Source organism: Notolepis coatsorum (genome assembly GCF_963971535.1).
Source record: "Notolepis coatsorum genome assembly, chromosome: 4".
NCBI classification, from domain to species: domain Eukaryota; kingdom Metazoa; phylum Chordata; class Actinopteri; order Aulopiformes; family Paralepididae; genus Notolepis; species Notolepis coatsorum.
In genome coordinates, this window is record NC_140168.1 from 84,098,009 (window position 1) to 84,170,097 (window position 72,089).

Genomic DNA, 72,089 nt, shown 5'->3' on the forward strand with positions numbered 1-72,089 from the left:
AATCTATGGCAGTGGATTATGACCAAATTGAGGATAAATCTGCATTCAGACTGTAATCTATGGCAGTGGAGTCTGCATTCAGACTGTAATCTATGGCAGTGGATTATGACCAAATTGAGGATACATCTGCATTCAGACTGTAATCTATGGCAGTGGATTATGATCAAAAAGAGAAGTCTGCATTCAGATTGTAATCTATGGCAGTGGATTATGACCAAAAAGAGAAGTCTGCATTCAGACTGTAATCTATGGCAGTGGATTATGACCAAAAAGAGAAGTCTGCATTCAGACTGTAATCTATGGCAGTGGATTATGACCAAAAAGAGAAGTCTGCATTCAGACTGTAATCTATGGCAGTGGATTATGACCAAAAAGAGAAGTCTGCATTCAGACTGTAATCTATGGCAGTGGATTATGACCAAACAGAGGATAAATCTGCATTCAGACTGTAATCTATGGCAGTGGATTATGACCAAACAGAGGATAAATCTGCATTCAGACTGTACTCTATGGCAGTGGATTATGACCAAGTTGAGGAGAAGTCTGCATTCAGACTGTAATCTATGGCAGTGGATTATGACCAAAAAGAGAAGTCTGCATTCAGACTGTAATCTATGGCAGTGGACTATGACCAAATTGAGGATAAATCTGCATTCAGACTGTAATCTATGGCAGTGGAGTCTGCATTCAGACTGTAATCTATGGCAGTGGATTATGACCAAATTGAGGATACATCTGCATTCAGACTGTAATCTATGGCAGTGGATTATGATCAAAAAGAGAAGTCTGCATTCAGATTGTAATCTATGGCAGTGGATTATGACCAAAAAGAGAAGTCTGCATTCAGACTGTAATCTATGGCAGTGGATTATGACCAAAAAGAGAAGTCCGCATTCAGACTGTAATCTATGGTAGTGGATTATGACCGAATTGAGGATAAATCTGCATTCAGATTGTAATCTATGGCAGTGGATTATGATCAAAAAGAGAAGTCTGCATTCAGACTGTAATCTATGGCAGTGGATTATGACCAAGGTGAGGAGAAGTCTGCATTCAGATTGTAATCTATGGCAGTGAATTATGACCAAAAAGAGAAGTCTGCATTCAGACTGTAATATATGGCAGTGGATTATGACCAAAAAGAAGTCTGCATTCAGACTGTAATCTATGGCAGTGAATTATGACCAAAAAGAAGTCTGCATTGAGACTGTAATCTATGGCAGTGGATTATGACCAAGTTGAGGAGAACTCTGCATTCAGACTGTAATCTATGGCTGTGGATTATGACCAAAAAGAGAAGTCTGCATTCAGACTGTAATCTATGGCAGTGGATTATGACCAAAAAGAGAAGTCTGCATTCAGACTGTAATCTATGGCGGTGGATTATGACCAAATTGAGGATAAATCTGCATTCAGACTGTAATCTATGGCAGTGGAGTCTGCATTCAGACTGTAATCTATGGCAGTGGATTATGACCAAATTGAGGATACATCTGCATTCAGACTGTAATCTATGGCAGTGGATTATGATCAAAAAGAGAAGTCTGCATTCAGATTGTAATCTATGGCAGTGGATTATGACCAAAAAGAGAAGTCTGCATTCAGACTGTAATCTATGGCAGTGGATTATGACCAAAAAGAGAAGTCCGCATTCAGACTGTAATCTATGGTAGTGGATTATGACCAAATTGAGGATAAATCTGCATTCAGATTGTAATCTATGGCAGTGGATTATGATCAAAAAGAGAAGTCTGCATTCAGACTGTAATCTATGGCAGTGGATTATGACCAAGGTGAGGAGAAGTCTGCATTCAGATTGTAATCTATGGCAGTGAATTATGACCAAAAAGAGAAGTCTGCATTCAGACTGTAATATATGGCAGTGGATTATGACCAAAAAGAAGTTTGCATTCAGACTGTAATCTATGGCAGTGAATTATGACCAAAAAGAAGTCTGCATTGAGACTGTAATCTATGGCAGTGGATTATGACCAAGTTGAGGAGAACTCTGCATTCAGACTGTAATCTATGGCTGTGGATTATGACCAAAAAGAGAAGTCTGCATTCAGACTGTAATCTATGGCAGTGGATTATGACCAAAAAGAGAAGTCTGCATTCAGACTGTAATCTATGGCGGTGGATTATGACCAAATTGAGGATAAATCTGCATTCAGACTGTAATCTATGGCAGTGGATTATGACCAAATTGAGGAGAACTCTGCATTCAGACTGTAATCTATGGCAGTGGATTATGACCAAAAAGAGAAGTCCGCATTCATACTGTAATCTATGGTAGTGGATTATGACCAAATTGAGGATAAATCTGCATTCAGATTGTAATCTATGGCAGTGGATTATGATCAAAAAGAGAAGTCTGCATTCAGACTGTAATCTATGGCAGTGGATTATGACCAAGTTGAGGAGAAGTCTGCATTCAGACTGTAATCTATGGCAGTGGATTATGACCAAAAAGAGAAGTCTGCATTCAGACTGTAATCTATGGCAGTGGATTATGACCAAATTGAGGATAAATCTGCATTCAGACTGTAATCTATGGCAGTGGAGTCTGCATTCAGACTGTAATCTATGGCAGTGGATTATGACCAAATTGAGGATACATCTGCATTCAGACTGTAATCTATGGCAGTGGATTATGATCAAAAAGAGAAGTCTGCATTCAGATTGTAATCTATGGCAGTGGATTATGACCAAAAAGAGAAGTCTGCATTCAGACTGTAATCTATGGCAGTGGATTATGACCAAAAAGAGAAGTCCGCATTCAGACTGTAATCTATGGTAGTGGATTATGACCAAATTGAGGATAAATCTGCATTCAGATTGTAATCTATGGCAGTGGATTATGATCAAAAAGAGAAGTCTGCATTCAGACTGTAATCTATGGCAGTGGATTATGACCAAGGTGAGGAGAAGTCTGCATTCAGATTGTAATCTATGGCAGTGAATTATGACCAAAAAGAGAAGTCTGCATTCAGACTGTAATATATGGCAGTGGATTATGACCAAAAAGAAGTCTGCATTCAGACTGTAATCTATGGCAGTGAATTATGACCAAAAAGAAGTCTGCATTGAGACTGTAATCTATGGCAGTGGATTATGACCAAGTTGAGGAGAACTCTGCATTCAGACTGTAATCTATGGCTGTGGATTATGACCAAAAAGAGAAGTCTGCATTCAGACTGTAATCTATGGCAGTGGATTATGACCAAAAAGAGAAATCTGCATTCAGACTGTAATCTATGGCAGTGGATTATGACCAAATTGAGGATAAATCTGCATTCAGACTGTAATCTATGGCAGTGGATTATGACCAAATTGAGGAGAACTCTGCATTCAGACTGTAATCTATGGCAGTGGATTATGACCAAATTGAGGAGAACTCTGCATTCAGACTGTAATCTATGGCAGTGGATTATGATCAAAAAGAGAAGTCTGCATTCAGATTGTAATCTATGGCTATGACCAAACTGAGGATAAATCTGCATTCAGACTGTAATCTATGGCAGTGGATTATGATCAAAAAGAGAAGTCTGCATTCAGACTGTAATCTATGGCAGTGGATTATGACCAAAAAGAGAAGTCTACATTCATACTGTAATCTATGGCAGTGGATTATGACCAAATTGAGGATAAATCTGCATTCAGACTGTAATCTATGGCAGTGGATTATGATCAAAAAGAGAAGTCTGCATTCAGACTGGAATCTATGGCAGTGGATTATGACCAAAAAGGGAAGTCCGCATTCAGACTGTAATCTATGGCAGTGGATTATGACCAAAAAGAGAAGTCTGCATTCAGACTGTAATCTATGGTAGTGGATTATGACCAAACTGAGGATAAATCTGCATTCAGACTGTAATCTATGGCAGTGGATTATGACCAAAAAGAGGAGAAGTCTGCATTCAGACTGTAATCTATGGCAGTGGATTATGATCAAAAAGAGAAGTCTGCATTCAGACTGTAATCTATGGCAGTGAATTATGACCAAATTGAGGAGAAGTCTGCATTCAGACTGTAATCTATGGCAGTGGATTATGACCAAATTGAGGAGAAGTCTGCATTCAGACTGTAATCTATGGCAGTGGATTATGACCAAACTGAGGAGAACTCTGCATTCAGACTGTAATCTATGGCAGTGGATTATGACCAAACTGAGAAGTCTGCATTCAGACTGTAATCTATGGCAGTGGATTATGACCAAGGTGAGGAGAAATCTGCATTCAGACTGTAATCTATGGCAGTGGATTATGACCAAAAAGGGAAGTCTGCATTCAGACTGTAATCTATGGCAGTGGATTATGACCAAAAAGAGAAGTCTGCATTCAGACTGTAATCTATGGTAGTGGATTATGACCAAACTGAGGATAAATCTGCATTCAGACTGTAATCTATGGCAGTGGATTATGACCAAAAAGAGGAGAAGTCTGCATTCAGACTGTAATGTATGGCAGTGGATTATGATCAAAAAGAGAAGTCTGCATTCAGACTGTAATCTATGGCAGTGAATTATGACCAAATTGAGGAGAAGTCTGCATTCAGACTGTAATCTATGGCAGTGGATTATGACCAAATTGAGGAGAAGTCTGCATTCAGACTGTAATCTATGGCAGTGGATTATGACCAAACTGAGGAGAACTCTGCATTCAGACTGTAATCTATGGCAGTGGATTATGACCAAACTGAGAAGTCTGCATTCAGACTGTAATCTATGGCAGTGGATTATGACCAAGGTGAGGAGAAATCTGCATTCAGACTGTAATCTATGGCAGTGGATTATGACCAAACAGAGGATAAATCTGCATTCAGACTGTAATCTATGGCAGTGGTTTATGACCAAACAGAGGATAAATCTGCATTCAGACTGTAATCTATGGCAGTGGATCACTGTGGTATTGTAGTACATTAATAGATGGATGGAAAATAGAATGAAAAACATAATTTATCTCATGTAGTTCAGTTCTAGTCATGGGTGAGATGGGGAGGAATTTCTTATGATATTTATTTATTAACCGATATAATTGTAAATAGCAATATTTCATAGAATAGAATAAAAAAAAGAAAAATACACACACACACAAATAAAATAATAATAATAAAAACTCAAAACATTGTCAGTGCATTTAGGCAGTACCTGGCATGAACCTACTATTAGATCCAGAATAGAAACATATTTGGTCACAATATTTCAACTCAAACTATATTGTCCAAATCGACAGTTTACTTTAGGGACATGATGTACTATCTGGTATATATATATCACATTTACATCATATTAACCTTCTCACCTTGTATTTTATATACATCTTTTTTTAAGACTATTACTATACTATATATTTCATTTAATTATGGTATTAAGAAATATATACTTTGGATCTCGGGTTTGCGATGAACAGGTAAGAAGCCACAGGAAAGAGCTCCCGGTCAATAAATACCAAAAAAGGAAGGAAAACTATTCAAAACGAAATAAAAAGTGAAGATTCAAGGACTAAACAAGGAAGAAACAATGAACACGAGGATGAGTGAGAGAAGAACGGCCCCAGATGAAGAAAGTACACAGATGAAAAGAAACCAACACGAGGAGATGACGCACCAGGCAAATCAAGCTAGCGAGACGCTAGCCAACAGCGCAGGGATACCCAGCTGGGCAGTGCAGCTACAGGCTAGTGTCCAAGCCAATATAGAGGCGAACCAGGCTAACACACAGATTGGGCTAGAAGCTATGCGTGACATACAACGGAATATTGAGAAGCTCAGGGAAGAATTGAAGCGAGGACAGGATGAGCTCAGAGAAGAAGTGAATACGAGACTCGAGACAGTTAACGGAAAGATACAGAAGCAAGAAAAAGACATAGAAGCGATAGAAGAAAGAACAGCCGAGGTAGAAGAATGGAGCACAGAAGTACAGGAGATCCTGATAGCCACTATCGAACAACAAGAGAGAATGCAAGAAAAGATAACTGACATGGAGATCAAGGAGGAACAATATACGCATATAGGGACTGAAAGAAGGGATAGAGGGAGACTCGATGACCAGGTATGTGGGCAATCTAATCCGAAAAGAGTTGGAAAAGCCAGAACTCGACAAGATGGAGATTCAAAGAGCCCACAGGGCACTGGCCCCGAAACCACAACCAGATCACCAACCTCAGAGCAGTTATTGTAAACTTCTTGAGATTCGAAATGAAAGAAAGCATTCTCAGAGCAGCCTGGCAGGCGAAGATAGAAGTAGAAGGAAGGAAAGTGACTTTTGATCACGACTATTCAACAGAGGTGGCTGTGAGTGTGAGGTGTCGGAGCTATGCAGAAATAAAAATAATTCTAAAGGAGAAAGAAATCAGGTTCCAATCACCTATGACCTCGCTGAAGGTACACTGGTACGAAGGCACCAAGCTATACAACAGCGCACAAGAGGCGACGAGGGACATGGCCCGGAGAGGATGGATGGCGCCGGGAGGAGGAGGAGAGAGACCGACGCTAATGCAGAGGATGGAGAGAGCACGCAGATGGACCAGAGTTGAGAGACGAGGACGAGGAGAGGAGGACGGGAGAGGGAAGGGAGGGGACCTGAAGCGATTCGAGGCAGAGCAACAATGAAGACGGACAAAGAAACACAGGAAAAGGGGCATGGAGGAGGAGACTTGAAGGGCCACGGTGATCCGAGGGAGGATAAGTGTAACCGGTCTCGTATTGCTCTGCGTTGTGTTTCAAATTCCAATTCGACCCCTGTTAAGAGATTGCCCTGAGTGGGAGTTGAACCCCGGTCTCCCGCACCGGGGTCGACATCACAAACCGCTGCGCCAAGAAAGGATATCCCCCCTAAGCGCTCAGTTTGGATGCCTCTGGGGAGTGAGTTTACTTGTAGTACCGCTTAACATCCACAGCCACCGAACTACTTGTACCACGTGACTGTGGATAGACTGCGGTACCTCCGTTACACTCACCCCCCTAAACTCACTCCACCCAGGGCATCCGGGTCACGGCACCACTGTAACCGGTCTTGTATTGCTCTGCGTTGTGTTTCAAATTCCGATTCGACCCCTGTTAAGGGATTGCCCTGAGTGGGAGTTGAACCCCGGTCTCCCGCACCGGGGTCGACATCACAAACCGCTGCGCCAAGAAAGGATATCCCCCCTAAGCGCTCAGTTTGGATGCCTCTGGGGAGTGAGTTTACTTGCAGTACCGCTTAACATCCACAGCCACCGAACTACTTGTACCACGTGACTGTGGATAGACTGCGGTACCTCCGTTACATAAGTACAAAATAGAATAAACATGGAAGACTACCCAATACAAACACATACACAGAGGATAATGGGGGATACAAGGGAGGAGTGAGAATAGCTACAACAGAGGAAGATAAATGAACAATCACTCCAAGGAAAATTAATTAAGGACATGAGTCTACAACACATAGGGAATAAATAAATATAAACACACAGGGAACACTACACATTGGACCGATATGGAGGCATAATGGGATTACATGTGGCACACAATACAAATAGACTATCTGATAAATGTCTCTGAACAATATGAAAAATAAATACAGAGCATTGACTGGGAGCTCTGGGGCAGTTTACAGAACAAATGTTGGACTTATATAGTTAGCAAGGGAGAGCCAACACAGAGGCATCCAAGCCACTAGGGGGAGCCCTCTCACCAGGAGAGCCATTACTCCCCACCCACCAGCAGGGGACGCGTGTATCGCTTCCGCAACGGAATTCGGTTTCCGGGTTCCTCTGATTGGCCGCGACCCCCACGTGACCCGCCCCCCTATCCACCGCTCTGCCGCGCGGCAGAGCGAGCGGCCGCGGACTCGCTCGCTTCCTCAATTTATACGCATGGAAGTATTGACTGAATGAATGAATGAATGAATGAATGAATGAATGAATGAATGAATGAATGAATGAATGAATGAATGAATGAATGAATGAAAACTTTATTTAACAGATTGCAGAATGGGTACAATACAGTACGGCTCAATACACACAATTGTTAAGGGGATGCAGACCTGAGAAAGACGTTTGTCTTGTTTACATCAGGGTCCCCCATTTTCAATTCATATAGAACGACTACGCCGTAACAAATCATTAAAAAAATATACCGTTAACTAGAATATGTTGTGCCTTTACACATATGTTGGATTATGTAATTGGTTTGTCATGACAAACAAATAAAAAAATCACGATTTACCCGCTGGCTACAACAACACAACACTCAGTGACTGCATGTAGTCAGAGCCAGAGCTCAGTTGGGGGTATTCATCAGACAAATCGGATGCAGGGATTCGGCTCCCATCAGGCGGGCAAGAACTGCGGGTTTTCAGCCTCTCCCCTCTCTCCTGGAGCTTAAGGGAGAGCTTAGTATTCCTGCCGCGGAGGAGGTGGCTACAACATCAACACACAGTGACTACATGCAGTCACTGTGTGTTGTTGTAGCCAGCGGGTAAATCGCGATTTTTTTTATTTGTTTGTCATGACAAACCAATTACATAATCCAACATATGTGTAAAGGCACAACATATTCCAGTTAACGGTATATTTTTTTAATGATTTGTTAGTCGTTCTATATGAATTGAAAATGGGGGACCCTGATGTAAACAAGACAAACGTCTTTCTCAGGTCTGCATCCCCTTAACAATTGTGTGTATTGAGCCGTACTGTATTGTACCAATTCTGCAATCTGTTAAATAAAGTTTTCATTAATTCATTCAGTCAATACTTCCATGCGTATAAATTGAGGAAGCGAGCGAGTCCGCGGCCGCTCGCTCTGCCGCGCGCGGCAGCGGCAGAGCGGTGGATAGGGGGGCGGGTCACGTGGGGGTCGCGGCCAATCAGAGGAACCCGGAAACCGAATTCCGTTGCGGAAGCGATACACGCGCAGGGGACAGGGAGAGGAAAATAGAACTCCCTAATACCTTGGAAGCATCAAGCGTAAATGTTTTTTTTTCTTTTTATATGTGTACCAGGTAAAGATAGCAAAGGCTACAACCGCAAATATAATTTTATGTGACATGGGTAAGACAGGAGGGCATCCTGAGAGGAAATATGATGCAAGTTAAAGGTATCAAAATGGTGTCGTTGAATGTGAATGGTATGAACAATCCAACCAAAAGGAGTAAGGTGATGACGAAATTTAGAAAAGAAGAGATGCAAGTAATATTCTTACAAGAAACGCATTTAATAGCACAGTCAGGAACACGAAAAATTTAAGAGATTTGGATATGAAAATATGTTTTACAGTTCTTTTAAACAGAACTTGAGGAGGGCTATATTAATTAAGAACTCAGTGAAATTCGAAATGACCAAAGAAATAAGGGACAAGGAGAGGAGATATGTTGTGGTGAAGGGAAAAATGGAAGGACAAAATGGTAACGTTAATCAATGTATATGCACCTCCGGATAGTGAAAGATATTTGTTTGAATTTTTTTTTGATATCATAGCAATGGAAATGGAAGGGATTCTAATATGTACGGGTGATTTTAATGTGATACTGAACTATGACATGGACACCACAAGTACAAAGAAATGAAGGACACACATCAGAAAATATATGAATATACAAATGACAGAAATGGGAATTACAGATGTGTGGAGAGAAATGCATGCGTTAGACAGGGAATACACACACTACTCGCACCCACACACAACGTATTCAAGGATAGACTATTTTCTCATGACAACGGGGGACAGATACAGGGTGAAGGACTACAGGATAGGGGTAGCGGACATATCAGACCATAGTGCGACATATCTGACAGTAGATCTCAAATGTAGACGGAGAAACACAGTCTGGAGGCTGAACGTAGGACTATTAAATAACAAGGGTTTAGTAAATGAAATAAAAGAGGACATAGCCAGATACAAAGAAGAAAATGACAATGGGGAGGTAGATCCGCATATTTTATGGGATGCACTGAAGGTAGTAATACGAGGCAAATTGATAGCGAAGACAGCACTACTTAAGAAAGCCAGAATGGAGACATATCAAAATCTAATAGGAAAACTGAAAGAACTAGAGAAGAAACACCAAAACTCAAAGGACCAGGAGACACTTAGGGAAATCAAGGATGTGAGATGTGATGGAAGAATAAACAGGGAACTACTGACAGAAATAGAAAAGAAAGCAAGATATATGAAACAGACATACTATGAGGGAGGACCGAAAGCGACTAGACTTTTGGCTAGAAGGATTAGGACACAACAAAAACTAAACACGATACATACAATAAGGGATACAAAGACTAACAAGATATTGAGAGAGCCAGCTGAAATAGAGAAGACATTTGAAGAATACTACAAGACACCTACACACAACCGATAGCAGCAGAAGAAGAGGAAATAGAAAACTTTTTAGGAGAGCTAGATTTGCCATCGATAGGAAAAGAACAGAATGAAATATTAAATGCAGAAATCACAGAACAAGAAGTAGAGGATGCAATTAGTAGAGCAAAGAATAGCAAATCTCCAGGTAGTGACGGATTCCCATCAAAATTCTACAAGACATTTAGGAACTCCCATATTAGAAGCAGCATTTAGACACACGATGAAAGAGGGCATAATGCCACCCTCATGGAAAGAAGCCATAATTACCACAATACCAAAAGAAGGAAAGGATAAAGAGCTATGTAGCAGTTTCAGACCTGTGTCCATACTTAACGTGGATTACAAGATGTATACATCGATAATATCCAAAAGATTAGAGACGTTTATGCCAGACATCAAAGATGAAGATCAGACCGGATTCATTAAAGGAAGACAGACGCAGGATAATATAAGGAAGACATTGCAGATAGTGGAGGAGATACAGAGGGAAGGAGGTAGTGCAGTACTGATTAGTCTAGATGTAGAAAAGGTATTTGACAGTGTAGGCTGGGTATTTCTATACAAGGTATTAGAGAAGTTTGGTTTAGAAAAAGACGCTATGAGAACAATTAAGGCACTATATCAGGAACCGACAGCAAGAATATGGGCACTATTCAGGATATAAGCTTAACGTGACGAAGACACAGACCTTAACATGGAACTACTCCAACGACAGAAATAGGGGAAAAGTACGGAATTAGATGGGACATGGACAAGATTAAATACTTAGGGGTGAACATCACAAGAGGAGTGGGGAAACTGTTTGATGCAAACTATATACAGATTAATCAGAACATCAAGAGAGACTTAGAAAGATGGACAGTAATGCCCCTAGACTTCAACTCAAGGATAGAAATCATCAAGATGAACATACTACCAAGGTTATTATACCTATACCTGGTTTTGTGGTATTGGTATGGGTAAAGAGTAGACTGATATAGGCTATATCAGTCTACTCTTTACCCATACCAATACCACAAAACCAATTCAGAGAATGGGACAGACTGATATCGAGATTCATTTGGGCAGGGAAAAGGCAGAGGATCAGATATGTTACTCTACAACTACCAAAGGAGAAGGGGGGAATGGCAGTACCCAGTCTGAGAGACTATTACTACACAGCACAGCTCAGAGCAGTGACATGCTGGTGCAATGTAAATTATGAAGCCAGATGGAAAGACATTGAAAAGGAAGGTGAGGGATACAATGTACAGGCACTAATAGGGGATAGGGAACTATTTAAGAGACAGGAACAATTGCTAGATCCAATCACCAAATTCACTTTAAATATATGGAACACAGTAGTAAAAAAGGGGGGGGGGGTAACAGCGATATGTACAATGATAGAAAAGGGAGAAATGCAGACCCTACAAAAACTGAAAGAAAGATTTGGACTAGAGAATAAAGACCACTTTAGATATCTACAGATTAGAGACTATTACAACAAAGAAATAAGAGGAGACAAGGATGAAGAACAGAATGGAATAATTAGGATGATAGTAAGGGCATATGAAGGGAAGAAAGGGAGGGTCATATCAGCAATGTACCAAGCAATAATGGACAGTAAGGGGGATACAACCAAATACATAAAAGAAAGATGGGAGAAGGAACTAGAGATCGAGATTACAGAGGAGGAATGGTACAACATATGCAAAGTACAGCACTCAACAACTGGTTCAAGGGTATGGAGGGAATTTGGATGGAAAAACATAATTAGATTCTTTATAACACCAGAGATAAAAGGCAAATATGCACCAGCACAGAAATCTTGTTGGAGAATGTGTGGAAAAGAGGGAGCGAACCACACACACATATTCTGGGAATGTCAGAAAATAAGAAATTGTTGGGAAGGAATAGGAGAGACAATAAAAAATAATAGGATACGAAATACCCCAGACAGGCTTAGTGCTGTATCTAGGAAATCTGACGCAGGAAGATATACAGGGGGAAGACAAATATCTGATAAAGATACTGTAGTAGCTTTTTAATAGAACATAGATCCTAAACCTCATTGTCCCATAGAAAAGGTCATAAGATTAAGCTTTGATTAAGAAAACAGCTGCACTAGTCAGTCAACCAAATACATTCTTCTGGTGATTAAATTACTCTGCCCTTTTGCCCTGTCTCACTAAAATAGATATGGTTATTTACTAACGCAAGAACCCTCACAAAAGGTTGGGTGTCGGGCCACTCAACAGCCGGCTGTAAATGATAAAGAACTGTTTGAATAAGCCCTTCGGGGGTTCTAGAACAAAAGAGCCACCTGGGTTCGCCAGGGTGGGGGACAGGAAGGATTTCAGATAAGCCTTAGTTAAACACATGAGACCTCCATTTGGTCTCCTAGTAAGTAATAAGTAATAAACACATGAGACCACCATTTGGTCTCCTAGTCCCACATAGAAAAGAATAAAGAGGTTAAAGAAATAAGTAAGACCGTTTAAAGTTGAGTTAAAATAACTTAAAGGTGTCTTACTGAGTTAGAAGGTTTACCCTCAATGTGAAATAACTGCAAATGCCTGTGATATTGTGGTAACCATCCTGAGTCGAATGATATGAAATATGCAATGTTTATGAGTCTCATTTAACATCAAGATAAACTGTTCAATTATGATATCTTTGTTTATGTAATCAATCTCAATTCGAATATATATATATATCTTGGGGTTCACCAACCAAAGTATTATGTTAAATATGCAGTGAAACTATTCTCTGGGCTTAAACAAAGTAGAGGACAACCCCCTATTTCAAATCCAAACTTAGCAGGCCTGGGATTGGAGGAAAAGATTTTGATGATGTCATTATTGGTGACGTCATTCAGAGGCTCTAGGTTTTTGGATATAGCTGGGGTGTGGTGACGAGGAAGAGACACTCTGAAACCAAAACACCGAGGAGACCACACCCATCTCTTCACACAGCGAGGACGACGGCGGAAGCAGAGGAGAATCAACGAACAAAGAACATCACAGAGGAGAGAGAATAGACTTTTCTCTTTGTTTGTCAGCCAGACAACAAAGATCATCAACAACTTATCAACTATCATTCTTTAATCTGATTTCTTAGAAGGACGAGCGGCATATTGCTCCGGTACCTTGAATCTTTTATAGTGTTCTTTATTGTAATTTGTATACACTCTTAACTTTAATTAAACCAGATGCTGGTAACCAACTTCTCCTCTCCATTTCTCCTGCTGCGCCGCTGGTCGTCAAACAAAGACCTCCCAGTCTTTGTTTAAAGTACTTTCCAGGGCTTTAAAGGTTGGAAACACAACGTAGAGCAGATTAGATATTAGGTTCTGATTTATATCAGAACAATAAGCTCAGGAAAGTACTACAATACTACTAGTGGCAACCATAAAAGCAATAACCAGACTGTGGTACAAGGAAGATCCACCGACTAAGGACCAATGGGTAGGAGTAGTAGAGGAGATACAAGAAATGGAGAGAATCACACATGCTGAGGCTACAGGATGAGAAATTTAAATCAAAATGGGAAAAATGGGAGGAATATAAGACTAATAGGAACGACACCACAGAAGCATGATGAAAGTTAAGGGAAGAGAATGAAATGTAAATATGCAATGTAAATACAAGGAGGGTCAATGAACCTGTGTCACATCTTTTCTTTTTGTCTTTTTTTTCTTTTGAGTTGTCTTATTGTTGTTTTTCGTCTTTGTTCTTATGCTTGTTGTCTATATACATGTGATGAAAAAAATGCAAATAAAAATGTAAGTAAAAAAATATATATATATATATATATATATACTTTACTATAGCTACAGTAACTCAGTAATTATATACTAACAAACAACTAACATGTTCTCAATGAATAATTCAGAAACGTGTCAGCATGTACCATTATGTCTTACATAATACAGGTCACAAATAATGAATGAAATAATGAAATTATTAATAGAAAATTGAGTCAATGAATAATTTAGAAATATGTCAACCTGCCAGCCAACCAGCCAGCCAGTCAACCTTCTAGACAACTAACCAGCCAGTCAGTTGGCCAGTTAACCAGCCAGCCAACTAGTCAGTAAACCAGTCAGTCAACCAGCCAGTCAACCAGCCAGCCAGGGACCTAAGGCTGTAGACACAGAGAGAGAATAGAGAGAGAGAGAAGAGACGAGGGGGAAGGAGAGAACAGGAGAGAGGGGGGAGACTAAAGGAGGGAGAGCGAGAAGGATGAAAGGTTGTCCTCAGCATGACCCAAGGAGTACCAGACAGACAGACTGTGTCTCTCTCTCTCTCTTCGGCTGAAAAAAGCGAGGGATGGAAAAAAATGGGGCTACTGCTGCCAAGATGGGGAGTGAGTGTGTGTGTGTGTGTGTGTGTGTGTGTGTGTGTGTGTGTGTGAGTGTGAGTGTGAGTGTGTGTGTGTGTGTGTGTGTGTGTGTGTGTGTGTGTAGCATTAGACACAAGCTTTGGTCTGGAGTGGCCGCCATATTCTCTCTCTCCGTCTGTCTGACTGTCTCTCTCTCTCTGTGTCTCTCATGGAACACATGTGGTGAAGTCTATGGATTAGTATAAGTAGGCCAGTAGAGAAAGGATATTCTCTCGTCCTCACACACACCCCCATTCCCCCAAAACCATTCTCGTTTCCCCCTTCCATTCTCCCTCTCTCTCTCTCCCTGTGTTCTGATTATAGGAAGAGAGCCCACAGCAGGTTCCTCCTTGGGATCAAATGGGTCTCTGGGAAGGTTAACCCTTCCGCGGCCAGGAACGCTGGACCGAAACAGAACCCAACCCCTCTGTCCTTTTTATTTATTCATCTTTGTGACCGTGGAGTTCGTCTGGGTTTTAGTAGCCGAGCTTTACAGGAGTGAGGCTTTCCAGGTTTTCATAGAGGTCACCGCCCAAACCATTTGTGGCACGGATGGGGTGTTGGGGGGGGGGGGGGTCCGATGACACAAAACGTATCAGGGTGCAGTCTTTGCTCACGAACGGCAACAATAACAACCCTTTTTGCCCCCCCCCCCCTCCCCTAATTGGGCGGGAAAAAATTTATATCTTATGATTTTTACGCTGGACTTTGGGTGACACTGCATTTTCCAACCACTGGACTTCCAGGAAGCCTCAATAACGTCCAGATCTGGGGACAAATGTTGTATTACCTAACAGCCCCAGCTGTATATGATTTACAGTAGAGCCGGTGGAAAGGCACGGAGCGCCCTCTGCTGGCCGCAAGGCAGAAAACAGGCTGTGGTCACATTTCTTCTCGCCTGAACGTCCAAACATGGCTCCCCCCAAAAAAAGTTTCTATGACAACAGCACGTGGATTTAAACCCCCGATTTAGAGCTCTGCGATCCCGCTCACCGCACGGCCCCGAAATCAGGACTCGCTGGTCCTCGAGCCATAGTTAAATCAAGTCATAAATCCATTATTTTCTCACGATCGGCAGTCGAATAAAATGTGGTGCGCGGGTTGGTGTGGATTTTTGGCGCCGATAGGCATGTTCCCGGACCGCTTGAACTGGTGTCTTAACAGTGTGCCATGTTGGCAAAACCAGCCGCTATGCAGAGGAACTAAAGAGGTACTAAGAGGGTTTAACTCAATGGACGCCAGAGCGATATGCGTGATGTGTGGTTAAAAGGCCAACGTTCTAAAGTATAGGAATACGTGGGGGTATTTTTTATCCACTTTTTCTCCTCCTTTTTCTATTTTTCTCCCATCCCAATTTAGCCGTGCCAATTCTCCCCTCCCCTGTCTTGAACGTTGCTCGCATGTGCCCCCCACTGGCCGGTTGTAGGGAGGATAGAAGCCTGTCACATGTCCCCTCCTATACATGTGCAGGCAGCCAGTCGCATCTTTTCACCTGCCAGCGCGGACTTTCATTTGGCGAGGAGTAACGTGTAGGAGGCTCACACTGCCCCCGCCATTTCCCTGTCTCTGCTGTGCAGGCGCGAGGCGCCCCAACCGACCTGTAGGAGTCGCTGTTTACAACGTCCAGATTACCACCCGTCGACTTCCCACCCGCTAACTGAGTTAGTATGATGACGGCCGGCCCAACCCGGTGTCTCTTGCGTTGGTGACGAGCGCAATGTGCACTGCGCCACCCAGGCTATAACTATATTATATATTATAGCTATGGATGCAATACTATGGCCCATTTGACATTGAGTATCTATAGTTCAATATGTGAAAAAGAAAAGAAAAAATAAGTATGGTTTTAGAGCGGTCTAGGGTAATTCCTGGGAGGCTAGTAATAGCCTGCAACGTGTATTATACTAAATCCATTGGCATTTCGTCCCTACACATGCTACAATAAAAAATCCATTGGCATTTCGTCCCTACACACGCTACAATTAAAAAATCAAATGCATATGATGCTTTGATCGTCACCAATAGAATACGTTACACAGATACATTACACATACACTCGGATCGCAATGAAGACACGCTTGGATCAATGCAAGATTGATATCATATAGCCCTTACCTTGACTAGGATGTACCCCAAAAAGAATATTCCAATTATCTGATCGCCATTCCAAGTATTGATGTCCATCGTGTCGCCAACATAATCCACCACACAACACACATCGGGAGTGTTTGATTCTTCTCAATCCGAGCGTTACATTTACATTTAGCTGACGCTTTTATCCAAAGCGACTTACAAGTTCTGTACGACAAGTCATCAGGAAGGGCACAACTCTATCAGCTGAGTAACAATGTTCATCAAAGTGTTGCGTGTTACAGTGTTAGTTTATTAGGACAAGTGCATGACAGTAAGGCTACTTAGGGTTAGAGTTTTATGTTTATTATTTTTTTAATTATTATTTCAGATAATGGTTGAAGAAGTGCGTCTTAAGTCGACGGCGGAAGATTGGACGGGTTTCGGCTGTCCTAACTGGGGTGGGTAGTTCATTCCACCATTGTGGGGCAAGGACTGAGAATAGGCGGCATCTCTTTGATGACCCTCCCGGGGCTTGCATAGGAGTAGGTCTGAGTCGGCCAGAAGATGCAGAGCGTAGGGGTCTTGAGGGTGTGTAGTTAGAGACCATTGACCGGAGGTTACAACCGCTCGTCCTGCCCAGAGAAAAATAGCCGACCGGGAGGCATTTGATTTGATCGACACAGCCAAAGACAGGGTTTCAAAGGGTGCTCGATACCGCCGCCTGGTAGGATGCGGCCGGTATTGCACTTTTGCAAACTCAGACTCATCCCCATGATAACACCAGGCTCCCTGGGTGGATAATGAATGGAAATATCGAATAAAATAAATAACGATGAAAACCCGACTTTTCTCTGGTTTGGCGCCCAAGCGTTGATGAGTTAACCCGATTTTATTCGGGTATGGCGTCCATTGAGTTAATGGAGGAATCCAGACCCCCAGCAGCTCCTGGTACAATCAATGGCAAAAACACAGGATACACCACCTCTTCTACCATGACGGTGCTTTCAAATTATTTCAAATAACCTCATGTTCGGTGCTTTATGCGATTCCACAGGAATATTCTAGAATTACAGCCTAGGTACAAAATGAAAACCAGTCATTGCGGCACAAGGGGAAAGAAAACTTCTAAATGAGGGGGAGGGGTTAAAAGAACACGCCAACATTTTGGGAAATTAGCTTATCGTCTTCGCACAGAGGGAAAATTGTTATCTATCTTCTTGTCTCTCTCTCGAGAAGACGATAGGCTAATTTCCCAAAATGTTCGTGTGTTCCTTTAAAGTGTCACCTAACATGGCCGACATGATCCAATTCCCTGTGCAGCCACCCTGACACGCATATTAACTCTGACCTATTTACATTATCTGACATAACCTCGTGCCCACAGCACTCATAATGGATCACGTGATCCGGTTGAATCAGATCTCTCTTCATCCAGAGACGTTTTCGGGGTCTCCTCTCTATATCGGCTCGACCCCCCCCCCCCCCCCCCCCCCCCCCCCCCGATAATATTTTTTTTCTTTTTTATAACAAATTTAATAAATCCATATTTGCTGTTGTGAAGTTTTTTAATTTTTTTGCTTGCAGACAAAAAAAAGATATCCATGAAAAGTCGAGATAAAATAAATAAATAAACAACTAAAAACAGTCAACTATTAAAGCAATTTAAAATGGCAAAATCTTTTGTTGAATTACAGATGTAGGGAGATCCCTCGTTTTCTTGATGACAAAGTTGAAACAAAAAAATAAAGAAACATTGTACAAATTCACCACCTCTACCAGCTGATTGTTCTCCGATGTATACATGATTCTACACATTGTGATTCTAGTCGTCCTATGATGAACACAAAACAGAGAGCAAAGAGAAAGAGTTGTTCTTGTGTGCGTGCGTGTAAGAAAAGTTAAAAGGTTCCAGAAGGAACCGAGCCAAGTGCTTGTGGTTTCATGTCCCGAAAATATTGTCTTTTTTTGTGGAATACCTGAAAGATATCGTTTACTAGTAAACCCGTATTTGAGGGGGGGGAGATGCACTAATAACTACGCCTTTGAAAGTAATTCACTCGTACATTGGTGGCGTGGAGAGAGAGAAAAAAAAACTGCCATCTGAAAAGACATAATTATTATTTATTTGTGTGAATTGACCCATTTTCATGCATACAGTATACTTCGCTAGAAAAAACAGTCTAAAATGTAAAATGTCACAATCTTCTGACTCGTAGCTTAACTGGCTGAGGTAAAGTTGACTATTTCCTGAAGTAGACAACATTATGCCTTTTTCTTTTCATTTGGAAAGCACACATAAAACGAGAGTCCGGATCTACTCATTTTCAATTCCATCAAGTTCAGAAAGTCGATAAAAGTTTTTTTTTTTTTTTTCATAACAGAGAATTCGTTTTTTCATTTTAGAATCTTTTAGGATTAAATTCACAGTGAATTGATAGCATTGAAATTGAATGGACCCAAACACCAGCCAACAGAGATACATATATATATCCCCTCATCCGAAAGGACTATAAAGTATAATTGTACAATGGATTCAATTTCCCATATTTAGTTTAGACTAAAAATAATTTGGAAAACGTAAAAAAAATAAAAAAAAAACAGAAAGAAAAAGAAAAGGAAAAAACATTTAAGCAGAATTTACTCCAGCACTGATTCGATGTTTAAAAACAAAACTTAAAAACAGAATGGCACCGATTTAAGTAGCATTATTATTCACAAAAAACTGTTTCGCACAGAACATCAAAAACGTGAAATAGAATCAGATTTCAGTAGATCGTGTTCCCTTGAGAAAAGATCTAATGGTTTGCTTTTTTTTATAATTTTTTTTTATGGTTCTTAAAAAAAAAGGTTATCATATAACCAATGAGGAAACAAGGCGAGGTTTCACCTCAGAAATGTACTGGATTTGTTCCTTTTCTTTATATAAAGTAGCATGGTTAACCGTTAAAACATCACTTCTGTACAAATTACCCAAAAATCCCCCTCCAGAAGCCAGAGAGCCATTTTCAATAGAGCTGAGGTGAAGAGATCTATGCTCCCCCGTGCTGATGGTATATTTGGCGAAATGAGTCGTCCGTTTTGTCCCGGGTTGGTCCCCACGTTTGTTGGTTTTTCATAATCTCTCCTTCATGTGTTCTCCTCCGCAGGAGAATGCAAACATTGATTCTGTGGAATGAGAGTAAAAAATAAAAGAAAATAAGTAAAATCACAAGCAAAAATAGGACGATAATTGTACTTCAGAGTATGCATAAAATATTTGTATAAAATCAAACATCCCAAATTATACTTCCTTTATCCAATCTAAGATTTTCTAGCTTGATGTAAAATATTAAGCACAGAGATAGAAGTGTAGCCTATTGACCGTAATTCACACATTTTGCTCTTGTGTCATGCTCAGGTTGGGATTCTTTTCCACCCTGTTCCCATGCGGGAGCCCAATTGGAAGTGGTTTTGTGTTCTGAGGAAGTATAAAGGACTTTTGTTTTGCATCAATAAACCTCTACTTTAGACAATTTTGTTTATGTAGCCAGTGTGTGGATTTGTTTCATCATCTTCTTCCTGAAAAGAAGGGAGCTCCACAAATCATGTTAAACCCAGATTCGGCTCAAACAAGGGACTAAACACGTTTCGCAATTATGCCACATCAATGTGGAACGCCCTACCCACAACTGTAAAGGAATGTGAATCACTACCCACTTTCAAAACCACTCTCAAAGAACACCTACGGGAGGCTGCAATTCGAAACTGGCCCCTGTAAATGTCCTAATCCAACCCCCTCCAATGTACAGTAAATGTCCTAACCCAACCCCCTCCAATGTACAGTTACACCCCCACCCCCCCCCCCCCTGGTCTGCATCCCCTTAACAATTGTGTGTATTGAGCTGTATTGTACCCATTCTGCAATCTGTTAATACAATTTTCAATCAATCAATCAAAGATCACTACCAACAAGAAACCATCTTCTCCTCACTACATTATTACAGACCTCGTCTGTATGGATGCACCGATACCGACATCAGATATCGGTCTGACACCAGGTTCAAAATAAGGTATCAAGAGAATCTTCCCAGTACTAAAACATGATACCAGAAATAAAAGCAAAGTGACTTGGAGAAACATGGATTATATGTCAATCATATTTTGTCCAATGACCCCAAACTGATGGTCTCGGTATACTGTGTTGGTAGATACTGACTTAACCCTTTCACTGCGACAATACGGAAGGGTAACCCTTTACTATCACACTGATAGTAAAGGGTTAACCTTCTGTAGTTTTTCTTGACAATCCAGGACAGCACTTGCACAAATGATCATAGAATTTACCAGTAGGCCTAGTATCGACACATTTAACCCCAGTTTTATTCCTCCTTTTTTAATGATGCAGGGTTCATGATGAAGTCTCTCACGTTCATTACAGGTGACTGCTGCATGCATCACAAAATGTACGTTTTTGTAGTCATTACGATTTTACAGAACTTCAAAAACAAGGAGAATAAGTATGAGCTTGTCTAATGCCATGGTGGGTCAAACTTGGCCTGTGGGCCCCTAATTGTGCAGCACTGCTATAATCTTATCAACAGTCGAGTTTCAAACAAAATACACACCTGGGTTTACATTAGCGAGGTGCTAAAATACAATTAAAGACTTCCAGGACAACATTTTCTTTTTTTTTGCATGATTTTAAGTCAAGTCATAAGTCATAATCTCCAGGTTTTCCATGACTGGAAATCTAATCTCTGAATTTCCAGGTCTTCCAGGACGAGTGGGAACCCTGTTCAGTGAATAGGTTACATTTGGAAATGGTTTGGTTTTTGTAGTATGTCAAAAATGCTACTATTGAGACCAAACGCATTGACATGTCTTCGCACTAGTTTTGCTAGTGTCCAACTGTCCAACAGACACAGCGAGACAATATTTGTTCTCGCATTATATCTGAATGTACAGTCGGCCAATAGGCACTCACCTGGCTGCTCATGTCAGCTCTGGCTGTGATTGGTCGATATCTTGAAGTTCTTCGTCTGCTTCCCCGGCAGCGTCATCATCTTCCTTCCCATCCTCCTCTTCCTCCTCGACGCGGTCATCGTCCGTGACGTCCTCCCCTTGCTCCTTCAACTCCATCTCACCCTCGCTGTCTGCGTGCGCCGCCCCCTCCTCCTCCTCCTCGTCCTCCCTGTGTCCCTCTTCTCCGCTGAAGGCCTCCCTGCCCTCCGTGACCCTCTTGGTGGTCTCGGCGAACCAGTCCCTGACCTGCTCGTAGCTCATACTGGACTTGGTCACCAGCTCGTCCAAATCCTTCTCGTTCAAGACCCTGTGCTTGAGGTAGTGCTCCTTCAGAAACTCCTTACCCGTCTTTACCTAAAGGAAATCAGTATCAGAGACACAAGAAGAGAGATACCAGTTTCCTCTGTGTGTTCAGTAGAAAGCTATCTGGCTGCATGTTAGCCTAGCTTAGCACAATGAATGGAAGCGGACATGGCCGGTTAGCCTAGGCATTGTCCAACTAACACCTCTCCCGAAGGCTAACCGGCCATGTCCGCTTCCATTCATCGTCTTTAAATGATAAATGAACACAACACTGCGGCTGGGTGGCGCAGCGGACTAAGCGCTCGTCACCAACGCGAGAGACACTGGTATCGAATCCGACTGTCAGCGTTGCCTCCGGCTTGGCCGGCCGCCATACTGGCTCAATTGGCAGAGTCAGCGGGAGGGAAGCCGGTGGGGTGGTATTCTGGTCGTTGTAAACAGCGACTCCTACAGGTCGGTCAGGGCGCCTGCACAGCGAGGGAGGGAGATGGTGAGGGTAGTGTGACCTCCCACATGTTACACCTCACCAATGAGAGTCCGCGCTGGCAGGTGAAAAGATGCTGCTGGCTGTCTCCCATGTCTCGGAGGAAGCATCTGCTAGACTTCAGGGCTCACTAGACCGACCAGTGGGGGGCACATGCGAGAAACGACCAGGAAGGGGAGGGGGGAATTGGAATAAACTACTAAATTGGGATGGGAGAAAAACACAGAAAAACAAGAGGAGAAAAAGTGGATACAAAAATTAAAATGAACACAACACTCTAACTTACCATCTTTAGATAATAAAGTAGTCAACCTCTACCGTCTTTAACTATGAATGAACACAACACTCTAACTTACCATCTTTAGATAATAAAGTACTCAACCTCTACCGTCTTTAACTATGAATGAACACTCTAGCTGACCATATTAAACCCTTTCACTACCACAGTACCAAATGGTTAACCCTTTCACTGTGACAATACAGAAGGTTAACCCTTTCACTGCCACACGGCAAAGGGTTAACCTTCTGTAGTGTGGTAGTGAAAGCCTCTTAACGTGCAACGGCCCGGCCCCTCTTGAGGACGATTTGCCCACCGGCACGACAAAGCCACTTTGGCGACATCTAGCGGCTCAGGTGTGCATATTTTTTAATACAATATATATATTGAATTAAAGCCCTATTTGTTGCCTGTCGATTGCCATTTCAGGTGACAAAAAACGTTCAGCGGTTCTCGAGTTACGTCAAATCATTTGGCGATCTCGAATGTTATTGGACAGGGTTGTAACCAATGAGTGTGGCTTTCCAATGATACCCCACATGGGGATGAGCAAATCAGGGATCTAGGTGAAAAATCACAAGCGAAAACAGGAAGTAAAAAATGCACAGAATGCATTGGAGTCAATGAGAATACATTTTTTTAATACTACTTCTGGATATTGCAACTACTACAGAAAAACATGAGTTACATGTTTTTCTACAACTCAAGTTCAGACCTATGTTACTCTATTTCATTAGCACTAAAAGTTAATTTTCTTTATTGTATCAGAAACGTCAGACTGTTATCTTTCAAAAGAGACCAGGCTCATATAAATATAAAGTATAGTATTTTGGTTTGAGAAAAAAGTATGCAGTCGTCAAGTTCAAGTAAAAAATATTGCCACTTTTGGGGGCGCCTGTTAACACAATGAGCGCCACAAGCTTCCCCCATCCTTCACTGTCTAGCGCCAGCTTTTCATGACCATTTTCACGATATTTCATGATATTTGCGGAGCTATTGTATATTCTATATTATAGCTATGGAGACAATAATATGGCTCATTTGACAGACACTATTTCTAGTCCTGGTTGATCCCCTGAACCCCCAAATAATAGGTATATACCATGTACACATGAGCCTTCACAAGATCAAGGGGGGGTAGTCTTACCCCGAAAATGCGATCGTTACAAAACGCTTGGTTTAGGTCCGGTTGAGGAAGACACTGATCGTTACAGAAACATGTTTCAGGTTCGGTAAAACCTTACCTTACCTTAGCCAGAAGGTACTCCAGAAAGAATAATTCCAATGATCCCATTGGCGATCGCGATTACTCGTTTATTTGTAATTACACGTGTTTACGAGAAACTATAGGTTTTGAAGCGAGCAGATCTGCTAGCGATTGCTTTGCGAGAGCTCCTCCCCCTCAGAGCGAGTCTTGATAGTCCAGTTCATTCATTGTCTATACTGATCCCTTTCTATCAGAGTTCAAAAGGTAGGCGATATTATTATTACATGTTTGGCGCTCAAGCGTTGGCGGTGAAACACGTAATATTACGTGTTTGGCCCCCAATGAGTTAAGAGGTTAAATAAAAAAGTTTGTTCCACTGAAAACGTAAAAAGAATAGAATTATAATGGTTCGTCATCTGAGGTAGTCATTATTTTGTCCAGACCTTGATTGCGGCGGCGTGGCCTTGGGAAGAGCGCTTGCAGGGGTACGGCCTGCGAGTCCTCCTGGACCAGCCCCGGAACCTCTTACGGGGCTTCTTTGGGTTCTTCACCACCCCACCTCCGTTCAGCGCCTCGTCCACCTCAAATATTAATAATAACTTTATTTGTATAGCACCTTTCATACAGGGGATTGTAGTTCAAAGTGCTTTACATCAGTAAGAAATAAGACATAAAATCTGTGTAAACCCAGCAGCAAGAGCAAAGCATAAAGTGGGTCTAAAATAATGCAGATATATTAATCAACATCATATCAGAACCTCACGTTCCAATAGGCTTCTTGAATTTCTGTAATCTGTTACAAAACATGATAAATGTCATAGTATGCAATGCATATGCACCCAGCGGATAGTGGGGCGTAGAAATAAAAGTAAAAATAAGTCAAATAATAGCAAGGGTAAAATGAGCAGACATAAAATCACAGTTTTTCACATTAGGATCTAACATCCCAACAGGCCACTTTGTTTATGGTTTGATTCAGTTTTAGTAGAATAGAAAAGACATGGATGATGAAATGAGCACATAAGTGCAGACATACTATAAAATCACAGTTATTTTTACAGTGCATTAAAATAGTTCTGGATTACTGTTTAACAGTTCAAAGTAGTCTTTAAATCAACCAGTCCAAATCAATATCAACTTATACACACAGCGATTACAATACTCCTATACTGTATCGATGAGTCTCTATTCTTTGAGATGGTCACCGTACTCATGACTGATGAATGTGCTAAGGTGCCAGAAGAGCAAAGAACAGTGTTAAAGAATAAAGGTCCATGCAAGTTTCTTTTAATTATACCGAAGCCAAGCTTTTGGTACCAAAACCTTCATCAGGGCAAATTGCACTGCTATAGACCTGTTCGCTGTATACAAACATACCGTAATTCCTCTAATAGTAACCCCGGCTTGTATTTGTTTCAACTGTAGCGGGTACAAGGCTTGTATTAGGAGGAGGCCTGTATAAGAGGGAGGCCTATATTTCAAATTTTCAAACGGATCATAATGAATAAATCAACATTTTGTGTCAGTTTGAACCCAGTAAAATGTACTGGGTTCATTTATTGAAACCAAGTACTGTATGAAATAGTAAACAGTGCAATTACAGGTGGTCACTGGTCATTTCAACGTTTTCAAAGTGAAATCAAGTAACTAGCTCAGTATGCAGCTCAGTATATTAGTAACCCGGCTTGTATTAGGAGGCCGGCTTATAATTGCTTAGCTCAAGAGCGCACCCGGCCATTAATAGAGACCCGGCTTGTATTTGAGACCCGGTTACTATTAGAGGAATTACGGTACCTTGTTCGAGCCAATCAGCAATACCAACTGAGTCACCTGACTAGGCTTGGGCGGTATAAATTTTTTCATACAGTCATACCTTGCTGACATAATACCCCGGTATATGACGGTATGACTTTCATTTTCATCAGAGGGGGGGGGGGGGGGGGGGGAACCCGTGTTACCAAGTAAACAAATCACGGAACAATAGCCACGTTAGTTAGCCAGCATCAGCCAGGTCCCGACGTTAGCTCTCAGAACGTTAGCCAGCATCAGCCAGGTCCCGACGTTAGCTCTCAGAACATTAGCCACGTTAGTTAGCCAGCATCAGCCAGGTCCCAACGTTAGCTCTCAGTACGTTAGCCACGTTAGTTAGCCAGCATCAGCCAGGTCCCGTTAGCTCTCAGAACGTTAGCCACGTTAGTTAGCCAGCATCAGCCAGGTCCCGTTAGCTCTCAGTACGTTAGCCACGTTAGTTAGCCAGCATCAGCCAGGTCCCGTTAGCTCTCAGAACGTTAGCCACGTTAGTTAGCCAGCATCAGCCAGGTCCCGTTAGCTCTCAGAACGTTAGCCACGTTAGTTAGCCAGCATCAGCCAGGTCCTGTTAGCTCTCAGAACGTTAGCCACGTTAGTTAGCCAGCATCAGCCAGGTCCCGTTAGCTCTCAGAACGATACCAACGTAACCCTCTGCTGGCCAGGGTTTCCGTTAGAATTTTTTTTTGCCGGTCTGAGTGTCCGGTAGATTTCAATCTACCAGACAAATGGGATCAATTCCGGTCAGAGTTTATTGAGCTTAAAAACAATTGATAGGCCTATATAAAGAATGACATCCTCAAGGCATTTATAATATTTTAACTTAAAACTAGGCTACTTTTGCGTATATACAGTCATTAATATATTCCAAATAAAATAGGTCCCTCGAGACTTCGTGCTGCTGCCGACTTGAGGTGTCGGTGGGCAGTCTGCCCGACATTAATAAACAGCAGTCTGTTATAATCACATTTTTATGAGCTAACGAATTCCGTTATATTGGACATTTGTATTAATTATATCAAGCAAAGAACTGAGAAATTTGGCAGAGAGAGACGGCAACATTATCGTGGGTTTGCGTGATGACTATATCTCCCAACGACTTGGTGCTGGTCATAATGTCCGGTGAAAATAATTCCCTCTAAGCACAATTTGATTATTTGAATTGTATTAAAATAGGCTAAAATTAAATAGCCTATGCGATGAACGAAACAATCATTACATTTGTTTCATCGTTGCTTCACCAAACAGGTCTAATAATGACAACGATGTTGTCAGCGGGAGCTTGGTGCTGGATTTGCGAGAGCATGCAGCTGCAGAGCAGCAGTGTTTTCAGGTCCGGTCTGGTGACCGCTCAGCAGCGCCCCCCACCCAACAGCTGAATTGCCAATGGCTGAATTGGAGTATTGCACTGTGCGGGCACAGCTGTGTGGGTTATGTGGCTCTGCAGCTGCATGCTCTCGCAAATCCAGCACCAAGCTCCCGCTGACAACATCGTTGTCATTATTAGACCTGCTTGATGAAGCAACGATGAAACAAATGTAATGATTGTTTCGTTCATCGCATAGGCTATTTAATTTTAGCCTATTTTAATACAATTCAAATAATCAAATTGTGCTTAGAGGGAATTATTTTCACCGGACATTATGACCGGAAAGATTAAATATGTCGGACTTCAACAGATTTTGCCGGTCAAATACCGGTAATTACCGGCTAACGGAAAACCTGCTGCTGGCGCGTGCTGTGCACTACAATCAACTCCGTGTCAGGGTAATAGCAGTCTGTGACGTCACGGTATTGAGAATCATACCGGCGGGATCTCGAAATACCCTGGTATACCGTAATACCGTCATACCGCCCAAGCCTACACCTGACTAAGTTGCCTCGGACCTGCTCGAGCTGGTGCGCTAAAAGAATACGACGGGGCACTCCCCTGACTAAAAGTATAATGGAGCTCTATGGAGAAACGATGACACTCCCCTGACTAAAAGTTGTTTCAAACAAAAATGGCTGGATGTCATCTTGCCAAATCAGCGTGGCTGTGAGTGTGAGTCTTTCACCTTTTACATATCTAGCTTTGGCATGGATTGATTGTTTAGCTCGCTAGCATTGCTAACAAATGCAAATATATTGTAGTCTGCCCCGTTGTTCTGACCAGGATTACGTTCCTTTCTGCTCCGGTGATGCGCACGCTACACTGAGTCCGACATATACAGCGAACAGGTCTATTAGCATCAAGTATAAGGTTGTTATTGTCAATGTGTATTAAATTTTTTTATAATATAAAATGTTCTGAGCCAAACCAAGCTGTGTAGTATAGTCATATATTAGGGGTGTAACGGTACGTGTATTCGTCCCACGAATTTACGGTACGGCTGGCACGGTGCGGTACGTGCAGCCATACGAAGAATATGTGACAGCGCAAACACACCAGTCGCGCATGCAGGCACTCGCAGGTTCCGTGCGAGAACAGCGTGCGTGGCCGGGCACACAGAGTCCGACTTCAGAGCGAGCGAAAGTGCACGGAGGAAGGCACATTTACATTAGAAGAACAGCTGCAGCCTGTAGGGTCATTACAATTGTACAGTTTTTTTTCGTTTTCTTGTTCACCCAATAATGTTAACCAAATGAAACCAAAGGAAAGACACACACATTGCCAACACACACACGCCGCTCGTCACCAACACACACACACACACACACACACACACACACACACACACACACACACGTCGCCAACAAACAACAACATCATTCTCCCCCGCCGGAGTCACGCTGATAAATAAAAAAAATAAACAAAATAAATAAATAAATAAAACTTTTTCGGACTGATCATCTGAGATCCTCTCCAGTTGAACTGCTATTGTGTTTAAATCCAAATAATCCTCTGCCATTGTTGTAACATGTCGTCTGTTCTCTAGTATTCAGTCTCATGCAGTTAAATCCTCTCTAGAAGTGAAACTGAAACGTACCAAGGATAAGTTGTTAAAGGGGCACTAGGCAATTAATTTACTCTGGATGCCTGAACACAGAATGACACCAAATATCACTGACTACCACGGCAAGCCTATAGAAAATTATTCTATTTAATAATGATAATTATAATAATTATCATAAATATAATATATAAATTAAATTTAAAAAAAATAAATTTTAATTTAAAGAAATAATTATATTAACCCTTTCTCTTGTGATCCCGGTGCGTCTCCCTATTCCGTCCGGCCACTCGTTTATCGTCGCGGGACTCAATACACACACCGTGGATATGGATCTTTGCCATAACTCAATAATCTACATGATTTGGGCGTGTATTAGTAATATACAAACCGGAACTGGATCGCCTCGATCCCCACCACATAACTGGGATCCGTTTGCTCCACTCTCATCGCCCAACGGTACGAGGAGACTGACGTGAGTTTCAGCGTTTTTGTTTATCATTTTCGATACAAATTGCTCTGATCAATATATCACCCATACTACATAAATCATTTAACGTCGGTCACGGAATTATAAACGACCCCCCCCCCCCCCCCCCCTCCGTTCACCTGCGCATGATCAGTCATAACGTTTAGGACCATGTACAGTTGACATTTTTTATATAGCGTGCATCGGTATCAAACGGCATTTGATAATCTAATATATGCATTTATGTCTATATCTCACGTTCTAGGAAATACTGCAGAAAACGATAAAAACATATTTATACTCTAGACGGTATTTTCGTATGAATGTGTGAATGAAAAAGTTAAACGTTCCTACATCCTGAACGATAGATAATCAATGTTGAATGGGCCATAGTAATGTCAATTTAGCAATACAATTTAAAAAATTATAGCCCTGCAAAGAAGGTGAACATCTCCATAGACTTACAGTACTGGCAGAGAATGGTATAAGATGATCAAAGTGGTGGCAGGGAATGGGTTAATAATAATAATTATAAATATTTCTTTCTGTTGTACCGAACTCGTACATACCGAACCGTGGCTTCTGTGTACCGTTACACCCCTATAATATATATATATACATACCGGTATATATAAAATCTACTATTAGAGCTGTGCGAATTATGCTGTATTATCAAATGACACACTGTATACCTTGCCGCTCTGGTAGAGGTAGAACCACTTCAGGTTGCTGTTCTTGCAGGCGTAGCGCGTGTCTCCGAACCAGTTGACGATGTAGGTCCGGGGCAGGCCGCTGTCCTCGGCCATCTTGTCGTATTCCTCGGACGTGGGCCACTGCGTGCGAACGAAGGCAGTCTTCAGAATGTGTAGTTGCTCCGGCGTTTTCTTCACGATCTTCCTGGACGCCAGATGAGCGCTTTGCCGCTCCAGGCCCGCGGAAGTGCCAGCTTTGACCTTCTCGCCGCCGTCCCCGTCCTCCGCCGCCGCTTTGACGTCGGCGTCTTTGGACTCGACGGTTTTCCGTCTCTCCGTGAACCAAGCGTCCACCTCCCGCCGGGTGAGCTTGGTCTCGGCCCGCAGCCGGCTCAGCTCCTCGTCCGAGGGCGTGTCGGACGTCAGGAAGCTGGCCTCCAGGTCCAGCAGCTGCTCCGGAGTCTTCTCCTTGAACTTCTGCGGCGTGAAGTCGGGGAAGGCGTTTCTGAACTTGACCCGCGGGTCTGAGGAAGAGGACGAGCCTGGAGTGTTGGCGGAGGTGGGGGAGGAGTCGCTGGCGTCGTCGCTGGAGTCGATCACAATGGTGGCGTTGTTGTTGTTGTTGCCACCGCCCTCGTTGGCGACGCTGCCACCGTCTCCGCTGCCTCCGCCCCCCGTCGCTCCTCCGGGTGACATCTCGCTCAAGGAGACTCCCTGGTGGTCTTTGGAGTTCCTCTGATTATAACGCGTGTCACTGAACCACTTTTTTATTGCTCGCTTGGTGAGGTTGGTTACCCGCATCAGCCGTGATATTTCCGCCTCCGTAGCAAACTGCCTCCTGCCGTAGCTCGCCTTCAGCTCGCCCAGCTGCTCCTTAGACTTCTTTGGCTTGGCCGCCATGGCGTCTGGACTCAGGGGAGTGTTCGCCATCGGAGTCTTTGTTTCAGAGGCCGGCGGTTCGGCCACCTTGGCCTGGTTGCCGGGGATGCCGGCTACCGTCAGCGTGATGGGAGAGGCTACCGGTAAGCCACTCCCGTTACTGGACACCTGGGTGAGGACCAGGCCCGGTTGGCCGACGATCTGGCAGGTCTGGAAGATGGACTGAAGGCCGTTGGTTGCCGCGGCGAGGTTGGCGGGGATGACTGTGATGGTCTGCGGGAGGGTCTGCACCGTGCCGTTAAACTTCTTCCTCCTCGCCTCTTCCACCTGAATGGGGAAAGGAGGAAACGAAGACAAATAAGAAATTAAGAGGCCCCTTTCTTCCAACATGGCCGCCTGTAACCGGTGGAAAACCACTTTTGAACTAAAATGCCTCATTTCCATGCAGTGGTAGAATAGGTAAAACATTAGAAATGCATGATTTTTATATATATATATATATATATATTTTTTTTTTGTGTCTGTGGTAACACAATTTTATTTTTATGTTCCGTTTTATTGTTTGGGTTATTTCCATTGTCGTTATTGTTGTTACTTTGTCCTGTGAAGTCCTGATTATTGTTGTTATTACTGTCTTTGTGTTGTCTTGTTTCATGTAAAAGAAAAGAAAAGAAAAAAGATTTGATCACAAAAAAATAAAGGCATGATGTTATTGTTCCACTGCGACTTGTTTACAACATCCAGTTAAATTATAAAAAGGCACCAATTTATTATATTCTTCATATATCAACACATTAGTAACCTTTGTTTTGCACATAGCAACCGTCGTCTCTTCCAACATGGACAAAAAGGCATTCTAAACATTCAGTGAAAGGCCTCAATTGCATGTGTCTGGGGATTATTATGCGGTTGCCCTGTGTAAATTTGGAAGAGAAAACTAAAAGAAAATCATTAGGATATGACCTGTATAATTTTATGTAAATTAGAAATTAAAGCAGAATATTTTCAAGGCAGTGTGAAGCAAAATGGTAAATGGCATTGCATTTGTATAAAATATATAATTCTATTCATCCAAAGCGCTTTACAACTTAAGCCTTACATTCACACACCGACGGCGGAGACAACCATGCAAGGTGCTGCAGTGCTCCTCAGTTAGGGGACAACCATGCAAGGTGCTGCTCATCAGGAGCAGTTAGGAGACAACCATGCAAGGCGCTGCTCATCAGGAGCAGTTAGGAGACAACCATGCAAGGCGCTGCTCATCAGGAGCAGTTAGGAGACAACCATGCAAGGCGCTGCTCATCAGGAGCAGTTAGGAGACGCGTGTAGCTTAATCCCAGCGGAAGAGTCGCAGAACGCTTCCGCATTCTTCGCCGCACGCCAGTACGGTAATGCGCATTTCCTTTTCCTTCGCCCAGGCGAATGAGATCCCCGCTTGGTTCGCCGCTTTGGTTCATATTAATCACATATTAACACGCTTTGGTTCATACTAACGCGCCATATTAGCACACATATATACACGCGATGGACGCAGCAGGCGATCATATTAATCACATATTAACACGCTTTGGTTCATATTAATCACATATTAACGCTAACGCGCCATTTTAGCACACATATATACATGCGATGGACGCAGGCGATCACTGCTACTGTTATTCAGCCGCGCCGAGGTACATGATTGATTGATATGTACTTTACATATTATCCAAACGAGGACAACGCAGCTGTCAACTGTACTTTACATATTATGGAATACATGTATATTATCGCGACGCGATTCACTCGCTGTCAACTGTACTTTACATATTATGGAATACATGTATATTATCGCGACGCGATTCACTCGCAACGCCATAATGTTATTTCCCTGTACATTGTAACGATAACACAACGCAGCTGTCAACTTTACTTTGTAACATTGTTTTTTCGGTCATTCATAAAATTGATTGAATGAAATTGATTGAATGAAAATAACAGATTGCAGAATGGGTACAATACAGTACGGCTCAATACACACAATTGTTAAGGGGATGCAGACCAGAGAAGTGAATTTCCTGTGAAAAAACATAAATTTTTTACAGTACGTTACACACACAAATGCTACATTATGACACATTTTACAAAGAAAGTATATTTAGATTCAAAGACTATTTTAATAGCTTTCTTTGAATACACGGTTTCTCTCCTGTGACGTACAAATGCATGTACCTCGGCACGGCTGAATAACAGTAGCAGTGATCGCCTGCTGCGTCCATCTCGTGTATGTGATTAATATGATTAATATGAACCAAAGAATATGAACCAAAGCGTGATTAATATGAACCAAAGCGTGTTAATATGTGTCGAACCAAGCGGGGATCTCATGCGCATGCGCGCGCGCGCGAGCACCTGGCGGGCACCTCGCGGGCACCTGGGCGAAGGAAAAGGAAATGCGCATTACCGTACTGGCGTGCGGCGAAGAATGCGGAAGCGTTCTGCGACTCTTCCGCTGGGATTAAGCTACACGCGTTAGGAGACAACCATGCAAGGTGCTGCTCATCAGGAGCAGTTAGGAGACAACCATGCAAGGTGCTGCTCATCAGGAGCAGTTAGGAGACAACCATGCAAGGTGCTGCTCATCAGGAGCAGTTAGGAGACAACCATGCAAGGTGCTGCTCATCAGGAGCAGTTAGGAGACAACCATGCAAGGTGCTGCTCATCAGGAGCAGTTAGGAGACAACCGTGCAAGGTGCTGCTCATCAGGAGCAGTTAGGAGACAACCATGCAAGGTGCTGCTCATCAGGAGCAGTTAGGAGACAACCATGCAAGGCGCTGCTCATCAGGAGCAGTTAGGGGTTTGTTCGCTGAAGTGTCTCCGACACGAGCTGGAATCGAACCGGGAGCCTTACGATTACCAGACGACCGCTCTCCCTACTGATCCACTGTCGCCCCAATGTAAGCCTAGATTCGAAATACTTCTAGAACATATGAATGAATGGATGATTTTATTTCAGCATTTTTTTTTTTTTTACAAAGCATAGTAGTAGAAAAAGAAACCTGAAAGAAATAAAATAAAATAAAATGACCGAAAAGGTGTAGGCTGAAGCCGAGGCTTATAATTGCCTACACTTTTTACATTACACTATTTACACAAAAAAATATAAATAATACTATATATTATAATACTATATATTGTAAACTAAAGTGTAGCTTCTGCATGTAAATAACAGTACATTACTTCCAGGGAATCCAAGTCCACTTTTCCTCTGAATATTAGTTCATTTAAAACGTATTGCAAATTATTATTTATTAATTATTAGATATTTAATTTAATAAGATATCCAGACAATCTGTAGAGTCAAAGACATGCCTCCAATAGGAGTTAATAACAATCTGTATAGTAGTCAAAGACACTCCTCCAAGAGGGGACAACAGTCCTCCCACAATAGTAGGCTACGGCTTTAACAGTAGAGGTAAGTGTTCAGTTGCATGTACTGTATATCAGTATTCCATCTCAATGGCTCCTCCTGCTGGATGGAAGGGGTAACACAATTCCTTGCATCAGTTATTTTTACAGCTTCACGTATTTTGAAGCTGCCTTTGATAAAATAAAATAAACCACCACGTTAAATGCCTAAACATTTTATTAACATGAGGACAAACACAAGAGAAATTTGTGAATAATTAGTTCACCTTAGTTGTTCCTATATTCACAGTCCATTTTTAAGGTCTCATAGTATGGAAAATGGGTTTTCTTGGTATGGCTTTTGGCAGATACTGTATCACAGTTCCCATTACCCTGCAGTGTCATATGATAAAACAACATTGATTGGATTTATCCAAAAAGTTATTTCCCATATTGTCTTTTACTATTTACTATAATGCACTTTGCTTCCAAGTAATCTACTACGCCTATATTACTACATACTAAGTTAATATGTCTATACTACTATGCACTCAAGAGTGTGACAGTAAAAGTTTGACACTGTTTGATGAACAATATCACTTACACTTAGCTGCCAGCCTGCCAGTGTTGTACCCTTCCTGCAGACAAAACGTGCAAGTTGCTTTGGATAAAAGAGTCCGCTAAATGACCAAATATAAATGTAAAGGTAATGATATACCAATATGGTTAAAAAAAGTCCTCACCCCTTTACTATTCACCTTATAAGGCCCGTCCACTCCGGCCTGGTCTCTTTATTCTCTGTAATTGTCTCTTTATATCTGGTCACTATACTGGAATACCCCTGTGCACGGACTACAGCGTATACTCTATCTGACAGATAAGAGTATACAGAAGCCTTGTGTATACGGTTTACTTTTATTCAGTTTATATTCAGATAAAACATTTGTATTGCCTATATTTATTGTAACATATATTATGACTAATAGGATATACAGACCCTCATCTGCACCTAAACTGTTTATTCAGATTTTATATTCAATTTACATTTGTATAGCCTATATTTATTGTCTTTCTATTACTCTGCCCATTGTATTGGACTATGATACCACTGACATGTTTCAGGCTGTCAATCGATTACTTTAATCTGATTAATCGCATGAGTGTCCATAGTTAACTCGCGAATAATCGTAAATTAATTGCATATTTGTATCTGTTCTAAATCTACCTTAAACGGATCTTTTTCAAGTTGTAATACTCTTATCAACATGAGTCAACAAATGCTCGCTTGGCGGCTAGGTGGTGTAGTGGGCAAGGCGCTCGCCATCAACGCTGGAGACGCTGGGTTCGAGTCCAGCTCTCGGCGTTGCTATGAGCTTGGCTGGTCATTCATACTAACACAATGGACCTATCTCAAACCCTGCCCTCTTTTCTTGATCCTCCAATCACAGCTGTCGCTTACCTCGGACTTCCTCATACGAGGTAAGCGACAGCTGTGATTGGAGGATCAGGAAAAGGGGCAGGGTTTGAGATAGGTCTATTGGCAGTGTTAGGGGTGGGAAAGCTGATGGGTGGGTCCTGGGCGTTGTGGACAGCGACCCCTACAGTTCGGTCGGGGGGCCTGCACAGCGAGGGTAGGATCTGGAGGGAGGTAGTGTGACCTTCCACACGTTACACTCTCCCGGTGAGAATCTGAGCTGCCAGGCTGGCTGCCGGCTGGCTGCACATGCGTCGGAGGAAAGCATGTGACAGTCTCCGGCCTCCCGGACCAACAGTAGGGGGGAGTGCGCAACAACCAGGAAGGGGGTTGGGAATTGGGGCGATCTTTATTTCGTATTTTATGGGACGCATTGATGTTAGGGAAGTGTCTCACGAGTCATTCTCCCCTTCATCCATCCCCCTTCACACTGGTGCGCTCCAGTTGAACTGAGAGGTCGGAATATGAGTTTTATTTGCAGCCAGCCAGCTGTTCTCATAGAGTGCCGTCTTTGTCAGGACTATAAGAATAGTTGGGCAACTGTTGGGGCTACATGTAGGGCAGGCTGTCCAGAAAAGCCACAAGGGGCTTAAACAGAGGAGTAGAAACACTGACACGCACAGTAAAATTATTCTGTTTCATGTCCAAAATATGCGTTTGACAATATATTCTTCCCCTTCATGAACGACACATAAAAGCATAAACTTAAAGGAACGCGCCAACATTTTGGGAAATTAGCTTACTGTCTTCTCCAGAGAGAGACAAGAAGATAGATACCAGTTTCCTCTCTGTGTGTTCAGTAGAAAGCTATCTGGGTGCACCTTAGCCTAGCTTAGCACAATGAATGGAAGCGGACATGGCCGGTTAGCCTTCGGGAGAGGTGTTAGGCTAGGCCGGGGGTCGGCAACCTGCGGCTCCAAGGCCGCATGCGGCTCTTTCAGCTGCGGCTCCCTGGCCCAAAAAAATAATAATAATAATAATGTTTGACTTTTTTTGGACATCGATGTCATACTGTGACACTGAAATGAAAGAATATTTCATCAACTAAGATATTTAGTCAACAAAAATATTTCATCAACTAAAATATACAGTACGTCACACCCCGCGCCTCTCCCTGCCGTCTGCAAGTGGCTAATCTTGAGTTTCCGACCCCCCAGTAAGCTAACCATGGATAAATCCAAAAAAAGGAAAATCTGAGGAAAATAGAGGGTTTAATTCAGCGTGGACAGATTAATTTGCTTTCACGACTAACGATGCAGGCTTACCTGATTGTGGTGTGAAATTTGCAAACAACGAAACATTTTATTTTTATTTTATAGATTTTCCACAAATAAGGGAAGGACTCTAATAGAGCTGCATAGTTCAGGGTTTTATTTCAAAGTAGGTCTACACATGGTAGTCTTTTTTCAAAGTAGACTACCTTTTATTTTATAAATGTTCCACAAATAAGGGAAGGACTCAAATATACCTGAATAGTCCAGGGTTTTATTTAAAAATAGGTCTACAGACACCAGTGTTTTGTCTCCTCTTCATAAGAGTTTGAGGTTTTCCTTTGTTATAACAGGTAAAAACAGCAATAAAAAGTCAAACATTTCCTTTTTGTTGCTTTATAATCCCATTAATGCAACAAACTGTGTGCTATAAGTATAAAGTACAATAAATCGCAAATTACTTTGGGTATGCAATTGTCAGGCGTTTTATGCTAAATGTGGGGTATGCGTGGGGATATATAAAACGTTATACACTGTTATCTTCATTTTAAGGGTAAATAGGTTGTGCGGCTCCCTGAGCATTTTATTTTGTGGGACGGGGGAAAAGTGGCTCTTTTGATAGTAAAGGTTGCTGAGCCCTGGGCTAGGCTAGTGCAGCCAGTTTTCTACTGAACAAGTCACACAGAGAGGAAACTGGTATCTATCTTCTTGTCTCTCTCTCTGGAGAAGACAGTAAGCTCATTTCCCAAAATGTTGCATTTACCGGATTAGATTGCGTGTGCGCATTGTTGCGGTGGACAGAAAATAAAAATATGCGCTCCAGAGCTCACCCCCTTTCTCCATCCATGTCGACACAGATGAAAAGGTGAATGAAATCAAACACGACTACTACCATTACTGCCAATCCCCCAGTGAACACGGCCACCGCCTCAAGTGACAGTACGAGGAACAATACTTTTAAAAAAAGAACGGGAGTGGTTCTTGTATAGTAAATAGATGGATATAGCAAGAAAGCATAAGGATATATCTGTATATTGTATAGTATTGTATAGTAGTGTACATAAGACGCAGTGCCTCATCCGTAGCTAACACTGTATTGCACTATCGCAGGACCTTAGCATGTCTTTACCATGCTTTTTGTAAACTTTATGTACATTATACCTGTTATGTCTTATTCTTATTACTTGTATTATTGCACAATCGCTGCAGGCATGACCACCCGCATTTCACTGTATGCTTGTATGCCGTGACAAATAAAAACTCCTGACTGACTTGAATACAACACCAGAAACCATTGGGGAATACAGAGATGTCCACATATGGCTCCTACAGTCACAGTAATGGTCCATGCTACTGTGGTTGAAGTGCAGTGACATGATTCATATTTGCCACTAGATGGGAGCATTAAGTAATAATAATAACATATGACAACATACAATGAGGACTCCACATTCAACCTGTAGACTGCTCCGTTATTGAAAAATAGATTACAGTTATTATTGCATGCCTATTGTATGTGAAAACACTATATGAAGACCAGAATAGAACATCAGACACAGGAATTCGTCTAGAAGAGATAGAAAAAGTCCAGATCACAAAAAAAGAAGTCGAAGAGGCTGTGAAGTTACTGGCACCGGACATATCGCCCGGCGAGGCTGAGATCCCTGCTGAACTGATTAAGAACTCGGGTGACAGATGCATTGAGCTCCTTGTGAAACTGGTAAACAACATCTACAACTCAGGAAATATTCCAATGATTTCCTAAAATCAATGTTCATTCTGATCCCAAAGACCGGAAGAGCCACAGAATGCAACAATTACAGGACTCACTTTGATATCTCATGCATCAAAAGTACTCCTGAAAATCATCAAGAACAGAATAGAACCCATAATTGAACATCAACTCTCGGATAGCCAAATGGGTTTCCGCAAAGGAAAAAGAACAAGAGATGCAATCTGCCAACTCAGAATCATTGGCGAAAAATCGATAGACCAACAGAAGAAGCTGTATATTTGCTGCATCGATTTCACGAAGGCCTTCGACAGAGTTGAACATACAACATTGATGAGAACAATGGAAGAATTTGAAATACCAGTTTCTGACCGAAGAATAATTGCCAACTTATACTGGAGGCAGAAGGCTAATGTTAGAATAGGAAAGGAGAAATCAAGAGACTTCCCGGTGGAAAAGGGTGTAAGACAAGGATGCATCTTATCCCCTGTACTCTTTAATATGTACAGTACACTGTACACTGATGAAAAAAGGTCTGAGAGGAGAGAAAGGAGTAAAACTTGGCGAAGAGAACATCACCAACATAAGATATGCTGATGACACCGCTATAGTCTGTAACTGTCAAGAAGATCTACAGGACATGATGAATAAGCTAAATGTTGAATGTAAAAACTATGGAATGTCGCTAAACACAAAGAAAACTAAAGTAATGATCATTGAAATAACACAGGAACTGTTTGTAAAATACAGGTGGATGGAGTAAAACTTGAACAAGTGAAGGAGTACATGCATCTTGGAAGCTGGATCAGTGAAGGTGAGCTAACATGAATATTAAGAGAAGAACCGGAATTGCAAAGAGCGCGTTCTGGAACCATAAAGAATTATTGAGACGAAATATAAGTTGGAAAACGAAGACCAGAATTTTGGAAACATATGTTATGTCAGTCTTTTCATATGGAGCAGAGGCATGGACGCTGAATGAAGAGGGAAAGAGGATGATACTCTTTTGAAATGTGGACGCTGAGGAAGATGCTGAAGATAACATGGAAGGATAAGATCAAGAATGAGGAGGTACTGAGAAGAGCGGTTATGCAAGGAGGACAGCTGCTGGAGAGGTTGAAAAAGAGAAAGATGGAGTTGTGCGGGCACGTGCTGAGAGGATCCAGCGGGGAGATGTTCAAGAAGGTGGTGATGGGGAATGTGGATGGAAAGAGAGGAAGTGGAAGACCAAGAAGAGGCTAGGTAGACAACGTCTGTGATTGGAGCGGAGTGAGAGGCGGAGTCACGGAGTTGGAGAGAAGAAGTGGGGACAGAATGGGTTGGAGAGTGATAGGCAACCTTCGGAACGAAGAAGCCACCTGATGATGATGATTAATGTTAGCAATATTTTCCTGTTACCCTGAGTAATGTTAGTCTATATCAATATTTTCCTGTTACCTTGAGTAACGTTAGTCTATATCAGCGGTTCCCAAACTGTGGTGCGCGCACCCCTTGTGGTGCGCGAGCGCCCTCTTGGGGGTGCGTGACATGAAAAGGTTAATGGCGGTGCTATGGTGTTATTTTACTAATAAAATATAACTACCGTAATTCCTCTAATAGTAACCCCGGCTTGTATTTGTTTCAACTGTAGCGGGTACCAGGCTTGTATTAGGAGGAGGCCTGTATAAGAGGGAGGCCTATATTTCAAATTTTCAAACTGATCATAATGAATAAATCAACATTTTGTGTCAGTTTGAACCCAGTAAAATGTACTGGGTTCATTTATTGAAACCAAGTACTGTATGAAAGCTCGGCATTCAATACCATAGTCCCCTCCATACTCATTGACCTGGGACTTATAGGAACCCAAGGGGGACAAAGTAGACTACCCTGGTACTTTGATTAATGTATACTCAGTAGATAGTAAATTATTATAACACTACCTCTTGCATACTGCACCTCATGTGACACTGTGAATAATGTGAATATTCCTCAGCTAGTCAGATAGTAAATTATATTGACCATATTGATCAAATTGTTTACACTGCCTGTGTTGTCTTTTACTACCTGTATACTGTGTTGTTTTACTACCTGTACCCCTCCCCCCTCCCCCCCATGCTGCTATGATGCCTGAATTTCCCCAAGGGGATCAATAAAGGAATATCTTATCTTATCTTATCTTATCTTATAGCCAAGCTCAGGGACCTGGGCTTGAACTATGACCTCTGCCAGTGGGTCTTGGACTTCCTGACTGGCAGACCCCAGGTGGTGAGAGCAGGCAACTGCACCTCCTCATCCATCACTCTCAACATAGGGGCCCCCCAGGGCTGTGTTCTGAGTCCCCTCCTCTACTCCCTGTACACACACGACTGTGTGGCTCAGCGGAGTAGCAATACAATCATCAAATTTGCTGACGACACAGTGGTGGTGGGCCTGATCTCTGCCAACGACGAGAGGGCCTACCTGGAAGAGGTCAAGGTCCTGGCGGGATGGTGCCAGGAAAACAGCCTCTCCCTGAACGTCAGCAAAACAAAGGAGATGATTGTGGACTTCAGGAGGTCGGGGGTCAAGGACTACAGCCCCCTCAGCATCGACGGGGCACCGGTTGAGAGAGTCAACAGCTTTAAGTACCTCGGAGCCTACATATCCGAGGACTTGACATGGACCACACACATTGACAGTGTTGTGAAGAAGGCACGACAACGCCTCTACTTCCTCAGGCGCCTAAGGAAGTTCCAAGTCAGTCAGAAGATCCTTAAGAACTTCTACTCATGTACAATAGAGAGCATCTTGACCGGCAACATCACCTCCTGGTTTGGGAATAGCACTGCACAAGACCGAAGCAGACTACAAAGAGTGACACGTTCAGCCGAACGCACAATTGGAGGGGGGCTCCCCACCCTCCAGAACATTTACAACAAGCGTTGCAAGGGCAAGACTAAGAGAATCATTAAAGACTCCAGTCACCCGAACAACTGCCTCTTTGAACTGCTGCGGTCAGGCAAGCGATACCGGAGTCTCAAGGCGAGCACAGAAAGACTCAGAAGAAGCTTCTATCCCCAGGCCATCAGGCTGCTAAACGAACAATGAACACTACACAACAACAACCACCAAACGCACATAGCACACACATCCACACGCACACACTCACTTTAAACAAACACACTGTAGCACCCACTCCACACACTTTATAGCACACACCCACTTTAAACAAACACACTGTAGCACCCACTCCCCACACTTTATATTTATTGATGAAGGATTGCACTACAACTCGTACACCTTACTGTAAATTGTACCTAAATTGTACCTCATCCCATTTCTGCTTTGCACTATATAGTACTGTACATTAGTACACTGCATAGTATTGTATATTATATGGTAACTCAGAACATTGTACATATGTCTATACCGAACACTGTGACCTCATTTTCTTCTTCTAAATTACATGCTATACTATGTTATTTGATACTATCTTGTCTAGCACAGTCTCTGGAGCGTAACAGTAAGAAGCATTTTGTATGAAAGTATTCTGTACTTCTGTATGACAACTATTAAAGAAACTTGAAACTTGAAACTTGAAATAGTAAACGGTGCAATTACAGGTGGTCACTGGTCATTTCAACGTTTTCAAAGTGAAATCAAGTAACTAGCTCAGTATGCAGCTCAGTATATTAGTAACCCGGCTTGTATTAGGAGGCCGGCTTATAATTGCTTAGCTCAAGAGCGCACCCGGCCATTAATAGAGACCCGGCTTGTATTTGAGACCCGGTTACTATTAGAGGAATTACGGTAATATACGTTATTTCAAATGGGGATTTTCACTGTGTAAATCATGAAATTCACGTAATTAAAGACGTACGTTTAATAATAATTTAAAAAAATATGCACTTTACTTCCTGCCAAAATGCCATAGACGCGCGACCGGGACCGGTGCGCTATTATTGTGGCAGCGTATTTTTATGCTCATGTGTTTCCCTACACTTCATGTGTTATTGGAGGGAAACTAAGTTGTCATGGGTGAACCTGTAAAAAGCCTCATAACAGAACACCTCAACCAACTCGCTGAGCAGCTACGGACATATTTCCCACCTATGGATGCATCTCAGACGTGGATTCAACCCATTTGAAGTTTCCCCTCCGGTCACTACAACAGCAGCAACAGCTGATCGACCATCTGATGGAGCGTTGCTGCTGTGGTTCAAACGAAATTTTTGGACCAAGGCAATGTCAGCATATACGTAGTAGAAAAGACTTGCGCACATCCCCAGTGTAGTCACGGGTGCTAGACTCAAAATAGATCTGTAATGTTGTGGAAAAAAAGTCTGCACACCGTCTATAGTGTTCCCAAGTTTTAATGTACTTGAACTAGGGATGTCCGATATTATCGGCCGACCGATATTATCGGCCGATATCGGCAGTAAAATGTGATATCGGAAAATATCGGTATCGGTTTAAAAACAAAAAAAAACAATAACAATATTTGTTATATATATATCCAGTGAAATTATTAGTTACCTGAAATTATTCAGTTTTTTGGACGGGGAAACCCTGCATATATCGGTATCGGTTGATATCGGTTGATATCGGTATCGGAAATTAAGAGTTGGACAATATCGGAATATCGGTATCGGTAAAAAAGCCAATATCGAGCATCCCTAACTTGAACACAACGTTTCGGCCTGTGGACACTTGAAAAAGGCCACAGACCGAAACGTTGTGTTCAAGTACATTAAAACTTGGGAACACTATAGACGGTGTGCAGACTTTTTTTCCACAACATTAATGTCAGCATATACCCAGACCTGGCAATGCAAGCCGTGAGGATTTTAATGCCCTTCGCCACAAGTTATCTATGCGAGGCTGGATTATCTGCTCACACAGCAGTGAAGACAAAATATCGCCAAAGACTGCATGATGTTGAGAAGGACTTGCACATTAAACTGTCTTCAATTGCCAAATCAGCAAACTTCGCAGAGCTTTGTGCACAGATGCAGGCCCATCCGTAGCATTAAGCCGACAGACGAGGGCAAAGTGCTGCGAAGTGTGCTCAATATTATTATTGCTACCAGGTTAGTGCTGGTTTTAAAATTTAACGCAGGTAGAACATGACTCCACTATAACAGAGAAAACAACACAAACCCTTACCCAAGCAATTGCAATTATGATTAATCTCAGGCCTACTGGGAATTATGCCTTTCTCTCTCTCTCTCCCTCCCCCTCCACTCCTTCTCTCTGCAGGCCACTGCACTTGAAAATCCATGAAAATGGATTTTGTTTTCGTTTTTTGGCCAATCTGTTTCTGAATGTAATTCTCATTTTGTTCTGGTGAAGTATTTTATTTGTTGCAATTTGGGTAAAATGACTGGTGTTACCTACATTTTCGTTAATAACTGCTGCTGATTGATAGCTGGTTAATTGCTGTGCGCTCGCTAAGGCGAGGATTTTTACTTGGTTTCATATTATTATTCTCCCAATTTTTGTGAACGTGAGAGCTCATAGGCCTACTGCACTTTGGTATGTGTTCTTATTGGATTAAACCTGTTGCCTTTAGTGCGCCTATGAATAGACTGTTGTCTTTTTTATGTCGGGAATTGGGGGGTGCGTCAGCTAGGTCGGGAGGTGACGGGGGGTGCACAGCCAAAAAAGTTTGGGAACCGCTGGTCTATATCAATATTAATAATAAATTGTTAATTAAAATGAAAGTAACACAAGCACTTTCTCCTCTGTACCTGCTATCATTCTGTCAGAAAAACAGACACAATATTATTTGTTTATAATTGGCATCATCATTCAACACAATTCAAATCTTCACACACCAAAGCCATGGTATCATTATAATCACTCTGCCTGTTGTACATTTATTGTCCACTAGATGGCACAGTAGAGCAAATTAACCACCATGAAGCTTCGGCATATGAGTGACACTATTGGGTGGAAAGCTTCAATGCTTCATGAAGGTTCATCTCGCCATCACTACCCGTGACCTTGAGTAACATTAGTCTATATCACATCACAATGTTCCTGTTACCCTGAGTATCTTTAGTTTATATAAATGTTTTGCCACCCGCAAACCCCCCCCCCCCCAGGCACCGGCGAGCACCGGGATCGGCAGCGTATTTCCCTTTGGCGCCCTTGTTACCAGATTAGACTGGAAACACCAGCCCGCTCGCGATCTGCAGCGACGGTTTCGCCGTTTGTCATGAGCGAATCAGACATAATACCAGATTAGAAAACCATCAAAACTGGATAAACAAACAGAGACAGAATGGTTTAAAATCATGGATTTTAAAATGTCCAAGAGTTACCAAGCTCTTGATTATTTTAAAATTGAACCCATGACACATATTGGCTCTATCTGTGATTATAAAAAAGAAGCGGAGCTGCTAGCATGACTCAGTATTGGGACTATGGTGGTCACTGTGACTCTGTCACATTACCCTACTCGTCGGTAACAGCGTTTGTGATTTTATTGTGTCAGAATTCAAACAAAATGCAAATAGGGAAGAAATTACCCAATGCAGGTGTAATGAAAGGTTTTAACCCTTTCACTGCCACACTACCAAACGGTTAACCCTTTCACTGCGACAATACAGAAGGTTAACCCTTTCACTGCCACACGACAAAGGGTAAACACTTTCACTACCACTACAGAAGGTTAACCCTTTACGATCACACAACCGAACGGATGGAAGTTGTAGGTTTTTGGTTTCTTACTTGGTCCAGCTTCCCCACTAATTTATATACCCTTTATTTAGTATAATTGTATAAATTGGAAGGCTAACTGGGTAATCAGCCCGCCGGTGATTTGCTGATTTTCTGAACTGCGTGTTAGAAAAGATGAGATCTCAGACTGGCTTACCTGTACGTCAATCAAGTGGCAAATGCCATAGTAAGGATGGATGATAGGCTAACTTTTATTTATAAAAAGAAATGTCAATGCCATGCGATCTACCCACACTAACTTTGCGATCGACGTATTGGGCAACCCTGATTAATGTTACTCAAGGTAACAGGAACATATTCATATAGACTAGGAAACTCGTCTGTGGTGTGATAGTAAATGGGTTAACCTTCTGTACTAGTGTGGCAGTGAAAGGGTTAAAAACGAACAACAACAAATACCATACCTCCTCTGGAGTCCAGCTGACGCCGTGCTTCAGTCGCTGGGCAGAAAACCACACTTTGATCTGCTCCTCGCTGAACTTTGTCTGCGATGACAAGCCCATGATCTCAGACACCGACGGATACGGGAACCTACGGAATTATAACAGAAGAAGAAGAAACAGAAGGAGAAGAAGGAGAAGAAGACATGGGAATTAAATAGCTCTTTTCTATAACTCTACAAAGAGGATATCCCTAAAATGTCTTTACATCAAGGGGCAGTGGTAGTGAGGCCAACAACAGAAGAGCATAACACAAACACACAAGGACGAGTGTGTGTGTGTGTGTGTGTGTGTGTGTGTGTGTGCGTGCGTGCGTGCGTGCGTGCGTGTGCGTGGCTTTGTAGGTGGAGACCAGGGCCCTCATTTATCAATGGTGCGTACGCACAGATATGTGCATAACCCGTGCGTACGATCATTTCTAAGCAAAGTGTGGGACTTATCATTTTGAACGTGTGCTTGACTTTGTGCGTATATCTACGCACAGCTCAGAGCATGCGTACCTGGCGCCCAGCGGTAGAATATGAAGACTACAACGCGGAAATAAGCTTCCGTGCATTAGTTTCAACACTGGCGTGTTCTGTATGACCCGTAATTCATTATAGTTCATTGTAAAATAGCGACAGTGTAATTATAACGGGCTCACAGGCGAACAAGAGGTTGGCCCGGGGGGGCAGACGCAGAACACCCACCTCCAAACGCGATTAAATATTGTTTCAAATAAAAAGCAAAATACAATTATTTTGTGTGTCATGTTTCCAAATAAGATTGGTCACAACTAAATGCTTTCTACTTCAATTTGTTGGTTAGAATAGATGACCTCCGTTGAAACTTCACTGAGACTAACACAGTCTATTTGTGAGCTCCCGCACAGATGTGATTGTGATAATAATAATAATAATAATAATAATAATAATAATAATAATAATAATAATAATAATAATAATAATAATAATAATTTCATTTTATATAGCGCCTTTCAAGAGACCCAAGGTCGGAGGTAGGGGGAAAAAATAACAAAGTAACAAACATAGTGGACAGACACAACATATAAATATGATGATGGAATTCAAGTTCGCGTTTTTATTGATCACATAGGCAGGCTATACATGGCGTAGGCTACATGGCAGTGAGATTCATTGTTCTTGTACTCTCGTATTATTGTTATAGTATTATGCTATTGTCAAGAAGGAAGTACATTATTTTCAATCATGGCTTTAATTCGTATAGCCGAGAAGCAGTCTCCTATCAGCTTCATTAATCCCGACCCATCTCAGCCACAGCATAACTGAGACCGGCTATGGAAACAAATCATAAATAGACTGCTGTAAATAAAATAGCCTAGGATAGGCTATAGCAGGGGTTCCCAACCTTTATTCTCCAGAGCCCCACGATTCCTTGGAGACATAGGAATATGATATGATATAAAGGTATACTGGTCCGTCAGCGAGGAGATAGCCCACAGCGGATAGCCATTTGAGAATATAAAAAATAAATCCGATATTGGTCGACAGCGGAAAGTTTGCTGGGTTTCAGCTGTCCTGACTGGTGGGGAGTTTGTTCCACCATTGTGGAGTTTGGACTGAGAAAAGAATAGCCTGCTTAGTTTGACATGTCCCTGCCATGCTGCGTTATGCGCAAATTACTGTTGCATAATGTAGGCTATGCAAATGCATATATAATTTATATAGGCTATACCTAATACCGACATCAAAATAGATTGTATGCCTCAGAAGGTTCCCAACCACAGCCAAAAAGAAATTGGGGACGCAGCCTTCGCAAATTATGCACCAAAGCTATGAAAGACCCTACCTATGGACATTAGGGAGGCTAGATCTCCAAATATATATATTTTTTATCAACTTTTTCTCCTCCTTTTTTCTGTGATTTTTCTCCCCATCCCAATTTACCTCTCGTGCCAATTCTCCCTCCCGTCTTGAACGTTGCTCGCATATGCCCCCCACTGGCCGGTTGTAGGGAGGATAGAAGCCTTGGATCACGTGTCCCCTCCGATACACGAGGAGGCAGCCTGTCACATCTTTTCACCTGCCAGCGCGGACTCTCATTGGCGAGGTGTAACGTGTGGGAGGCTCACACTACCCCCGCCATTTCCTGTCTCTGCTGTGCAGGCGTCCCCCAACCGACCTGTAGGAGTCGCTGTCCACAACGTCCAGATTACCACCCATCGACTTCCACCCGCTAACTCTGCCAATGAGTTAGTATGACGGCTGGCCCAAGCCGGAGGCAACACAGACAGCCGGAGTCAAACCCGGTGTCTCTTGCGTTGGTGACGAGCGCAATGTCCGCTGCGCCACCCAGCCACCATTCAAAATATTTCTTTATCTTACCTCTACACCTTAGCCTTTTAACACTTTGATTGCCTAAGGCTAAATTCATGATATACCTATAGGTTGCCAGCTCTATTTGTCTATGTAGAAGTTCCCCTTCTTTGCAGGGCTATAACTTTTTAAATTCTATTGCTAAATTGCCATTATTAGGGCCCATTCAATGTCCTATATGTATTGTTCAGGGTGTATGAACGTTAAACTTTTTCATTCACATATTCATACTAAAATATGATCTAAAGTATAAGTATGTTTTCATCTCTTTCTGCAGCTTTCTCCAGAACGTGATTTATAGCCCCAAATGCATTATATTGATGATGAAATACAGTTTGATGGCAATCGGCGCGATATAAAAGATTCCAACTGGACATGGTTCTAGAAGTTACTACACGTCGTCTGATGTTGACCGGATGGCCGAGGGGGCGTTTATAATTCCGTGGGCAGCGTTATACCATTCATCTAATGTGGGTCAAATGTTCATCAGATCAGTTAGTATCGTACACATTGAAAAATAACGCTGAATCTTACCGTATCTTCCTCGCGCCGTTGGGCGATGAGCGTGGAACAGACATTTGCCTATTATGGGATATAGAAATATCCGGTCCATTTCCAGGTTGTATAATATATATACGTCCAAATCATGTTGTTTTTTCGAGTTATTTGCAGCGATCGATGTTCACTGTGTGAAGACCGAGTCTCTCTAACGATAGCGAGTGCCCGGACCCCATATGGAGTGAGTCCTACCGGGTTAAAGGTAACATCCGTTTTTTCGATCTGCCGATCGGCCACCAGATGGCGGTCTTGAACCGCTAGAGGATTAAGAGGAGATCACACTTGTGTCTAAGGCCCCCGCAAAGGAAATATGATTCCGATCACAGATTTTTGAAATATTGATATCAAAGACGAGTTATGGCGTCTTCGGCAACTTGAGCATGGCGGGGAAGGATGCCTAAAAGCGTCTTCCGGCAGTTAAAGTGTTAACACTATGATCGCAGGGGACGAGTTAAGACGTCATTCCTAGCCATGCTCATTCTGCCGAAGACGCCGTAACTCGCCTTTGATTTTTATATATTAATATTTCAAAAATCTGTCATCGAAATCATATTTCCTTTCCGGAGCCCTGAGATGTACTGGTTAGCTCCACTCAACTGTCTAACGGTTCGAGAGCGCCATCTGGTGGCCGATCGGCAGATCGGCCAAGAGGGAGGGGCGCGCCAAACAGGAAGTGCTCATCCATATGTGCTCCGGGCACTCGCGATCGGTAGCCGGACTCCATCTCAACACACTGGATGATCAATCGCTCGCCCTAACTCAATAAACAACGTTATTTGGACGTATATAGTATTATACAACCTGGAAATGGTTCATCAGGATCAACATCCCATAATCGAAAACGGTCTACTCCACGCTGATCGTCCAACGGCGCGAGGAACATACGGTAAGATTCAGCGTTATTTTCTAACGTATTCCATATAAACTGCTATGATGAACATATGACCCACTCTGGATGAATCATCTAACGCTGCCCACGGAATTATAAACGATCCCCCGCCCATCCGGTCATCATCAGATCATACGTAGATCATTCTAGAAGTACGTCCAGTTGAAATTTTTCATCTCGCGCCGATCGCTACCAAACTGTATTTCATCATCAATATAATGCATTTAGGGCTATAAATCACGTTCTGAAGAAAGCTGCAGAAAACGATAAAAACATACTTATACTTTAGACCATATTTTAGTATGAATATGTGAATGAAAAAGTTTAACGTTGCTACACCCTGAACAATACATATAGGACATTGAATGGGCCATAATAATGGCAATGTAGCAATAGAATTTAAAAAGTTATAGCCCTGCAAAGAAGGGGAACTTCTCCATAGACAAATAGAGCTGGCGAGGGATGGTAAATTATGAATTTAACCCATGGCGATTAAAGTGTTAATACACTCCACTGCTTGTGATTGTACAGTAGATGAGATTGCATTATTTTACTCTGTCTATTCTATTCTGTCTATTCTATTTTACTCTTTCATTACTTTTTAAACTGTCAGGTTTTAAACTGTGTGGGTATCAAACAGGAAGAAAGATCGCCAGGTTTTAAACTGTGTGGGTATCAAACAGGAAGAAAGACTGTCAGGTTTTAAACTGTGTGGGTATCAAACAGGAAGAAAGACTGTCAGGTTTTAAACTGTGTGGGTATCAAACAGGAAGAAAGATCGCCAGGTTTTAAACTGTGTGGGGGACCCAGGCCTGGAACTGCGCCCTGAGAGGGAGGTTTGAAGGGTCAAAGTGGGCATCAAACAGGAAGAAAGACTGTCAGGTTTTGAACTGTGTGGGTATCAAACAGGAAAGACTGTCAGGTTTTAAACTGTGTAAATTCAGAACTGCACTATTGCATTATTTGACTCCATCCATTCTATTTTACTAACTATTTTATTGCACTATTGCACTATTTTACTCCATCTACCTACTCTATTTCACTCTTTTATTACGGTCTATATTACGTGTGATGATCAAACCATAAATAAGAGGCCTATTGGGATGTTAGACCCTTATATGAAAAACTATGATTTAATGTTATTTCGTTTCATACTTATTTTATGTCTACACTTAATGCATTGCTCTTGATCTGCCAATTTTGTGCTCATTTTATGCCTGTCTTTTTCTACTGCTGTGAAGCACTTTGAGCTGCAAAAATCAAAGTTTAATATTATTATTATTATTACCGTCTCAATAAAGAACATTCTGTCCCCCTGTCTCCCTCTCAACCGTCCTAACATTTCAATAAAGAACCATCTCTCCTGTGTCTCCCGCCCAGCCTGCAGACAGTCTCAATAAAGAACCATCTCTCCTGTGTCTCCCCCCCCAGCCTGCAGACAGTCTCAATAAAGAACCATCTCTCCTGTGTCTCCCCCCCAGCCTGCAGACAGTCTCAATAAAGAACCATCTCTCCTGTGTCTCCCCCCCAGCCTGCAGACAGTCTCAATAAAGAACCATCTCTCCTGTGTCTCCCCCCCCAGCCTGCAGACAGTCTCAATAAAGAACCATCTCTCCTGTGTCTCCCCCCCAGCCTGCCAACAGACTCAATAAAGAACCATCTCTCCTGTGTCTCCCTCTCAGCCTGCAGACAGTCTCAATAAAGAACCATCTCTCCTGTGTCTCCCCCCCCAGCCTGCCAACAGACTCAATAAAGAACCATCTCTCCTGTGTCTCCCTCTCAGCCTGCAGACAGTCTCAATAAAGAACCATCTCTCCTGTGTCTCCCTCTCAGCCTGCAGACAGTCTCAATAAAGAACCATCTCTCCTGTGTCTCCCTCTCAGCCTGCAGACAGTCTCAATAAAGAACCATCTCTCCTGTGTCTCCCCCCCAGCCTGCCAACAGTCTCAATAAAGAACCATCTCTCCTGTGTCTCCCCCCCAGCCTGCCAACAGTCTCAATAAAGAACCATCTCTCCTGTGTCTCCCCCCCAGCCTGCAGACCTTCTCTCCTGTGTCTCCCCCCCAGCCTTCCTACGGTCTACTACATAAAGATAAAATATGGACTGCCTATTCTCCTTTTGAGAACAAGAGTAGCATTTCCAAAATATTACACTCTGTGGTGACATTACTGTTTGAAAGCTGCATGAACCCTTTCACTGCCACACTACCAAATGGTTAACCCTTTCACGGCGAAAACCCAGGTTAACCCTTTCACTGCCATGTGACAAATGGTTAACCCTTCCACTACCACACTACAGAAGGTTAACCCTTTACTATCACACTACAGACGGTTAACCGGCTATGGTACCTGTTATAAGCGCTGACCAGCAGTACGTTGTTATCCATGGCGGTGTTGTAGGTGGGGATGCTACTGAGTGGGATGAGGAGCTGGGTCTGGGCCTGTGAACTGTTCTGCTGGTTCTGTAAGGCAGACAGGACCTGGGCCAGCGTCCCTGGGGGAAGCATGGTGGCCCCTCCGGAGTGGGAGTTGGTCTTAAAATGCAGCACGTTGGGGCCGTTGACTATGATGCTCGGCTGGACCGACTGGACCTGTAAGGGCGCAGGGGTGGAGACGGCAATGATCCGAGGGGCGGCGACGGGGGCGGGGGAAAGGGTGGGAGGCTCGCTGTTGTCCTCATCCTCTTCTTCCTCCTCCTCGACCTCCTCATCCTCTCCCCCCTCCTCCTCCTCATCACTCTCGACTTTAATGACGTCGGCGGCGGTGACCATCCTGTGCGAGCCAGCGGCGGTGAACTTCTTGGGTTCTGTTCTGCTCCTGATCCTCATGATGGGTGTCTTGCTGAGGGCGATGCCCTTGCAGGAAGACTCCTCCGCCTCATCGGCCTCCACTTTGACAAAGCTGCCATCGAAGGTGAGGTCGTTCACCGTCTGCTTGATGATGGTCTGGTTGTTCCGTTTCACCATCGTCCTGGTGAAGTTGTCCTCACCGGGGTGGTGGCGCGCGTTGTGCTCCAGCAGTGCATCGTACCTAGAGGGGGGGGGGGGGCGAGAAGGGTGCACTTAAATAACATGACTTTTGGGAGGAGTTCGGACTAGTCCCCGACCGCCAAGAACCCAGGTGCAGTTCTTGACCGGCTGAACTTCTCCGCTCACATCGCCTCAACAACCAGAACATGCTAATTCTCCCTGAGCAACGTCAGAAGGATCCGCCCCTTCCTGACCAAAGAAGCCACCCAACTCCTCGTCCAATCAACTGTCATCATGTCTCACCTCGACTACTGCAATGCACTGCTCGCTGGTCTACTGACCACTGCCACCAAACCACTTAAATTCATACAAAACGCAGCGGCCCGCCTGATCTTCAACCTACCAAAGTCAGCCCATGTTACCCCACTTCTCAGAGAGCTGCACTGGCTTCTCGTCGCCGCACTTGACCTGGCCTACCGTGCAGCGAGGGGAACAGCTCCCTCCTACCTCCGGTCAATGGTCTCTAACTACACACCCCCAAGACCCCTGCGCTCTACATCTCCTGGCTGCCTCAGACCCACTCCTATCCGAGCTAAAAAAAACTAAGTAGGCTATTCTTTTCTCAGTCCAAACTCCACAATGGTGGAACAAACTCCCCTCCACAGTCAGGACAGCTGAAACCCAGCAAACTTTCCGCTGTCGACTAAAAACACCTCTTCAAACAATATCGGATTTATTTTTTAATAAAAATAGATAACCATCTTACTTTAAATGTTTTACTATTATGTACCCTAATACTATGCTACTACTACCTATCTTGCTAATATGTCTATACTACTATGCACTCAGTGTAACACTCAAGCTCAATACTATGTAACACTCAAGCTCAATACTATTTGACCAACAATGCCACTTTACCCTTAGCTGCCAGAGATGTACCCCTCCTGGTGCCATGCTGTTCACAATCTAAGTCGCTTTGGATAAAAGCATCAGCTAAATGACCAAATTGTAAATTGCAACGGCCAATTTACACTAGGATGCTCGACTAGATGACTATGACACATTTTCAACAGAATAAAGTGTTGGGTGTCGCTCAATATTTATTTTTTGAAATGCCAGAATTTTGTTAGGCTGCAGACTCTGCCATATTTGTCACACAGTGTAATTGGATGAAATGCCAACCTTGCCAATGGTTTATGGTTTCACTTTGGTTTCAGCAGTAGCTAGCATTTGTATACATGGAGGGGAAAGATTGGCAGAACAATTGAAAACAAAACAGTCGGGAGCTTGGTGTCTTTTGTTACAATAAAGATAGTCTTGTGTAGCCAAACCTCTCTCCACACTATGTTAGCGCTGTGCCAGCACTGAACAGAGGTCTGACTGAACCTATTATCATTTTGGTATAGGGCGGGGAAAAAACACTCTGGCTTGCGGCTTGTTTGTATTTCCATAAACCAATCACAGCGGCGGTGCCCATCGCAAAATAGTGTTGCAGATAGCGGGGGGAAAAAGGAGAATTCCGACTGAAATAGTCTGCCAATAGCATGCTTATACCCAGTCTATATCCTGTGAGTCAGACTACAATGAAGACTACAGAAACCTTTGCCAAAGCACAAACGACACCTTCATTTCGGTCAAGAGAATTGTTGAATGCCCTAGGATAAATCAGCCTCAAGAATAATCTAGCTTCAAGATGTCAAGCTTCAAGATAATAACAAGACCGTCGAAATCCTGAGGCAGCCAGTCGATCGGCCGCAAGTTTGAAAAAAACCGCCTCCTCCAGAAAACAGCACCTCCGGTTAGTTTTCTGTTCAGGTTCACCAGGCGCCGCTCCTGTTGCTTTGTAGTATGATCATCAATATTAGTAGTATGACGACAGGTCTCTGTCTCCCCACACTGTTCTAACCAGCTTTTGTGCTCAATGTTCCTTACAGTGAAGCTTAATGTCCAGGCCTACAGTGAAGCTTAATGTCCAGGCCTACAGTGAAGCTTAATGTTCAGGCCTACATGGAAGCTTAACGGTCAGGCCTACAGTGAAGCTTAATGTCCAGGCCTACAGTGAAGCTTAATGGTCAGGCCTACAGTGAAGCTTAATGTCCAGGCCTACAGTGAAGCTTAATGTTCAGGCCTACAGTGAAGCTTAATGTCCAGGCCTACAGTGAAGCTTAATGTCCAGGCCTACAGTGAAGCTTAATGGTCAGGCCTACAGTGAAGCTTAATGGCCAGGCCTACAGTGAAGCTTAATGTTCAGGCCTACAGTGAAGCTTAATGTCCAGGCCTACAGTGAAGCTTAATGTTCAGGCCTACAGTGAAGCTTAATGCCCAGGCCTACAGTGAAGCTTAATGTCCAGGCCTACAGTGAAGCTTAATGTCCAGGCCTACAGTGAAGCTTAATGTCCAGGCCTACAGTGAAGCTTAATGTTCAGGCCTACAGTGAAGCTTAATGTTCAGGCCTACAGTGAAGCTTAATGGTCAGGCCTACAGTGAAGCTTAATGTCCAGGCCTACAGTGAAGCTTAATGTTCAGGCCTACAGTGAAGCTTAATGTTCAGGCCTACAGTGAAGCTTAATGGTCAGGCCTACAGTGAAGCTTAATGTTCAGGCCTACAGTGAAGCTTAATGTTCAGGCCTACAGTGAAGCTTAATGACCAGGCCTACAGTGAAGCTTAATGTTCAGGCCTACAGTGAAGCTTAATGGTCAGGCCTACAGTGAAGCTTAATGGTCAGGCCTACATGGAAGCTTAATGGTCAGGCCTACAGTGAAGCTTAATGACCAGGCCTACAGTGAAGCTTAATGTTCAGGCCTACAGTGAAGCTTAATGTTCAGGCCTACAGTGAAGCTTAATGGTCAGGCCTACAGTGAAGCTTAATGGTCAGGCCTACATGGAAGCTTAATGGTCAGGCCTACAGTGAAGCTTAATGGTCAGGCCTACATGGAAGCTTAATGGTCAGGCCTACAGTGAAGCTTAATGACCAGGCCTACAGTGAAGCCTAATGTTCAGGCCTACAGTGAAGCTTAATGTTCAGGCCTACAGTGAAGCTTAATGTCCAGGCCTACAGTGAAGCTGAATGTTCAGGCCTACAGTGAAGCTTAATGTCCAGGCCTACATGGAAGCTTAATGTCCAGGCCTACAGTGAAGCTTAATGTTCAGGCCTACAGTGAAGCTTAATGGTCAGGCCTACAGTGAAGCTTAATGTTCAGGCCTACAGTGAAGCTTAATGTTCAGGCCTACAGTGAAGCTTGGCTATGCAAGGAACATGCTAATGCTAACCTTATGGGAAATGCGCTTACTGTCTTCTCCAGAGTCAGACAAGAAGCTTCCATTAATTTGTGCTAAACTAGGCTAGCTTACAGCCGCATAGCTTCCTACTGAACGCACAGAGAGGAAATTGTTATCCATCTTCTTGTCCGACTCTGGAGAAGATGGTAAGCACATAATGTTGGCATGTTCCTTTAAGAATGCTCTATCCTTGAGACATAAACTAAATAATAATAATAATAATAATAATAATAATAATAATAATAATAATAATAATAATAATAATAATAATAATAATAATAATAATAATAATAATAATAATAATAATAATAATAATAATAATAATAATAATAATAATAAGACAGTTTGAAGAAAAGCAATTGTCCACAGTATTGACAATGCATTTAATTTGAACTATTTTTGGCTTTATGTAATTTTAGTTTTTTTGGTAGGATGTCCTATATTTTTCTCTTCAAAAATAACATTTATATTGTACTTTGACACACGATTTTGGGAACACACACACACACACTCACAAAGAAACTAAACTACCTCTTGGTGTGGAAGTCACACTCCATACAGACATACGAGGAGTTGAGGACAATGTCTGGGTGTTCCGTGTCAACGTGTTCCGTGAAGAGGTTGAGGTCAGAAGTCTGGAAGCTGCAGTATTTGCACTCATAACCGTCCATGTAATGGTCCGGACCCTGTCTAAAGCCCGCCCGGTCCACATCCCCAAACTTCTCGCCTGATAGGCCGTGAATCTCCAAGGGGATGTTGGCTGTTCCGCTGTCAGGCTCTTCAGCTACATCCGTCAAGTCCTCCATCTCTTGGTCGGAGTCTACAGTCTCTCGGGGGTGGACCATGCAAGGCGTGGTGGACTTTCTCCTGCTTGCCATCCTGTCTGTGTGTGTGTAGGCGAGTAAACTGAAGTGTCCTAGTTCGAGTTGCGGTGGTTGATGTTGTGTCGAGCCTCTCGCCGCTCCATAAAGTAGGAGGATGGTCTTGTATGTGTGTCCAGATCAGTGTCCTCAATCCCTGAAAAAAAAAAAAAAAAAAAGCCATATTTAACCAAACGATGCATCTGCAATGGTAACATGTGAGCATACCGAGTCCCATGAAACTGTATCAATCGACTATTTTCACTAACCAGCCAAACATTGAGGAATGTATAGTTTCATTTAAATTTGAATGGGTAGCAATGCGCTCCATCCATTTGACTGGCTACACTGTTGTTATGGTGACTTAATGACACAAATCTGCCATGTCTCCCCCCCCCCCCCGTACCTCTGTCACGACACGAGTAAACAGCAAACAGTCATAACAACAGTCGTGGCTTATGATGGCTAGTAGAAACATCCATTTCGCTACGTTAGCTACGTTTTTAGGGGGAATGGGGGGGATTCATTTCTACAAGTGGGGGAACGCCTCTATAACTTAGGCTATATAGCTGGTATTCATCATGCATTTTTACAACTCGCACGAGTGGATCATCAACCCACTTACACTAAACATGATTTACCTTCTGAGAGAGCCGTCTTTAGCGTGCATCTTGCAACACAAATAGCTGGCTAGTAACTGTAGCTGTAGTGTAGCATCTCTGTTGGGGTTGTGTTGATGATCCGCCGTCTTCCGCCTTCACCCTCCCCAAGTGGACCGAGTGGCAGAGCGACACAGGCAGCGCAAGGAATCCATCTGTTTCCGATAGTAGGCATATATAGATAATGATGAGGCTAAACTGTCGACGATAATAAACTCACTCTCGCCAAATGTCTTTGCCAAGCTACACGTCGCATTGTTTAGTTTGTCCGTGGGTTAAAAAAAACGATCAGAAATATAGTTCACCGTTTTCTGACGATGGTCATTATTTTCATTCCACTGGAAAAAAAATAGCAACAGTCTGGAAATAATATCCGGTGTTTTTTTTTCAAAATAAAGCCACGCGATTGATTGATTGATTGAAAACTTTATTAACAGATTGCAGAATGGGTACAATACAGTACAGCTCAATACACACAATTGTTAAGGGGATGCAGACCAGAGAAAGACTTTCGTCTTGTTTACATCAGGGTCCCCCATTTTCAATTAATCAGGACATATATGACATACATGACATACAGATAGTCAGTACTGCTACATCTATACATTTATGACATACCAGATTTGCAAATACAGTACTGTTTGTGATACAAAAGGAGTCAAGAAAAGGGAGTATATACATTTGACGTAGAAACTGTACATTGGAGGAGGTTGGGTGGGGTTGTGTGGGGGGGGGGTTGGGTACATTGGGATATTGACAACCATACTGGGTAATTTACATTGGAGGTGGTTGGGGGGGGGGGGGGGGGAGAAACACTGTATAAACAAGCAAAACTGTACATTGGGGGGGGGGGGGGGGGGGACACTGTACAAACAAGCAAAATTGTACATTGGACTATTGACAAAACCATACTAGGTAAATTACTGTACATTGGAGGGGGTTGGGTTAGGACATTTACAGGGGCCAGTTTTGAATTGCAGTCTCCCGTAGGTATCCCTTGAGATTGGTTTTGAAAGTGGGTAGTGATCCACATTCCTTTACAGCTTTGGGTAGGGCGTTCCACATTGATGTGGCATAATTGCGAAACGTGTTTAGTCCCTTATTTGAGCCGAATCTGGGTTTAACAGGATTTGTGGAGCTCCCTCTGGTGTTGTGATCGTGGTATTCACTGACCTTTGGGAAGTATTTTGACATGTACATGGGTACCTTGGTCGTGTAGTGTATCTTGTAGACCAGGCCCATTGCAAGTTGCTGTACTCTGTCATCTACTCTAAGCCATCCTAGGTTGTCAAAGTGGGCAGGGGTGAGGTGGGTTCTAGGAGTCAGGTCAAGCAGTAGTCTGACCAGTTTGTTTTGAGATGTTTGTAATTTTGTTTTTAGCGCCTTTGAGGTGCTTTGGTACCATGAGGTGCAAGCATAGTCGTAGTACCCTTGAATGAGTGCTCCTGCCAGAGTCTTCAGGGTATTCCTGTTTACCAGAGAGGAGATCCGGTACAAGAATCGAGTTCTTTGGTTGACTTTTTTTATTACATTGGATGCCATTTTGTCACAGGAGAGATTAGCCTCTAGGATGGAACCCAGGTAGGTAATTTCATCTTTCCTTGTGACAATATTGTCACCCACTGTCACTGAGAAGCCGTCGGTCTTGCTGAGTTTGTTATTTGAACCGAAGAGAATGGACTCCGTTTTTGCCCATGTGTAATGATAGTTTGTTATCAGTGAGCCATATGCAGATTCTGCCTAGTTCCGAGCTGAGGGTTTTTTCAACCTGTAACTTGTTCTTGTCAGAGACCAGCAGGGCTGAGTCGTCCGCTAGATATACGTTAGATATGATTTACATTAACTTCGGTTAAAAAGAAAAAGCAACAGAAAGGTACAAATAAAAATGATTAGGTTGCAAATACTCCAGTAACCGACAGTCAGAAACGTCACTCTTCTCCTAAACTGCAAGGATTCCAGTCACGAGTTAGGACGAGATCAGATAACTGGAGCTGCGTGAGAGAAATATGAATGTGAATCATGCAAACTGTTGTAAATTACATTCTATTATAGAAAAATCCATGAACTATATCGATCATAAATGTTACATTATGTACTGTAACTCTGGGCTCTGGTGTGCTATATAACGACACAATCCAATGTACTGCTTATGTCATCTAAAATGGCATTTTACTTTTAGTAGTGACATATTACATTGCATTTATTAAACAAAACGCACATTTTTGTAACACAATTTTGAAGGTTACGTCATTGCTTTTATTTTGAAGAACTCACACAGGCAGAAATAAGGCTGCGAATTGCTGATGACTTGATGCAGATATATTTTTTTTTCTTGCAGCGTCGGTGCCGAATATTCTTGTGCGTCATTGCGTCATCGTGAGGCGACTTTTTCTTTTTCAGTCCCTGGAAACAAATCCTCAAATCGTTAAAATGTATACAATGATATCCAAAATGAGTGTGAATGAATGACATTTTATTTTCGTGTCGTGTCCGACGACCCATCCATTACGGGATTATAAGACACAAAAATAATTGAATATAACGTTCACTAATTGAATATAACGTTCACTTCCCAAGGTTTGTAAGCTACACCATCAGAAGCCAAAATAAATACATCACATAATATGTTCTTTTCATACGATCCCAAGCTTTCTCTAAATAGTCTGCAAGTGCAAATATCCTGTGATAAAAAATCCATTTTAGTCTTTCTGCATCACTCAACCACATTAACTCAAGGTTTTTACACCTGTCAAATAACTTTTGACGCAACTTATATAATGGCCAATAAAACATAAAATGAAACTCAATATCAATATTACAGTAAATACAGATCCACTCTTCTTCTGTGACCCCCCCTTTTTTTTTGTTAAGTAGCCATTTAACACAAAATGATGACTGTTAACAGAATTCGGCTATAGGGCGACAATAATGTGGTCAAGAGGCATGGTTTCTATCTTGAGCCTGAACTGGCATGGTTTATTTTATTCAGATGGAAAGAGCAGCAGTAACATACATGGTCTTCTCTCACTGAGAGACATTGGGGGAGAGAACGAAGTGGGAGGATACACTTGCTTTTATACTCGCCACAAGGTGGTGTACCTGGGTGGCTCCGCCTAGAGCGCCATCTAGTGGGAACAGATATATATGCAACTAAACAGTCACTGGTGGAGACAGTTATATTATGCAGGTAAACAGTTACTAGTGTAAACAGCCATATGTACAGTTAGACAGTTACTAACAATCCTACACAGAACCTCTGATCTCAACACTCCCACTTAGGTTTGTATTAGCACACTGGCTGACATCTTGGAAAAACATTTTACAAAGGAAATAATATAATTTCAAAAACAACAATAGGGTATGACAGTCAATATCTTCACATTAAACATGACCCTTGCAAATCCCTTCAATTTGAATTTGAAACAGGTTCCCTCATAGTATCTACTACTCTGTCGTCCATTGGACAGTAAACCGGTGTCATTCGTTCTTATCTGATGACATACCTGGTGAGATGATATTATTTATAATGACATGTTTACATCTATATTGACACATTGGGTTCCTAGCAATCACAGTGGTCCCCTGGTTGTCCTCATAAACAACGTCTATATACACAATGTCCATCATTTTAAACGGTTTTGACAGAACGCCCATTCTTCAAGAACACCATATTCGGTATAGAGGATACATTTAAATTACCTACTGCATTTTGAGCACTATATTCATAACCTTATCTTCATCACTTTGAGCAGTTGCTCTAGATAAACACATTTTTGCATTGTCATAGCTAGAAACATATACTCAGCGTCACCGGCTGATAATATCGCTGTAGGCTTTAAGCCATAAACCTTTGTTGTCTTTCCTGAAACACTGTTGAAATATGTATCAACAAATGTGCATGTTTGTACTTAATTTAGGGATGTGCCATTATTACTATGCAAAGGTGATAATTGTGAATGATTTACTGTAATGAGTTGTATGTGTTGTTTCTCAAGCATCCTTGACATCCAAGGACAACGATATAAATAAGTCATTGCGCCTTTTTCGTTCCTATCCTTGACAAAAGCATGTATGTGAATAATGATCTGTATATGTTTTGTTGTCTAAAATAAATACCATACCATACCATACCATACACTCCAGGTGCAGATCTTGGGACCGGGCGCAGGACCCCGGAAGGGGGTCCCTCCTGGCGTAGACCTTGGTGCAGACCTCGGCGTTGACCACAGCGTAGACCACGGCGCAGGGCTGGGCCAGACGACTCTCCAGGTGCAGATCTCGGGACCGGGTGCAGGACCCCGGACGGGGGTCCCTCCTGGCGTAGACCTCGGTGCAGACCTCGGCGTTGACCACGGCGTCGACCACGGCATAGACCACGGCGCAGGGCTGGGCCAGACGACTCTCCAGGTGCAGATCTCGGGACCGGGTGCAGGACCCCGGACGGGGGTCCCTCCTGGCGTAGACCTCGGTGCAGACCTCGGCGTTGACCACGGCGTAGACCACGGCGCAGGGCTGGACCAGACGAGGAGCCGGGACCAGACGAGGAGCCGGGACCAGACGAGGAGCCGGGACCAGACGACGAGCCGGAGGCAGGAGACTCCCCGGGGACAGGAGCTGGAGCACGACCCGGACTAGACGTCAGGGTCTTCCCGGGATCCGGAGGAGGAACAGGGGCAGCTAGAGCTGCTCTAGCAGGGGCTAAACTGGCAGTAGAGACTGGGTTAGCTACCGGGGTAATGCTAGCTGCAGGGCCTGTGCTAGCTGCTAGGGCTACACCAGCCGGCGGGGCTAAGGCGCTAGCAGTAGGGACTCTAGTGTGCGTAACTGAGGGACTAGGCGTAGGAACCCTAGCAGACGGGACCGAAACGCTAGCAGCAGGAGCTCTAGCGGACGAGACTGAGGTGCTAGCAGCAGGGGCTCTAGCGGACGAGACTGAGGTGCTAGCAGCAGGGGCTCTAGCGGACGAGACTGAGACTGTGGGGTTAGCCGATGGGGCGGCTCCAGGGAAACTGACCTTGCTAGCTGAAGAGGCAGTCCAAGCAGCGGGGAGACTGACCTTGCTAGCTGAAGGGGCAGTCCTAGCAGTGGGGAAACTGACCTTGCTAGCTGAAGGGGCAGTCCTAGCAGTGGGGAAACTGACCTTGCTAGCTGAAGGGGCAGTCCTAGCAGTGGGAAGACTGACCTTGCTAGCTGAAGGGGCAGTCCTAGCAGTGGGGAGACTGACCTTGCTAGCTGAAGGGGCAGTCCTAGCAGTGGGGAGACTGACCTTGCTAACTGAAGGGGCAGTCCTAGCAGTGGGGAAACTGACCTTGCTAGCTGAAGGGGCAGTCCTAGCAGTGGGAGACATGCTGGTGTTAGAGGCTACATAGGCAATCTGGAGTAAGCTAACAGGGGCTAAGCTAAGTGCAGGAGCAGTACTAGCTGCAGAGAGTCTGCTAGCAGTGGGGGGTGTGCTAGCTGTAGAGAGTATACTAGCAGGAAGAGCTAAGGCGCCAGCTACAGAGGCTACATAGGTGATCTGGAGTAAGCTAGCAGGGGCTAAGCTAGGTGCAGAGGCCTTGCTATCTGCTAAGGGCCTGACAAGGTTAGCAGCTTGGCAGTCGGCTGGGGAGTTGGGGTCCTGGAAGAGCACCATAAACATGTTCCCGGCCGGTAACCGGAGTTCGCATGCTCTTCCAGGACTCCACTTCATCATGGAGATCACCAGGCGATAAGCGTTCTTTCGCTCCTCCCGACTGCAGGTCGGAGAATAATTACCCAAGAACCCTTGTAGAAGGGAATGTGCCTCATGAAACCTGTCCCAGAGGGGGGCTACGGGACCAGTAGGGGACGCTATACTAGCAGAGAGGGCTATGGTGCTAGCTGTAGATGCTACACTAGCAGGAAGGGCTAAGGTGCTAGCTGTAGATGCTACACTAGCGGGAGGGGCTAAGGTGCTAGCAGTAGGAGTTACCCTAGCAGGAAGGACTATGCTAGTCTTCTTAGCTTTGCTAGCCTTCTGTGACTTGCTAGAAGTGCGTGCTACGCTAGCAGGCGGGGCTCTAGTGGACTGGACTGAGGTGGTAGCTACCGAGGCTACACTAGCGGCAGGGGCTGTGCTAACCACGGAGGCCATGCCGGCCGAAGGGGCGGTCCCAGCATCTGAGGTTACGTTAGCATCGTCTCTCCGGGTCGAAAGTGTTGTCAAAGTTCTTGAACCGACTCCACGATCAGTCCCTTCCTTTGGGCCTGCTGCAGCTGCGTTGGCCGGGTGACGTACGCTGTCTGCGCCCCGAAGATGAAGTCTTCTTGCCCCGCTACTCTCCGGGCGTCGTCTCGATTCGTCTCACGTCCACCATCGCTGCCATCTTGTCCACTGCCGCCATCTTGTCCATGCGCATACCGCGCGCTTTGGTCGCGTTTCTTCATGCACACTTTGTCTGTGTGCCCCGTGGATTTGCAGAAGCTACACCAAACAGTCTTTGTGCAGTTACCTTTCCGATGGCCTTTTTCTCCGCATCGCCAACACGCCAGCTCCGTCGTGGGCCTGGTCTTCTCCCTCCGTGGCGGCTGGGTGGATATCTTCTGAGGCCTCGAAATTTCGCAACTTGGCCTTGAACTTTCCCAGCGTCATGTTCGCTGAACCGTGTGTTACAAGGAGTGTGAACGGTTTGTACAGCTCCGGTAGTCCTCTCATCACCATCGCCATCATTAGTCCATCGCTTGGTGCTTCTCCTGCACTCTTCAGCGCCGTAATGATCTGCTCAGCTCTGATGGCGTATTCGGTCACAGTCTCGGTGTGCCCCTTCTTCAGTGCTGTTAGTGTTATGTAGAGGGACACGACTCGGGGTCTTCCTTGTCCGATATAATGTTCTCTCAACACTTCCAGGCTTTCTCTGCCTTTGTCCTTAGTGTCGCGGAATATCAGCCCCAAGCTTGTAACTGCTTAACTTTTTCTTATTTTGCCATTTATGGATTATGCAGATATTGTCTACCAGGTTGCATCCAAAACAAATCTCATTCCTCTCAATACATCTTACAATAAATTATGCAGATTTGCTCTTGGATGCCCTTTTACAACTCATCACTGTCTAATGTATGAAACACTGAATTTGCCCTCTCCCACTGTAAGAAGACAGCGCCACTGGTTACAATTTATTTTCAAATGTATTCATCTTAATTATCCGCAATATCTAAAACAATACTTGACTCCATATTCTTCCAATTATTATTTAAGGCATTCTAGCCAACTCTATTTTTGCATACCTACACTTTCAACACTCTCAAAAGCAACAGCCAAGAAAGCCTTTTTGTTCAAAGCCTTTTTTTATATATATATATATATATTTTTTTTTTTATTTCATTTTTTTGAAGAAAAAGGCACAGGTACAGGCATACAATGCACATAAAACATACATTTAAATTATTTGCCAATTACATGCATTGGCTTGCCCCTTGCCTCATTTAAAATAAAAACTACCCCCTAACCCCTGCACCAACCACCGTTGACAAAAAATAAATAAAATAATAATAATAATAATAATAATAATAATAATAATAATAATAATAATAATAATAATAATAATAATAATAATAATAATAATAATAATAATAATAATAATAATAATAATAATAATAATAATAATAATAATAGTAACCCCCCCCCCCCAACCCACCCCGACATAGGCCTGAGAAGAAAATTAATTGAACAAAAATTTCAACAAAGACCAAGAAAATTAAAAATAAAAGGAATTATACAGATATAATTAGTTATGTCCTGCTAGCTATATAGTGAAGGTCCTAACTTGATAGAGAATATGGTTCCAGCTATCTATTGTTTGATAGCTTGCACCATTTAATCTAGCTGTAGAAAGCTCCATTGTTACAACATCAGCTCATAACGAAGGGTTATGTATATAACCCAGTTCTGTGAGTTATGGTGCGCTCAGCACCTGTCTGCATATATCTCGCTTCAGCGTATATACACTGAATAAAAAATTCCACCATGTACCTTTACATGCCAGCATTCATCTGACCACACCCCCATCCGCTTACCTACATAAGCAGGGGTGGGGCCACACACTCATCTCCTTCCCAACAAATTTCACCACAATGAAAAATCAAGGGCCGCAGCGGCGTCCAGGTGCTGAGCGCACCATAACTCACAGAACTGGGTTATATACATAACCCTTCGTTCTGTTTCGTTATGGCTTGCTCAGCACCTGTCTGCATAACAGGGGCTGAGCGGAGCCATAGCCCGACAAATGTACCCCGCTGAGGCCCCCCACAACCATCAGCCGGGGAGGACCGAGCCCCCCCGACCCTCCCTAATGGAGGATACCCCCCCTATTGGAGGTTCACGGGAGGGCGACGGATCCGACCGTGCGAAGAGGCACTCAAGCAACTCAACGCACAGGGTGAGCAGACCGTGGCTTGACCCCACGACTACACACACGCACAACCCGCATGCCACCCGGGAACGAACAGAAGGAACAACCTCGTTACTGCCCCCAAAATCACAGGGTCAAGAGCAAACCCAACCCCGTGGCAAGGCCGTAGCAGCGGAGCGCGAAGGAAGACCCAGACCCACTGAAGGGACTGGATCCCCTGAAAACGGGGGCCCAGAGAGGTCAATGACGCCAGGAATCAAGACCCCACCAGGTGGCCACTTAGTGACACCGCCCCCCACATCGCCAGCGTATTCGGATAAGGCCCCTCCAAGAGCGGGCCCTTTCCCCCCAATAGCACACCGCCTGGCACACTGACCCTGCAGAACAGGCAGTCAGCATGGCCGTAAGCACTCAAAAGGTTAACCAACGGAAGCAGGCAGCGCACCGGGGAAACCAGGCAACAGGCTGTAACCTGAGCCTGGAGCACTGTGGACGAGACAGGCGCCAAAGGAGTCAGCTGAAAACAGCCCCCCCAGCGGAAGGGGCGTATGCTGGCATTGTTGATCACCATGACGAAGCCTCCATTAAAAAAAAACCACCCAGAGGGGTCGAGGCAGAGAAGGCTGACATGATTGGCAGACGTCATGAACGTGCAGGGGCACACTCAACCGGGTAACCCGGGAGTTGACTCTGCTCCAACACACCAGGGAATCAACCACCCTCTCTGTACAGACGGTGGTTGTTCCTATAACCCCTCAAGAAAAAACTCCAAAACACACCTGCGGGTATACACTGGCTATACCGCAGTACAAGTGTTTCAGTTTTCAAAAAAGGGTTATCCCAGGCCTACGGTATCAACTAAACTTTACTTCGGACCGGGCCCGGCGGCACGGGAAGCACAGGGTTACCAGAGGAGGTCCAAGACCACCCCAACAGCCCCCTCTTCGCCACGCGTGAGAGAGGAGCGAAAAGAATGGAGAACCAGCCCTAAGCACACCGCACTTAGTATTCCCAGGCGGTCTCCCAACCAAGTACTAACCAGGACCGAACCTGCGTAGCGTCCGAGATCGGACGAGATCGGGCGTGTACAGGTTGGTATGGCCGTAAGCCATTACGATAGTGCAGAGTACAACATGTACCCAACAAAGGGTCTCCATAGCGCCTAACCCAGTGACACCCGGACCGACCCGGCATTTTTCCCCCCGAAAAAAGCACAAGTCCCTCAGGGTACCAGAACAGCAGATCTGCATCCCCGGCGGACAACGGGTTAACTGACCTGGACCAGTGCGACCAGACCAGTCCTGTGTCCTAACCACGCCGACATGCCCACTCCAGAAGAGGGGGTAGGTATGCGTGTCGATCTAAAACATGAAAAGAGGGCGCCACCCAGACGGTCCTATTTGGACAGTGCTCAGTGGCCCACCCCAAGGGCGTGAGACCCCTCTACCTATGTTCTGATCTATTCCGTTAACATCCCCCAGATATGAACGAGAATTAATCGAGACAACCTAGTAAACTGGCGCTCGGAAGAGACAAAACTCCATCCCAGTTGCCCTATAAAAATGCTGTTTTAACAAGCAACCAAGGCGCACTTAGCCCTGTGTGATTCTTTAACAGAAACACACCGAGCCAGCACTATGTATGCGTCGAGACCCAAACACATCAATGGATAGTCTAGCAAGACACCAAACATTGTTCCTCCAAGTCGCCTGGGAGAACGACACGGAGCCGTCGTGCTTCATGTACCTTCCTCTTTTTATTCAAAAAAGAAAGAAACACAGACTGACATGAATCCCACGTGACGCAGCTGAGGGTAATTTTTTTTTACATTTTTACATCCCACCATCCTCGCCATAGGGAGGAGACGGAAATCCCCAGAGAGACATCCCACGCGAGCTGTATAGATTGAAAAGAATATATTGCAACATTGAGCTATGTAATATTTGGGTTAGGGCTCTCCGAGGAGGAGGCACTGAACCAATACACACTCAATAATCGAATTGAATCGAATACACACACAATAGAGCAGAACTCCTTCTTGAAGTTCTACTCACCTTGACAATCTGAGGAGGAGGCTCTGAACTCTGAGGAGGCTCCCTCACAGGGAAGGAGAGTCCTAACTCACAGAAGGCCCGAGGAGGAGCTTTGTGAGGAGGAGCTCTGACAACTCCCTGAAACAGATCCATCACATGGACCTGAACAACTCATGGAAGTCTTACCAACAGAGGTACAGTGACGTACTCTATGGCGGAGGAATTTCTGCGGTGCACACGCCCAATCTTCCAGGGCGTGGGACCAGGAAACCCCCCCCCCCCCCCCACCCCCCCTCTTACCCTGTAACGTGCCGAACAGCAACGTGACAGGAACCTTGAAGGACAGGAGGTTTTAACCCCTGACCAATCAAAAAGGGGAGGAAAAGATTACCAGTTCACCCCTTTACGACCCCACACCCATGATACGATGTAATGACAAAAAAGAGCATGACACAGTCATAGTCAGCTACATGAAGTGTCTAACAGCTTCACACAGCTCATGTGCTAACCTGCTATCTGATTTTTACTAAGGAAAAAACACAGAATAGAGAGGGCCCCCTTAAGAGCCCCGGTACCAGACTTACACATGTGCTTCTGTGGCCAAACCTAACCCAGTTGGAGATCACAAGACACACACAACCCTTTATCACAACAAAAAATGGCCAGTACACTCTTGCTACAGAGGAACGCCGTTTTTCATAACGAGAGAATACAGAATCCTCGATTATGTATTGGCCACAGGCCTTGCTAAGCACACACGATAAGCGACCAAACAATCTTTTCTTTAGGAAAATATAGTTTCTCAAGCGATTAGCACAACCCCAGCAATTAAGCTAAGGGTTACATCGTATCCCCACAAACACAGTGACACAATATATTGTAAACAACATGTCTGAGAGGAGGGTGGGGAAGCCCCAGGGAAACCGGGGGGATCACCCCTCCTACCTTACCCTTGATACGGCCAAGTTGAACAGGTAACCCTGTTAATATGTGAACACACTGTTCATTGTCATTACAGGCTGAGAAAAGAATTCATACTTCACTCATATGTCACTAAGCATAGCTTTATAGGTTAATTAACCCCCTTAGTTGTGAGTTCACGGTACATGAACACACATGTTCTCAACACAACTAACCAGATAATTTTTACACATGTAAAACAACAACCCGATTTCTATGGAGAGAGAAGCCATACCAGTGACAAGACAATTCACACACAACACGCATCGTATCCTCAATGTATTGCAGGAACACCCGTTTTGGAAACATCGTTATTACAAAACATTTAGAAGGGAAGGAAAGAAGAAGTGTTTAAGGTCCGGTCGGGACCTTCCTACCCTGAGCGCAGGCCAAGCGAACTGCAATCTGGCTAACGGGGCACCGACGTTGAACACAGCATACCTGTGTTGACGACAAGGGCAGCGTCGCTGTGCCACCCAGCCGCTACGGTTCTCCATGTTGACGCAGTCCTCGCCGGCCGGGCTCCCGGTAGGTTCGACTAACATCCTCTGTCAAAGATGACGTCGTAGTCAGAGTGTTTAAGGCATGTTATAGTCACAGAAAACGTTCAACAGTGTAGCATTAAGCTAACAGCCGTTCGGCTGATAGCAACAAGCTAACGATTACTAGCCTGGTAAACACAGCGAGCTAACGCCGCAGCTAACAGCTGACTGGCTAACACAGTAGTCCACAACTAGCACGCAAGCTAAGCAGCTATCACCTGAACTGTACACAATGACATAACAAGCCACACTTCAGACAGGCCGCTGTTCCAATCCCTCCCCTAACAGGGAAAAGAAAAAGAATGTCAGAACACAGTCGTCAACGGTGATCCAGACATACAGCAGGGCCCTTTGAGCATGGAACTCCCGATAAAGAAGATCCTATGCCCACATTTCCTTGTTAGGGTATACTTTCATTTGTATATGAAAGATGGGGCCTGCACGGGACAGAGAAGCATCCGCTCGAGAATCCTGGGATCACCAGGATCTAGTCGCGGCCCACTAGATTAACCATCATGGGCGTCAGACCAAGATCCTCCGACCGCCGTTTAAGCCGAGCAGAGGACCCTAGCCTGGAGTCGGCGTTTCGTAAATTGTTAGCTAACCCCCACAACAACAACCAGAGCTCGCAAGCAAAACAGTACGTACCCAACCTGGAAACAACCGCTTCTCACAACAGTCGGTGCGTCCTACAGTCCAGCTGTGTTGCTAACCCCATCCAGCCGCAGCAAGGACTGTAGCTGGGAAGCATGTCAGCGGCGTGAGCTCCTAATATGAAAAAGCCGCTGAAGGTCGGAATGATCCAGACACTCCAGTAACGAAGACAATATCGCCGTATTTTCTCGAAAATAGTGAGAGAGAAAATAAAGATATGATGTCAACGTATCTCCTTGTTCTTCTGTTTTTCTTTCCTCAGACTAAATATTTTTCTCCACGTCAAGTGGGCATGTGAGCAGGCACTTCTTTGTGGATGAAATTTGAGAAGGAGATGAGTGTGTGGCCCCACCCCTGCTTATGTAGGTAAGCGGATGGGGGTGTGGTCAGATGAATGCTGGCATGTAAAGGTACATGGTGGAATTCTTTATTCAGTGTATATACGCTGAAGCGAGATATATGCAGACAGGTGCTGAGCAAGCCATAACGAAACAGAACTGTTTCCAGTGATTAAAGGGCAGAGAGTGTGGAGCTTGCCATCGCAGCGCCAAAATCTTTTTTGCAGCAGTACTTCCTGCCAGCCAAAATCGTCTCTGAACAATACTTAAAGCTAAAGAATCATCATCATTAAGGAGAAGTAATTTGGGACAACAGGGAATATGTTTTTGTAATACTTTAGATAGATAATTAGTTATCTGTTCCCAGAAACCTTTAACTGTGGGGCATTCCCACATCATATGTGTAAAAGTACCAGTAGTATTTAGAGAACAAAGTGTACAGTTTGGTGAAATAGCACGTCTCATTCTATAAGCTTTCTGGGGGGTTAAATATGTTTTATGGACAAAATTGAAATGAATCTGCTGATGATTTGGGTTTCGTGATGCCATAGTAATATTTCTGGTCCATAACTCTGTTCCAATTGATAGAGTGATGGTGTTCTAATCCCAATTCTGTGCTCCACGATTGGATAACAGGTATTAACGAAGTACATCTTTGTGATAGATCTTTATAAATTATAGAGACTTGTCCTTTGGAGAGACCTGCAGTTTTTTTAGAGAAAGTAATTAACGGGTGAGTAGTTGGTTTGGTCCATGGAACTCCATAGGCTCGCATAGCCGAACGGAGCTGTAAATATAAAAAAAGGAGGTGCCAGGTAAGTTATATGACTCTTTCAGATCTGAGAATGTTCTTAGACCATTGTCCTCCATAACATCGTCAAGTACATGAATGCCACAATTGGACCATGATTGAGCTACAAAACTGCGGCCTCCGCTAAGCAAAAAAGGGTTATGAAATAAGGGAGTCTGTTCATGCCACTTAGTATCCCATTTAAGTAACTTTTCATATTTGCGCCATAAAGATATGGCATGCGCTATTATCGGACCATAACGTAATCTACATTGCTTTAGTGAAATATCTGTGAAGACAATGTCTTGTAAACGAATCGGCGCCACAATATGTTTTTCAATATTAAGCCAGGGGGCCTCAGAATTTAAATTAAACCAGCTCATCAGAGGACGAAATGATAACGCTTGAAAATATAACTTAAAATTTGGCACAGTTAAACCACCAGATTGCCGCTCATTTTGTAAGGTAGTAAGTTTAACCCGAGCTCGCTTGCCTCGCCATATACATTTTGAGACTGCTCTATGTAAATTTTCCCAATGAGCAACAGGTGGGGCAATAGGAATCATGGAACTACAGAAGTTTACTTGAGGTAATATGTTCATTTTGATAATAGAGACTCTTCCGGAAAGGGAGACAGCCAGGTATATTACACCATCGATTGAGATCGTCTATGATTGACCTAATGGTTCTATTGTAGTTTACAGACACAATTTTTTCAATTGAAGGAAATATATCAATACCAAGATATTTAAATTGGGTTACAACCGGGATCTCATGGTCAAGCACAGAGTTAGGAGTGGTTCTTAGGTACATTAGTGCTGATTTGGTCCAGTTTATTTTATAACTTGAAATTGAACTGAATTTTTCAAAAATGTTCAGGAGGCTTGAGAGAGACTGAGATACATTCTCCATATATAACAAGATGTCATCCGCATAAAGCGAAATATGATGATCAGTAGCATTAACAGAGATTGGCTTAATGTTTTCTGATTGCCGTATAGCTTGGGCTAAAGGTTCAAGGGATAAAATAAACAAGCTTGCAGAGATCGGATCCCCTTGCCTACTTCCACGA

At 43.5% G+C, this 72,089-nt stretch overlaps 1 protein-coding gene across 1 annotated transcript; it reads right to left on the reverse strand.

Annotated features, from left to right (window-relative positions):
• Positions 1-18,347: 18,347 nt before the first annotated feature.
• On the reverse strand, positions 18,348-57,637 carry LOC311227452 (zinc fingers and homeoboxes protein 1-like). Its single transcript, XM_084313110.1, has 8 exons — positions 57,314-57,637; positions 56,344-56,829; positions 51,913-52,593; positions 45,745-45,871; positions 29,952-31,157; positions 24,495-24,632; positions 21,743-22,134; positions 18,348-19,944 (listed from the first exon to the last, which is right to left on the reverse strand). Exons 2-7 carry the CDS (start codon positions 56,688-56,690, stop codon positions 21,751-21,753), a joined length of 2,883 nt encoding a protein of 960 aa, XP_084169236.1. The 5' UTR covers positions 56,691-56,829; positions 57,314-57,637; the 3' UTR covers positions 18,348-19,944; positions 21,743-21,750.
• Between the last annotated feature and the right edge of the window lie 14,452 nt (positions 57,638-72,089).

Excerpts from the sequence above, each read along its gene's own strand:
- LOC311227452 (XM_084313110.1), bottom strand. The coding sequence starts at position 56,690 with ATGGCAAGCAGGAGAAAGTCCACCACGCCTTGCATGGTCCACCCCCGA. Across the intron at positions 52,594-56,343 it reads TGTGACTTCCACACCAAGAG|GTACGATGCACTGCTGGAGC; the intron begins GTAGTTTAGTTT and ends CCCCCCCTCTAG. Across the intron at positions 22,135-24,494 it reads GCCACGCCGCCGCAATCAAG|GTAAAGACGGGTAAGGAGTT; the intron begins GTCTGGACAAAA and ends GATTTCCTTTAG.